A 72089-nucleotide genomic window follows, 5' to 3' on the forward strand; every position below is an offset into this window, starting at 1 on the left:
TTGTCGTAATGCCCAATTAAATATCACTATACTCATTATATCATGTATGTGCATGGTCATGCCCTCTCTATTTGTCAATTGCCCAACTGTAATTTGTTCACCCAACATGCTATTTATCTTATGGGAGAGACACCTCTAGTGAACTGTGGACCCCGGTCCATTCTTTTACATCGAATACAATCTACCGCAATACTTGTTCTACTGTTTTCTGCAAACAATCATCATCCACACTATACATCTAATCCTTTGTTACAGAAAGCCGGTGAGATTGACAACCTCACTGTTTCGTTGGGGCAAAGTACTTTGGTTGTGTTGTGCAGGTTCCACGTTGGCGCCGGAATCCCTGGTGTTGCGCCGCACTACATCCCGCCGCCAACAACCTTCAACGTGCTTCTTGACTCCTACTAGTTCGATTAAACCTTGGTTTCTTACTGAGGGAAAACTTGCTACTGTACGCATCACACCTTCCTCTTGGGGTTCCCAACGGACGTGTCGACTGCACGCATCAGTAGTTTACCTACTTCTTTCTATCTTAGAAGCAAACACTTGTGTCAACTATGTGCATTGATTCCTACATGCTTACTTATTGCACTCATCATATTACTTTGTGTTGACAATTATCCATGAGATATACATGTTGAAAGTTGAAAGCAATTGCTGAAACTTAAATCTTCCTTTGTGTTGCTTCAAAACCTTCTATTAAGAATCTATTGCTTTATGAGTTAACTCTTATGCAAGACTTTTTGATGCTTGTCTTGAAAGTACTATTCATGAAAAGTTTTGCTATATGATTCAGTTGTTTAGTCATTATCTTTTTGTTAGCAAACTATAGATCATTGCTTTGAGTCACTTCATTCATCTCATATGCTTTACAATAGTATTGATCAAGATCATGTTGGTAGCATGTCACTTCAGAAATTATTCTTTTTATCGTTTCCCTACTCGAGGGCGAGTAGGAACTAAGCTTGGGGATACTTGATACATCTCCAACGTATCTATAACTTCTTATGTTCCATGCTAGTTTTATGACAATACCTACATGTTTTATTCATACTTTATATCATTTTTATGCATTTTACGGGACTAACCTATTAACAAGATGCCGAAGCGCCAGTTCCTATTTTCTGCTGTTTTTGGTTTCAGAAATCCTACACAGGAAATATTCTCGGAATTGGACGAAACAAAAGCCCACGGCCCTATTTTCCACGGAGTGTTCCAGAACATCGAAGAAGAGTCGGAGAAGGCCAGCAGGGGGGCCACCCCATAGGGCGGCGCGGCCCCACCTCCTGGCGTGCCGAGGTGTGGGGAGCCCACCCCCTGGCTCCCCCGATGCTGCCCCTTCGCCTATATATTCCTTCGTATTGGAAAACCCTAGTACCGAGAGCCAAAATACGAGAAAAGTTCCAGAGACGCCGCCGCCGTCAACCCCATCTCGGGGTGTTCTGAAGATCACCTCCGGCACCCTGCCGGAGAGGGGAATCATTACCGGAGGGCTCTACATCACCATGCCCGCCTCCGGACTAATGCGTGAGTAGTTCATCCTTGGACTATGGGTCCATAGCAGTAGCTAGATGGTTGTCTTCTCCTATTGTGCCATCATGTTTAGATCTTGTGAGCTGCCTATCATGATCAAGATCATCTTATTGTAATGCTACATGTTGTGTTTGTTGGGATCCGATGAATATGGAATACTATGTCAAGTTGATTATTGATCTATCATATATGTTATTTATGATCTTGCATGCTCTCCGTTGCTAGTAGAGGCTCTGGCCAAGTTGATACTTGTAACTCCAAGAGGGGGTATTTATGCTAGATAGTGGGTTCATGCCTCCATTGAATCTGGGACAGTGATAGAAAGTTCTAAGGTTGTGGATGTGTTGTTGCCACTAGGGATAAAACATCAATGCTTTGTCTAAGGATATTTGTATTGTTTACATTACGCACGTACTTAATGCAATTGTCTGTTGTTTGCAACTTAATACCGGAAGGGGTGCGGATGCTAACCCGAAGGTGGACTTTTTAGGCATAGATGCATGTCGGATGGCGGTCTATGTTCTTTGTCGTAATGCCCTAAGTAAATCTCATAGTAGTCATCATAATATGTATGTGCATTGTTATGCCCTCTCTATTTTGTCAATTGCCCAACTGTAATTTGTTCACCCAACATGTTATTTATCTTATTGGAGAGACACCACTAGTGAACTGTGGATCCCGGTCCATTCTTTTACATCTGAAATACAACCTACTGCAATCATTGTTCTCATTAGTTTTCTGCAAGCAAACATCATTCTCCACACCATACATTTAATCCTTTGTTTTCAGCAAGCCGGTGAGATTGACAACCTCACTGTTAAGTTGGGGCAAAGTATCTTGATTGTGTTGTGCAGGTTCCACGTTGGCGCGGGAATCCCTGGTGTTGCGCCGCACTACACTCCTTCACCAACAACCTTCACGTGGCCTTCATCTCCTACTGGTTCGATAACCTTGGTTTCTTACTGAGGGAAAACTCGTTGTTGTACGCATCATACCTTCCTCTTGGGGTTCCCAACGGACGTGTGCTTTACCGTCACAAGCAGTCGACCATGGAAAAAAAAATCTTGTAGTGGAAGGAAGATCGATTAGAATCGGGAACAGAGGTGGAAGTGAAAGAACTAGATGCAACATGGTTTATACAAGAGATGAAAACCGTACTTCAGAACCGGGAACTAAGGTGCAGGACTGTGATGCGTAGGCTACGCCAGATCGACATATAGGCTCCGGCATGACATCCTTGAACTCTCAAACTTGGGATTCATCTCCTTACCACGACCGAGAATGGGGAAGGAAGTTAGTAACAAAGATGGGAGTTGGTGATTTGGTGAGATCTAATTTTCCTAGTCGATCTAGGGTTAAGTGGGGCTGCGTACTAAAGTGGAGAGTGGGCAGTGGGGGCTAGATGTTTCATGTATTATGTAGGAAAGGGCTTGGCAGTGGCATTATGATTTCTTTATGGGATCTAGAACATGTCCGGCCAGCTATTTGGGCCAGATAAGCACAAAGGGCCCATATAAAGAAAATTCACGCCTCGAAAGTTTTGGGACAACTTTTGACGGTGCTTACAATGGACAACGCACTGCTAAATTACTCCCTTAATGGTACGACGACATTACCGGGTTCCGGGATTTCATGTCACCTTCCACGACGTATATGTACGCAAGCATGGTATATAGCATGGCGAAATTCTATATGACGGCCTTGCTTGTCGCTGGGAATGCTCCTCCCGCGGCAAAACACTTTTGCAGGTGACTATGGTTTGTGACATCCAAAAAATCCTCCATGTAAGGTGGGATTTTTTGGTGGTGGTTAAGTGATTGCTTTCTACAAATGTCGTAAACACCACATAGCCATAAAAAAGTGTAGGTTATGGGTGTCATTTATATATCCACAAATAGTGATATATTGGTAATATGTTAAATTATTGCTGCAACATTCCATGTTACATGTTATTCGACGAAGAGTGAATTAACGTAGATTAAGAGTCTATTCGCAACATGCTCGCATGTGGCACATGAATATGAAGGACTCCATGCTATATTATGTTTTCGTTGTGAACTCTAAATTGGCTAGCCATGTGATATGCAAGTTGTAATGGTTTATTTTACTTCAGGATCATGCGATGTAATACTTATATTTGTATCTTGGTATTACATGTTAATCTTTGTGTGCTACTAATTTGATCCAGGGCTAGCACTACAAACCCGGGAATTTGCATCCTACCGGGTGAGATCACTTAATTAGGAATTGAAAAACCGGCAAAACAGAGTGCAACAAGATATATTTTTACTCAATCAACATCAATCAATGCATAAAATGCATATTGATCAATTACATGAAAAGATTTTATTCATCGACATTGCTTTACACAAATCTGATGACTTCTGGTGATGTCATTTTGGCATCGCATGCAAAATTTGGCAGCAACACTTCCCTTCACCATTGCATGAGGCACCAAAACTGTGAGGACCAAATCCCCTTTCTCTGCAATCTATGAGGCACGATGAAGAATTGCAGTGGTCTAAAGTCTCACATTTCCACGGTCCAACTACAAGTGAAATATATTACAACATAAACAATTTAGTTATCTCGTATACGAAAATAAATCAATAATATAGCAAGAAAAATTATTTTATTTGACATATTCCAAATGCATATTAAACAAGGAAATTGTTGCATACCTGCATGAGAGGATGGTAACATAGAAGAAATCATCACAACAACAAGGAGAGCAATTGCAGTTTTGCAGACAATCATCCTTATTTTCCTAGTGACGAGTGCCATACTGGGAGAGTAGGCTACTAGTAGTTTTGATGCATCTTTTCTTGTCTATTTGGGTTCCTTTCTACGAATCGTCTTTGAGGGTATTTTTATAGAGTTATCATCAACTCATGGACATTGATCGATTACTTATTGCATTTATGAAAATATATAAAGACCCCATTAGTCACGGTTCGTATATTTTGGGGACTAATGAGAGTGGATGGAAGGCTCTTTTTCTACTAGTGTATTTAAATTAATGTTCAAATATCTTTATAGCTCTAAATTGATATACTCCCACATTCGTATGCACTGTATTTATTTGTATTCCTTTATATTGTATTTAATGATGTTATTTTTTATATGTAGGAGCAAACACAATTTAATCCCATACATCTATTGCAAGGATTTGTTTCGCCACTGATAAGGCTTATAGAAAATATTCACTCAATGGAAGTGATTTTACCTTATTAAGTTTCATTAAATGTACATCGACCATCTTTTAATTTTGTACCTTCTATGGAACCATATATATTGATGGTGCTTGCGTAGGGTGCAATAAAATCTTACACGATTAGAAAAAAAAACTATTTTGTACCGTTTAGTTATTTCATGTTTATCATTTTAGAATCAGTTCAAATAAATACATAATAAAATATTTGGTAATGTAACTAACTATATGCATATTTATAAATTAATGTTCAGTTCTCATTAATGTCCTAAATTTACGCACACCTACTTTGGTATACATTATTTATTTCATATTCTTCTAATTTAGTAATAAATGCTCATTATCATGTACATTCAACCATGATCTAGTGTCATGCATTGGTTATATATTGCGATTATTTCCACACATGAATGTTGATAGAAAAATACTTTTGTAAGATATTGTATCCCATTAAGTTCAAATAAATGACGCAATTTTTATATTTATATAACTACTAGTTGAATACCCGTGCGTTGCTACGGCCTATCAAGTTAACTTTCTCGCATCACATGACAATACATTGCAATAGAAAATTCAGGTGTATAAGAAATAATTATATGGTATTCCTAAAACATTATGATACGAATTCAGTTCAATTGATATCCGATAAAAGCTGGAATGCGTGATATCTTTGACATCCAAAACAGTATGGTTGCAATGTGGTCCATTGTTCAAATAGCCAATTATCTCGACAACCTTTCCTGACAACAGTGATAAACAGTTTCATTTTCACATCTCATCAACACATACTATCACTAAGGGATACATATTTTTCTTACACCACAAATTTCTTCAATGAACTCAATTGCTTGCCTAAGTACATCAAGTACCATTTTCTTCGGACAACGGGATCACCTTGGTGCACACTATGGTATTATCTACTGATCAAAACTTCACATGTTTCATGCCTGGGATTGTGGCTAAACTGTATGTCCGCGAGTATCCATAAAGAAGGCAAGAAACTGGGCACTCACACGACAAAATAAAATTCATTTATTTTGACAAAGTAGTCCCAGAAATCTCACTCCTTGCACAACTTTGTCAATTAAAAAGCCACACTAATATCACACAATCCATGGCTAGCGAATTACAAAGCAGGCTCAGAAGAAAAAAAACAACTCTGCATATCTGCATGAAACATCCAGCAAGCTTGCACTTCGGTACATTAAATGAAAGTTTGTGTTTTGTTGGATGAGCCATTTCCAACTATGAGAAACATGCCATAGTTGAGTTGCATGGGACACGGATCTATGAGCATGATTCAACTATTGGTGAACAACAACAATGAATATATTATCAAGTAGTAATAATACGGAGGAAGTCATGCTGGTGCGGTATAATTAAGCAAAATATCTTTCAACTATCAGTAGGAAGCTGACAAAGGTTGCACAGCAAACTCACTGGACCAATGGGTCACGATTCCAGGCGGCGAGAATATCGAGCGCGCTCCAGTTCTTCACACCATGGTGGCAGTTTGTCATCAGGGTGGAACGTCCTCCTAGCACCTTCAGCAATTATCTGTGATTATCACAAATCAGTGGTAAACCGGAGTCTTTTGGAAACAGAGAATACCATTTTAAGCAACAAGTTGAAGATGGAAGCTGTTTTTTTATAAGGACACACATTTCCACTTGACAGATTGCTTTACCAACCACTGCCTTCTATACAATTTTGCAACCCAAACATGTATTTTTAGCAGAAAATAAATGGATATAAAAGATAGTGATACATGTGTACCCTGGCTTATTTCATGACATGAATCAATGGCAGAGAAGATGATATTTGGTCTTAATTTTTGTTGAACTCATTTTGTAAACCATCGGAAGAGACTATAAATATTTGTTTGATAATTTTCTGACCTGTTTTTTTAAGTTAGACCAGGTTTCATCCTCTTCATGTTGGAGAATAAGTCCGTTTAAATCAGAACGTTCCCCATATAATGGGACTATTGCTTCAATACTGCAAAGGAATGGATTACTTTGCGCCCCATCATCAGGTCTACTGTAGATTGGCAATGTCTGTATATCTCTCTTTCCTGAATTTTGCGTTATAGATGAAATAAAGAGAAACTACAATAATGCTAGATGAATGTGTAATTGCATGCCGAAGAAAAATATATGTGCATTATATCACAGCTTACATTGATTATCGGCACAGAAATTGCAGAATGCCCCCATTGCTGAAGATGTTTTCTTCCAGATTTCCCTCTTTAAGAATTAGATAGCAGTATAGCACTGACATGTTTGGTAGTGAAAAAATATCAATCCAGGTAGATCCATATCAAAGTGTCCACTCAAGATAATCAAAGGTATTTCAGCATGAACATGTAAGCATCGATTTCACTCTCTTAGTTGACCTCCTCTTAGTAACCTGCCGCATACAACAACAGCTATAACTAACAGTATCTGGCATCATTCGTACATATAAATAATCTAAGCAAAGTGCATACACGTTCATTTAGGATATGGATATTTAAAAATAGAGATGAGGTCTGGAAGTATAAGGGAACTCATCTGGCCGCCAGCCATCGGCTATTACCAGTTCACGAATTACCAGAACCAATATATCACATACGACTCCAAGATTTGCCTGAAGAAATTGACTGGAACCAGAACCAGTACTACATGTAAAACATGAAGATCAGTAAGCATAACCAATTACAATCCGAGGAGGAGAGGCAGTGTCCGTGGAACGACCAGTTTCGGCAATCTATGCAGCAGCTCTAGCCCCGGCTCCAAGAAGGATGGAACCAATAGTGCAAGGCATGAGGAGGGTCTCTCCAACTCCGCGTCAATGCAGATCGCAGCATGCGGATAGCCGGCCGAAGATAAAAGACCGGGAAGCAGCGGCGCCCGGACGGAAGGCCGATGGTACGCGGAAGTACACGACGGCGGCGGTTCCGCCAGAGCGCATATCCTGGCGGCGCCTGGACCCATAGTCACGCTGTCTGCGGTTCTTGGCTGTGCTAACTCGATGGAACTAACACGAGGGAGAGTGGAGAGCGGCGGCGGTGGCGCTAGGAAGCATGAAGGGCTGTGCACTACGGCGGCGCTGCGTGGGACTGCGGACGGTGCGGGAGCAGAGGAAGAAATTAGGAACCTGAAGGGGCGGTTTTGCGTAGGTCGTGGGCGTGGCACAAACGGAGAGTCGACTGCGCGTGTAGCGGTTGTGTTCTCTCGCATTCTTTTTTCCTTGCCGCTGGTTCTCCCCGGTTTTCTCAGTAGCGTGCGGAGCGGACGAGGAAACCAGCAACGCGGCCGGGCAGAGACGACGTACCATGGGACACCACCTCTAGCCATTTAATATAGTAGAGATGTGTGGTACAGTCGTAGACATCTTATCCAAGTTTTGAACTCAGCCCTAACAAATAGAAGGTTCGGCTTATTTGCTTCTTATTAGATGAGTAATGGAATATTACAGAAGTAGCTAATTTGTATTGGAAGAATGCGAATGATCCAAATTTACAGCAAGCTCTACACAGAATGCAACCAACCAATTTCCTGGACCAAATAAATGCAAATTTTAGTCTTAAGAAACAATATACACTTGTATATCAAGAATTACATTTTATAACAGAAATCCTTTCCCTTAGAATAAACTTGCAGAATCATCAGTTAATACTCCTACAGTGCAACAAAATTAACAACGTCAAAATTTTTGTTATCTTTGAGCAAACAACATCATGTAACAGGAAGCTTGTTTGAGCATATACTGTGTTATCCCTGAGCAAGCTTATTTGAGCATACAGTATATTGTGCTATCTTTGAGGAAACAACATCATGTGATAATTGTGAGTAAACTTACTCTACTTGTAGTTGTTTTTCTCATTGATTATTTGGAGCAGAACATGTATCACTACTGCTAGCATGTTCCGTCAGATCTCAAAAAAATCGTCAGAACACAACTGATGCTCAAATTCCCCAGAAACGGAAGCACGATACAAGGCACGCTCACCTGAAGTGGGGCAGTGGGGCGAGCTGTTTGCGCGGGTATGCGTGGTCGAGGAGGAAGTCATCCTTGGCGAGCATCTCCATCGGGGCAATGGGGCGAGGTGCCGTCCAGGGTATGCGAGGTCGAGGAGGAAGTCATCCTTGGCGAGCATCTCCATTGGGGAAGGACCATGACGTCAGTACCGAAATCGGAGGCGGGGATAGAAAGCCCACAAGGCTGAGAGTCCCTGGAGAGGCAGCAGAACGACTCCATCTGCAGGATAATAGTGGGTAAGATGGTGATAATTTCACATATATAATCTAATTGCACAGAATAGTCAATCAATGAGAAGTAGGTGAACTGCACTTTTATTTAGCAAACACAAGGGACATAACATCAGGTAGTATGGTGAGCATAACGTAATTGCACATTAGTCTGGCACAAGGAAGGTACTTAGCACAAAGCATCATAGATCAACTCATCAATACAAGTTTTTATTACAGGGAGTTTGTTCATGATCTACTCAATGCTGCATTAGAAGGTCTTATATGTGTTTTCCTCCTAACCCAGATGCCAACCTGAATTACAGTAAAATTTGGTTTTATGCACTTCCAGTCATGAGGGGCTGTTTTTCTAATGCATGAGGTTGAGCTCTTTGTTTGTTTAAGGCACATTACAGCATATAAAAGGCCAAGCAGATACAGCTAGCCCAATTCGATTTCGAACCCGAACAGAACTTCGCCACACTGGAAAAGGGTCCACAAATCTACATTCTCTCCTCTAAACTCTTATCAGAGGACACTTGTATTTCAGGGATCCACATGCACAAACCAATGTAACTCTAGTTCACATATATATACAGCTGCACACAAAACGATTCAGGAAATTGAGAAAACTTTAGGCCTAGAGCAGCCTAGCATCTTGTACAAAGTAGACTGAGGTAGCAACAAAGGATGGAGGCAAGAACGGAACATACCAGCGGACTGAATGGGCATGACGCCGGCCTTCCAGAGCACAATCTCAGCATGTCACCCTCACCCTCACCCAGCAGAAGCACAAGGGAAGCGTTATCAATGACGATTCCACGGTGGTGCTCTGTTTCAGGTCACTGGACGTTATATGGTTGGCCAAACCGGGCGACGTGTGCTGGATGCACCTAAGGTTCAGAAGTGCGCTGGGAATGGCATCCACAATGTTCGCAGGCCGCTTCTATTATTTTTTTAGATAAAAGGCAATATTGCTTGACTTTAAACCAAAATAGCATGTCAACATATGTTTTAGCTATAAGCCAGTAATATACAATGAATTTTCACAAAATATAGCTCTACTATCACCATTCACCAACGCAGTGGCAAAGCCAGGGGTAACAAGCTCGATCAATATTTTCAGCACTACAACAAATTCAAGATTGAAGCAATTGGGGCGAATAACCCTATTTTTTCTCATTTCTTTCGAAACTACCAAAGTCAGCATTAAGCAAAAGCACAAGGGGAGTGATATCCTAGTATTAGCCCAAATCACCATGTACATACCTTAACGATGACGTACGAATAATCTGGTGGTGAATAATCTGGTGGTGTGGACGAACACGGGCGGGAGTGAGCAAGGACGATCAGCCACAACCACTACATGCCCAGATACTCAAGCGCACAGAGAAGTCGCCAATCATGTCCAACATCGGCGGCTTGCGAGTTGCGCCCAGCGGCAGGTTCAAAGCTCTTAAGTGATAAATAGATTGATTGAGATCTGACCGTGAGGAGAGCATACGGTGAGGAAGGATCAGCATCCATGCATGCATATGGTGGCTTCTGGCTCTGGCTGCTCCTCGAGGCGCGGCCTCACCCGATGCGGCCGCTTGAGACGACGGCGGCGCCCAAAGATCAGCTCGCAGCGCGGAGAAACCTTCCGGTGCAGATCTCTTCGGCCCGGCGTCGGGCGGAGACACGGGGTAAGGGGGAGGGATGGGCGATGGATAAACGGCGGAGTGAATCGCCGATATCGCCTTGGCCATGTTCGCCCTCGGGCCTCGGAGAAGGGGATTCGGGTGGCTTTGTGGAGGGAGGTAACCATCACCAGCTCCACGATCATCATCAGTTTACACATCGTGGTGGAGATGACCGGCGGTTGACTCGTGCGGGATGGGAGCGGAGTCGAGGACTCAAACATTGATCTTCTACCGGCGCGGCTTTTTCATTGGGGAAGGTCGGACGTACCAACCATCTCACCACCTCTAGCCATTTAATATAGTAGAGATTATCCTTGGAAACATCAAAACCCGCATACTCACACCTTTTCATGTTACTATTTATTTTTTTTCATAAAGGTTTATACAGCGTTTGGCATATGACTAATTTTTTTTGTTGAGGTTCACTGCCCTATCCAAATAGCACAAAAAACCATTTGGAAGTCTTGGAACGAGTTAGACTGGGTGTGAAATTGATGTGGGGGTTGTCCTTTTATAATTTGTTCATGTAATTTTTCCACAAAAATACACAAAAAAAGGCTCAAACAAACACTAGAATAAAAATAAACATGGCAAACGGAATTACGAAAATCACAACAATGCCAAACATAGACTTGTTGGTTACTATTAATTAAGGACAATGACCAATATATTACAATGACAAAGGTGAATCAGTACCATATTACAACATTATTGTGCTACAAAATTACAACTCCAGATCAGGAGATACAAAGGTTGATCAGTAGCATATTACAACATTATTTATTTATTTAGATGCAAAGAAAATTAACACATATGCGTCTTAATATTGAACACCACCCCTTATTGACTGCACTGTAATAGTATATATTATACATTACCCTCTCCATCAAAGGATGTCAATTATGCAGTGCTTCAAATGAAAATAAAAACCAGAAAAGCCAGTGATCTACCGTGGCAGAGTCGTCGACGCCATGAACTCCTGCTCCAAGCTGTAGCAATTTTGGTACCTTTGAGAAGCTAAATTAGCTCTGTCCCCTACACCATCTTGAACAACCAGCGGAAGGTTGAAGTTCCTTTGTGCATTTAACAGAGGTTGCATATCTTCATTTATTATTGCAGCCTGAGCTGATCTCAACCTTTTGGATCGAACATGCTGCAGTTTTATCTCCACTTGTTTCATAGTAGGCCTCTCTTGGCCTCGTAGTCGCAAGCAAGTCTCAGCAAGAACCGCGACATCATTAATCTCTTCATCTGTTGCTTCCTTGAGAACTTGAGCATCTACTATTTCTGCAAGTGGTTTCTTCCTCATCTTCCAAAGGAAGTAGTTGGACAAGTTTTGCTTTAGCCCCGAGTCACCTATAAAAATAGGCTCCTTCCTAAGTAACAACTCTACAAGTACTACACCAAAGCTATAAACATCACTCTTCTCGTTCAAAATGCCCGTGTGGTAGTACTCCGGATCCAAGTATCCAAATGTGCCTTGTATATTTGTAACGACGTGGGTTTGGTCAATAGGAACCAACCTTGAAGCACCAAAATCTGATACTTTGGCAGTGTAATTTCCATCCAAGAGTATGTTAGTGGACTTCACATCACGATGAAATATCGATATTGACGCAGCCGAGTGGAGGTAATAGAGCGCCCCAGCAGCTTCTGCAGCAATTCTCAAGGAATCATCCCATGACAAGACAGAGTTGCTAGTGGTACTGGCACGGAGGGTTCCAGATAATGAACCATTGGGGATAAAGTCATACACTAGTAGTGGGACTTCGGTCTCAAGACAACATCCAAAGAGCTTCACGATATTACGATGGTTTATTTGTGAGAGCACGGCCACCTCATTGATGAACTGACTAATCTCAACTTGCTCAATGAATCTAGACTTTTTTACGGCCACCACTCGTTGGTCTAATAAGATGCCTTTATAAACCATGCCATGGCCTCCATGGCCAACTATACGTGTAGGGTCGAAGTTATTTGTTGCTTTTTCTAACTCTGACAGTGAGAAAATCTTGGTCATGTCATTTGCATTTTCATCAGATGATATCAATTGTTCGAGGAGTAGACCTTGGTTCTGCCGAAAATGCTTTCCTCGTAGTTGCTTTTCGATGTCTTTTTTCCATCGACGGATAAAAAATATTACTATCAAGATTAGAATTAGAGTTCCGAAGCCAACACTAATTCCAATGGTAACACCTATAATGATTATGCTTGTCATCAGTGTCAAGGACTTCATTTAGCTCATTATGTAGCATTGATTGTGTCTTAGAACTCACCTAGGATCAGATTTTGCTCTTTGGTTGATGTGCACATCCTTGTTGCACTGTCATACACTGTTTTTATAGGACATTTGGTGCAATAATGACTTCCTTGAGTGTTATGGCAAATCCCATTACATTTTCCTGGTATGTTGCACTCGTCAACATCTGCAACAACAAGTAACACGAGAGGAAATACATAAGAAACTGCTAGATGGTGACCAAACTACAGGTAATTCAAGAATATATTACTTTCAGATTTCATGTAACCATCGTTACAAAACAAACTCCATCATATGCGCATATAGACAAGTTTAAGCACGCCTTGCATATCTATATTTTCATTGTCTTTCAGATTTTTTTTTTTTACAAAAAAACCTGAGATTGTTTTGAAGTATACTTTCTGAAAAGGTGCATGAGCACCCATTTATGATGGAATCTCCATCACGAACAGAGGTGTGCATATTAGGAGGTGCACAAGAGAGGATGAGGATGAGGCAAAGTGTACCTTGACACCCATCTGTGATATATGGATTCCCATAAAAGCCAGAGATACACTTGCAACGGTAACCAAAATACTCTTCTGCGGGGTTAACACCCAAGCACTTGCTATTCTTGCTAGCACATGCATACCCTCTTTTGTTTTGTTTGGCTTCTTGGCATGTTAAGTTGGCTACGGCCCATTGCTGAAATGATGTTTCCTCGGAGGCAATATAGAGTTTAAGATTTTCTCTCTTGTTCAAAGAGAATCCTTGTTCCCCATATGAATTGTATTTGACCTCCAATATCCCTTTGTTGATATCTATATTGTTTACAAGGATGTTGCCGCTTGATGTGTTGTTGGCTGATATGTCTTCGTCGGCGGCGGCTGGTGGTATATAGTAGTAGGCATACAATGTCGAATTTATACAATTGAGCTGAAACGCCATCCTTGCAGAACATCCATCTTCTAGGCCGAATGGAAATGGAATATTGACATTCCCACACCATCTAGAGCAATTGGTCTTCCTTTGTAATGGATCATACCCTGATTTAATAAAAAAAAAGTCAGTGCCTTTCTTAGGATCACATCACAAAGATGAAAAAAAATCAAGGTTTAAAATAACGTGTTATTTCTCCGTTAATAGCATGTTCTAGCATATTTGGAGGGTCCTTGCTAAATTTCAGTAAGTTTGCTCGCTATGGCGTTATTTCTGAAATAGCATGCTATATCGCGCTAAATCTTTGTAGCGTTAGCACGTTATTTTTTCAAGCTAAGTTGATTTCTCTTTTTCGTGATGATGAATTGTAATCTCCAACCTTCTGAATAAATAATTTATACTATGTTGTTGCCTTGTGGAATGCTGATGTCAGCCTTCTGAAAAATTGGAGATCTATTTGTTGTATGTGGTTATGTATGTATGATTCAGTCATTTTCGGACTAAATATCCAACCTTTTTAGCAAAATCCTTTATTTTTAGGCTATATTTGGTATTTTTTAAACGATATTTTAAATATAGCATGCAATTAGCACAATATAGCGTCCATAGCGTTTGAAGGAGGTTGACGCTATTTCATTTAGCACGCTATTTTAAACCTTGAAAAAAATATACCCATTACAAGAGGTCACGTGATCAATTCCTAAAGAATCTATTAATGACATGATCAAAATCTGCATTTTAATTTTCCAAGGAATTATACCGTTGTTAACCGGACATGAAAGAGCCACATGTCAAATGTTTTTTTTCGAAATGGGGAAATAATCGTCCTAAGTTCTGCATCCAAAGGATACACACGGCTTTTTTATTAGATTACTCGCAACATCATACAAGAGCAATACAAAAGATCAAACTCGAAGCCACCTCGCTAAACCTACAGAGGGATGAAGGCGGTGACAATACACCAACTCACATCATCCAAACAACCAAATGCCTTCCCAAGCCGCACAATAGCTGGTGAGAAGCACATCCAGTCAAGCAGACTCTCAGCGCACGCCAACAGACATGCCACAGAAATCGCTACCGCCGTCTTCCTCGCACCCTTCTTCAAGAGGGATCGCCGCAATGACCCGGTCAGACCTGTCGTCGATGTCACCATGACGCCATACAGCCCCACCATCATGCACATGACCTGCGGTCCGCGCCCGTTTTCGATACCCTGCAGCTCCACGTCGCCGAGAATCATCAACGTCAACGTGGTAGATGAACACCACTCCACCAAAGATCCACCTCCATCCAGCCGCTGCTCCAAAAATGATGCCCCAAGAGGTAGAACGACGCAGGAAGCGCCGTCATCATCCGATCCGGGAGACCCGGATCTAGGGTTTCCCCCGGAGCAGCACGAGTGAGTAGCCGCAGACTGCGACGACGATGCCTTCAAGAAGGAAGCGACACTTAACGCCGCCATCGCCCGCCAATCGTGGCACGGTTTTCAGCGATAGCCGCTAGTCCCCAACTCGGCAAGAGCCAGCGTAGAGGCCAGCAAAGATGATGCCTTCGCAAAGGAACGGCGCTAATAGCCGCTGCCATCATCCGCCAAAAACGATGTCAAGGCGCGGTTTTCACCGGTGGCCTCTTTACCGCTAACTCGTCGTCGACTAGATCTTCATCGCCGGAGTAGACGGATCTCGTGATCCGCCACCCCAGCAACGAGCCGACCACCTCCGATGAAGGAGGAGGCCACCACCACCATGCCAAGGACAGTCGCCCATGGCGTCCTCGTGCCTCGGAACGAACCCAGAAACCTGCACGAAGCCGGCATCGTTGTGACGGCAGCAGTAAGATCGCAGCCCACCTGAGCCCGCCAGGACCCAGATCGGACCCGAACCACCGCTGCCGCCCGCCAAACGATGGAGATCCTCTCCCTCCTCTGGTCGCCGCCGCTCGATGGCACCGCCGTCGACAGCCCGATGCGGATCGCCGCCTCCGGAGACGCGAACCCACGCCCCCACGGATGTCGTGGCCGAGGAAGTCCGCCGCCGCCGTCACGCCTCTAGGGCTTTGCCCTGCGGCGCCTCTGGCGGCGGCGGCGGGAGGAGGGGAGCCGCTGAGGAGGAAGAGGAGGGGAGTCGCTGGGGGTGGGGGGGGCACCCGGCGCGACGCCGCCGCGCGAGTGCGGGAGGAGATGAAGTCAAGTCGGAAACCTAGCCGTCTGCCACATGTGGGTGACATGTATATTGGTTAAACCAACCAAGTACAACACAAGCTAGTAATACAAAGTTACTATGACACAGTAACCCATACCTGCTCTAGGTAGGAGAACATTAATAGTCTCTGCAATTCTCAAAACCATTCACATTGCAATCTTCCTCTATTTGACACGGAAAATCCTACTCCCTCCGATCCATAATAAATATTATGATTTTATTTTTAATTTAAACTAAAACCCAACGATTATTATGGATCAGAGGGGGTATAAGATTTGGGGTTTTCTCTCATCACGTTAAACTTGTCCACACATATCTCGAACCACTGTGTTATATAGGCATTTTATTTTTGCGAATAGTGTTATATATGCATTTGTCTTCTCAAATATCACTTTGTTCCATAATGTAAGTTGTTTTAGCACATGGTGGAACAGAGGAAGTATCTCTGAACCGCTACTTGTGCGCTGTGATTTGAAAGAGTATCTCTACTTTTACGGTTGCTACAAGTGAATAGTAGTTATTAAAGTTAAATGGATGGACGGAAGTACCAACAAGTCTTATCCAATGCGCCAGCAGGGATGACTTGTTGGCCAGGGAGAAGGACCAGGACTGGTGTCCTCTAGCTGAGAATGTGAGAGCCACAAGCCCACAACAAGTTTATTCAAGATGATTGCAACGATTTTCATTCTCCATGGAAGCTAGTACTATCTCTGTTCATAGAAGGATGTTTTGGATTTGTCTAAAATTGCAAGTATTTAGATACTATTTAGTGTATAGATATGGCCATGTTTAGACAAATCTAAGACACCTTTATAGAATGGAGGGAGTAGACAAAATTACGTTGTGTAAGTGCTTTGTTCGAGCAAATCAGCGGTGATACTCCTCGAAGTAAAAAGAAAAAAGAAGTTTTGAAGAACTACAATCAGCACATCATCAATGAAAATTTACAGGATGGCCACACTCGGCAGACAGGGACGGAGCTAGCAGGGGCCAGGGCCATGGCCCCCTCCATGGTGATTTTTTTTTCCCTGAAACACCTCATGTAGTATCTGAATTTGGCCCACTCCATGCTAAATCAGGGTCAGTTGGCCCCCTCTCGCCCCCACGACCGGAGGGCACAGCGGCGGCGTCCGGCCAGGCCTCTCCTTGATGCGGCGGCGCAGGGAGGCGACGGCTATGGCGTCGATCTGCAGGCGGCGGGCTGCGGCTGTGAGGATCGGGTCCAATCTAGGTCCGTTGGGCCGGGGCGGGCGTCGATCTGCATGTCGTGGCTCTGCCTCCTCTGCAGTGAGGCGTTCGTGGGCATCCCTCGCGTCATGAGGAAACCTGGGGCAGCAGCCCCGGGCATGGTGGTGGTGGTGGTCGGTCAGGCTGGTAGTCCTGTGTGGGGGATCATGGGATCTCACACAGGTCTCCGGCAATGGTGACCTAGTCCGGGGTGTCATGGCGGCCGGTGAAAACTAAGCCTCGACCTCGGTCTTAGCGGATGATGGCGGCGTCAGTCGACGTCGTTACCTTGTCGAAGGCGTCATCTTTGCCCGTCTTGGCACTACAGTCGGCGAGTTGGGGATGCGCAGCTGCCGGTGAAAACCGTGCTCCGACCTCGGTTGGCGGACGATGGCGACGTGTCGTGCCGCTACCTTCTTGAAGGCATCGTCGTCGCAGTCTGCGGTCTCTCACTCGTGCTGCACCGGGGGAAACCCTAGGTCCGGGTCTTCCGGATCGGACGATGGCGGCGTGCCCTGCGGTGTTCTACCTCTTGGGGCATCGTTTTTGAAGCAGCTGCTGGATGTTGGCGGATTTCGGTGGAGTGGTATTCATCTACCACATTGTTGGCGCTGAGTCTCAGTGGCATGGTGATGCAGGTATCGACGACAGATGTGGGATGATGTATGCGTGCAGGATGGTGGAGCCGTCTGGCATCATGGTGACATCGACGGCAGGTCTTGCAAGGTTAATGTGATGATCTCTCTTGAAGATGGAGTCGAAGAAGACGGCGGGAGCAACTTCTGTGGCGTGTGCGTTGGCGTGCGCTGAGAGTCTGCTTGACTGGATGTGCTTCTCACCTGCTATTGGGCGGTTTGGGAAGACATTTAGTTTTTTGGATGATGTGAGTTGGTATATTGTCACCCTCTTCATCCCACTGTAGGTATAGTAAGGTGATGTCTACGGGAGCTTCTATTCTTGTAGACAGTGTTGGGCCTCCAAGAGCAGAGGTTTGTAGAACAGCAGCAAGTTTCCCTTAAGTGGATTACCCAAGGTTTATCGATCTCAGGGAGGAAGAGGTCAAAGATATCCCTCTCATGCAACCCCGCAACCACAAAGCAAGAAGTCTCTTGTGTCTCCAACACACCTAATAGGTGCACTAGTTCGGCGAAGAGATAGTGAAATACAGGTGGTATGAATAAGTAGTAGCAACGGCACCGAACGAGTGCTTTGCCCGGGACAGTAAACAAGCAGTAGTAACGCAGCGAGTAGTAACGCAGTAGAAACAAGTAAACAAGCAGCGATAGCGAGTATTTAGGAACAAGGCCTAGGGATTAGACTTTCACTAGTGGACACTCTCAACATTGATCACATAACAGAACAGTATAAATGCATACTCTACACTCTTGTTGGATGATGAACACATTGCGTAGGATTACACGAACCCTCAATGCCGGAGTTAACAAGCTCCACAATAATGATCATATTTTAGTAACCTTTAGTGTAAGATAGATCAAAAGACTAAACCAAGTACTAGCATAGCATGCACACTCGTCACCTTCATGCATATGTAGGAGGAATAGATCACATCAATATTATCATAGCAATAGTTAACTTCGCAATCTACAAGAGATCATGATCATAGCATAAACCAAGTACTAACACGGTGCACACACTCGTCACCTTTACACACGTGCAGGAGGAATAAAACTACTTTAATAACACATCACTAGAGTAGCACATAGAATAGTGGTGATACAAAACTCATATGAATCTCAATCATGTAAAGCAGCTCATGAGATTATTCTATTGAGGTACATGGGAGAGAGATGAACCACATAGCTACCGGTACATCCCCGAGCCTCGATGGAGAACTACTCCCTCCTCATGGGAGCAGCAGCGGTGATGAAGATGGCGGTGGAGATGGCAGCGGTGTCGATGGAGAAGCCTTCCGGGGCACTTCCCCGCTCCGGCAGGGTGCCGGAACAGAGACTCCTGTCCCCCAGATCTTGGCTTCGCGATGGCGGCGGCTCTGGAAGGTTTTCCGTATCGTCGTTCTTCGTATCAGGGTTTTCGCGACGGAGGCTTTAAGTAGGCGGAAGGGCAGAGTCGGGGGCCAGACGAGGGGCCCACACCATAGGTCGGCGCGGCCAAGACCTGGGCCGCGCCGCCCTATGGTTTGGCCACCTCGTGGCCCCACTTCGTGTGTTCTTCGGTCTTCTGGAAGCTCCGTGGAAAAATAGGCCCTTGGGTCTTCGTTTCGTCCAATTCCGACAATATTTCGTTACTAGGATTTCTGAAACCAAAAACAGCGTAAAACAGGAACCGGCACTTCGGCATCTTGTTAATAGGTTAGTTCCGGAAAATGCACGAATATGACATAAAGTGTGCATAAAACATGTAGGTATCATCAATAATATGGCATAGAACATAAGAAATTATCGATACGTCGGAGACGTATCAAGCATCCCCAAGCTTAGTTCTCGCTCGTCCCGAGCAGGTAAAACGATAACAAAGATAATTTCTGAAGTGATATGCCATCATAACCTTGATCATACTATTTGTAAACATATGTAGTGAATGCAGCGATCAAAACAATGGTAATGACATGAGTAAACAAGTGAATCATAAAGCAAAGACTTTTCATGAATAGTACTTCAAGACAAGCATCAATAAGTCTTGCATAAGAGTTAACTCATAAAGCAATAAATCAAAGTAAAGGTATTGAAGCAACACAAAGGAAGATTAAGTTTCAGCGGTTGCTTTCAACTTGTAACATGTATATCTCATAGATAATTGTCAACATAGAGTAATATAACAAGTGCAATATGCAAGTATGTAGGAATCAATGCACAGTTCACACAAGTGTTTGCTTCTTGAGGTGGAGAGAAATAGGTGAACCGACTCAACATAAAAGTAAAGAGAATGGTCCTTCAAAGAGGAAAGCATCGATTGCTATATTTGTGCTAGAGCTTTTATTTTGAAAACATGAAACAATTTTGTCAACGGTAGTAATAAAGCATATGAGTTATGAAAGTTATATCTTACAAGTTGCAAGTCTCATGCATAGTATACTAATAGTGCCCGCACCTTGTCCTAATTAACTTGGACTACCGGATCTTTGCAATGCACATGTTTTGACCAAGTGTCACAATGGGGTACCTCCATGCCGCCCGTACAAAGGTCTAAGGAGAAACCTCGCATTTTGGATTTCTCGCTTTTGATTATTCTCAACTTAGACATCCATACCGGGACAACATGGACAACGAGATAATGGACTCCTCTTTAATGCATAAGCATGTGGCAACAATTATTATTCTCATATGAGATTGAGGATATATGTCCAAACTGAAACTTCCACCATGAATCATGGCTTTAGTTAGCGGCCCAAAGTTCTTCTCTAACAATATGCATGCTCCAACCATGAAGGTGGTAGATCTCTCTTGCTTCGGACAAGACGGACATGCATAGCAACTCACATGATATCCAACAAAGAATAGTTGATGGCGTCCTCGAAACATGGTTATCGCTCAACAAGCAACTTAATAAGAGATAAAGTGCATAAGTACATATTCAATACCACAATAGTTTTTAAGCTATTTGTCCCATGAGCTATATATTGCAAAGGTGAATGATGGAATTTTAAAGGTAGCACTCAAGCAATTTACTTTGGAATGGCGGATAAATACCATGTAGTAGGTAGGTATGGTGGACACAAATGGCATAGTGGTTGGCTCAAGTATTTTGGATGCATGAGAAGTATTCCCTCTCGATACAAGGTTTAGGCTAGCAAGGTTATTTGAAACAAACACAAGGATGAACGGTACAGCAAAACTCACATAAAAGACATATGGTAAACATTATAAGACTCCATACCGTCTTCCTTGTTGTTCAAAACTCAATACTAGATGTTATCTAGACTCTAGAGAAACCAAATATGCAAACCAAATTAGCAAGCTCTAAGTATTTCTTCATTAATGGGTGCAAAGTATATGATGCAAAAGCTTAAACATGAGCACAACAATTGCCAAGTATCAAATTATCCAAGACATTTTAGAGTTACTACATGTAGCATTTTCCAATTCCAACCATATAACAATTGAACGAAGCAGTTTTAACCTTCGCCATGAACACTAAAAGGTAAAGCGAAGAACACATGTGTTCATATGAACCAGCGGAGCGTGTCTCTCTCCCACACAAGCATTTATTCAAACAAAAACAAAAACAAAAGCACACAGACGCTCCAAGCAAAGTGCATAAGATGTGACGGAATAAAAATATAGTTTCAGGGGAGGAACCTGATAATGTTGTCGATGAAGAAGGGGATGCCTTGGGCATCCCCAAGCTTAGACGCTTGAGTCTTCTTAGAATATGCAGGGGTGAACCACCGGGGCATCCCCAAGCTTAGAGCTTTCACTCTCCTTGATCATAGTATATCATCCTCCTCTCTTGACCCTTGAAAACTTCCTCCACACCAAACTCGAAACAAACTCATTAGAGGGTTAGTGCATAATCAAAAACTCACATGTTCAGAGGTGACACAATCATTCTTAACACTTCTGGACATTGCTCAAAGCTACTGGAAGGTAATGGAACAAAGAAATCCACCCAACACAGATGAAAGAAGCAATGCGAAATAAAAGGCAGAATCTGTCAAAACAGAACAGTCCGTAAAGACGAATTTTAAAAGGGCACCAGACTTGCTCAAATGAAAATACCCAAATTGAATTAAAGTTGCGTACATATCTGAGGATCACTCACGTAAATTGGCATAATTTTCTGAGTTACCTACAGAGAATTAGACCCAGATTCGTGACAAGCAAAGAAATCTGGAACTGCGCAGTAATCCAAATCTAGTACTTACTTTACTATCAAAGACTTTACTTGGCACAACAAAACACAAAACTAAGATAAGGAGAGGTTGCTACAGTAGTAAACAACTTCCAAGACACAAATATAAAACAAGGTACTGTAGCAAAATAACACATGGGTTATCTTCCAAGAAGTTCTTTTCTTTATAGCCATTAAGATGGACTCAGCAGTTTTAATGATGCACTCGCAAGAGATAGTATGTGAAGCAAAAGAGAGCATCAAGAGGAAAATTCAAAACACATTTAAGTCTAACATGCTTCCTATGCATAGGAATCTTGTAAATAAACAAGTTCATGGAGAGCAAAGTAACAAGCATAGGAAGATAAAACAAGTGTAGCATCAAAAATTTCAGCACATAGAGAGGTGTTTTAGTAACATGAAAATTTCTACAACCATATTTTCCTCTCTCATAATAACTTTCAGTAGCATCATGAGAAAACTCAACAATATAACTATCACATAAAGCATTCTTATCATGAGTCTCATGCATAAAATTATTACTCTCCACATAAGCATAATCAATTTTATTAGTTGTAGTGGGAGCAAATTCAACAAAGTAGCTATCATTATTATTCTCATCAAGTGTAGGAGGCATAGTATAATCACAACAAAATGTACTCTCCGCAAGTAAGTGGCACCAAAAGACCACTATCATTATAATCATCGAAATAGGAGGCAAAGTATCATCAAAGAAAATTTTCTCCTCAATGCTTGGGGGACTAAAAAGATCATGAAAAGCAGCTTTCCCCAAGCTTAGAACTTTCTATATCTTTATCAACAATGGTGTTTAAAGCGTTCATACTAATATTACTACCAGGATGCAAATAAGATTCCATAGGTTTTTTAATTTTCGCATCAAACAATCCATGTTTTAAATCAGGAAATAGAATAAGAAGCTCATTGTTGTCCATTATGCCAAACTAGTGTAAACAAGAAACAAAAAGATGCAATTGCAGGATCTAAAGGAAATAGCTTCGAGCACAAACACAATGGCGCCGTAAAAGTACCGTTACTCGGAACCGGAGTATGAGTGCCTTTTTACCTTTCCTCCCAAGCAACGGCGCCGTAAAAGTGCTTGATGTCTACGGGAGCTTCTATTCTTGTAGACAGTTGTTGGGCCTCCAAGAGCAGAGGTTTGTAGAACAGCAAGCAAGTTTCCCTTAAGTGGATTACCCAAGGTTTATCGATCTCGTGGAGGAAGAGGTCAAAGATATCCCTCTCATGCAACCCCGCAACCACAAAGCAAGAAGTCTCTTGTGTCCCCAACACACCTAATAGGTGCACTAGTTCGGCGAAGAGATAGTGAAATACAGTGTGGTATGAATAAGTAGTAGCAACGGCACCGTAACGTTGCTTTGCCCAGGACAAGAAACAAGCAGTAGTAACGCAGCAAGAGTAACGCAAGAAAACAAGAAACAAGCAGCGATAGCGTATTTAGGAACAAGGCCTAGGGATTAGACTTTCACTAGTGGACACTCTCAACATTGATCACATAACGTAACGTATAAATGCATACTCTACACTCTTGTTGGATGATGAACACATTGCGTAGGATTACACGAACCCTCAATGCCGGAGTTAACAAGCTCCACAATAATGCTCATATTTTAGTAACCTTTAGTGTAAGATAGATCAAAAGACTAAACCAAGTACTAGCATAGCATGCACACCGTCACCTTCATGCATATGTAGGAGGAATAGATCACATCAATATTATCATAGCAATAGTTAACTTCGCAATCTACAAGAGATCATGATCATAGCATAAACCAAGTACTAACACGGTGCACACACCGTCACCTTTACACACGTGCGGGAGGAATAAAACTACTTTAATAACACATCACTAGAGTAGCACATAGAATAGTGGTGATACAAAACTCATATGAATCTCAATCATGTAAAGCAGCTCATGAGATTATTGTATTGAGGTACATGGGAGAGAGATGAACCACATAGCTACCGAGTACATCCCCGAGCCTCGATGGAGAACTACTCCCTCCTCATGGGAGCAGCAGCGGTGATGAAGATGGCGGTGGAGATGGCAGCGGTGTCGATGGAGAAGCCTTCCGGGGCACTTCCCCGCTCCGGCAGGGTGCCGGAACGAGACTCCCGTCCCCGCATCTTGGCTTCGCGATGGCGGCGGCTCGGAAGGTTTTCCGTATCGTCGTTCTTCGTATCGTGGTTTTCGCGACGGAGGCTTTAAGTAGGCGGAAGGGCAGAGTCGGGGGCCGGACGAGGGCCCACACCATAGGTCGGCGCGGCCAAGACCCGGGCCGCGCCGCCCTATGGTTTGGCCACCTCGTGGCCCCACTTCGTGTGTTCTTCGGTCTTCCTGGAAGCTCCGTGGAAAAATAGGCCCCCGGGTCTTCGTTTCGTCCAATTCCGAGAATATTTCGTTACTAGGATTTCGAAACCAAAAACAGCAGTAAAACAGGAACCGGCACTTCGGCATCTTGTTAATAGGTTAGTTCCAGAAAATGCACGAATATGACATAAAGTGTGCATAAAACATGTAGGTATCATCAATAATATGGCATAGAACATAAGAAATTATCGATACGTCGGAGACGTATCATAAGGTTGCTTCGAGATTGATCTTTTTATTCACTACAGGAATTGCGCGCTGCGCCGACGGCCATGGCGTACGCCGACGGCCAAATGTCGGGGCCATCGGCGTACGTCCGGTCCAGGGCAGCGGCCCAACGAGCCCCTCGGCGTAGTCGTACCCTCGGTGTAGAGCACCATACGCCGACGGCCACCCTCGGCGTACAAACGGCCGTCGGCGTAGTGCCTGCGTCTACTGCACAGCTGCTCCGCGTGTGACGGCCCGGTTACGGCGTCAGCGAGGCGCCGAGGGTGCCCCTCGGCATAGTGCATGACCTACCTATGCCGACGGCCACCCTCGGCTTAGTTTTTTTTTCTATTTTCTTCTCTCTCCTTTACTTTATATTATGTTTGTATTTATTTATGTAGTAGTTTGAGTTATGTAAAAATGGTTCTTTTTTAATGGGAAAAATGGTAGATGCCATATGTAGCTAGGTCTCACGAGTGACGCACTTCGCAGACGGGTCGACTGGAGCTAGTAGGCTCAACATCTTCTATCGATGTACATATGTCCTCCAAAAAGGAAAAAAAGTCCATTGCTAACCCTAACCCTAACCCTATGGGTAGATTTGCATGCTAACCCTAACCCTAACACCATGTATGCAACCTATGACACTATGTATGCACTTTATGTTATGTGTATTTGCACTTCATGCGATGTTTCTTTGAATTATATGTTCTTTTATATTCTGCCAAATCTGGAAAACGAACGAAACAGCAAAAAACGAAAAAAAAGGACCAAATGGTCCCTGATACGCCGACGGCTTTCCCCTCGGGGTAGCGTCGACATGGACCAAATGGCCGCCCGTACGCCGACGGGCTACCCCTCGGCGTAGCCTGCGTCAGGGCCTCCCAGGGCCTCCCAGGACGCGCCACGTGCCCCCGTACGCCGACGTGTTCCCCCTCGGCGTAGCCTGCGTCAGGGCCTCCCAGGACGCGCCACGTGCCCCCGTACGCCGACGGGCTCCCCCTCGGCGTAGCCCTCGCGCCACGGCCTCCCGTGCTCCGCCGCGTGGCACTATATGCCGACGGGCTCCCCTCGGCGTAGCTATGGACGGCCGTCAACTTGACGTCTCCCGTTTGCGTGCTACGCCGAGGGCTTGTACGCCGACGGGTGGGCCTCACCCTCGGCTCTCTCCGTCTACGCCGACGGTCGCCGATACGCCGAGGGCCACGTGGCTTCTACCGAGGCCAACCTTCCCCGAGGAGCTACGCCGAGGGTCCCCGTCGGCGTACTGTACGCCGAGGGCTAGGCGGTGGTACGCCGAGGGCCGGAGGCCGTCGGCATACGTAGAGATTCCTGTAGTGATTATTCTTGTAAGGTTTTGTAAATAATTTAATAAAAAAAGCCGTGTGCATCCTTTGGATGCAGAAGCTGGAGCGACATTTCCCCCATTTCAAAAAAAAAAAAGTTGGCCCCCTCTATATGAGAGATTCCTGGCCCCGTCCTTGTCGGCATAGATTTCTAAGATCTCAAGGACGGCTATACATTCAGTTCAGCGCAGGGTATCATGACATGGTGGCAACTACTAACAAGACCAATGAGCAGTATTACTTAGCATACCTGGTGGCATATAATCTTACCTAATAATAAAGGAGCTAAGGTTTCTGCCAAAAAAGTTTCGTCAACGCTTTTTTCTGAACCGTTTTGCCCTCCCACCAAATCACATATAACACACTAATGCCATGGTACCGGTTCACCAAACCTCACGTCGCACGCACCTCTCCCTAGCGGCTCGCTTGGTCGCTCGTGCACGTGAAATCTCCCGCTGGCCCATGTGATCGCTTGCGTGATCTTTCCCGCTGGCCCATGTGTAAAACGGCCCAATGCAGGAGGAACCAACCAGTTCGTTCGTAATTCAATTTCTGGGTACGAAGCTCCGTTCCTTGGTTGATTAGTCCCACCTCGATATGGTGCACGAAATCTTACCTATTTATATATGCGAGGCTGCGAGGAATCAGCAAGTTGCCTCAGAAATAAAATATAAGCATATGCTGATGTCTGTCCCGAAGAGAGATCGCCGTGAGCTGTGGCCCCATGCCAATGCATGTCCCGACCAGAGAGAGGGCGCCCATGAGCTGTAGCCGAGAGATGCCTTAAGAGAGAGAACGGTTGAGAGGATCCACGGCCGCCCTCGCAGCCGGCCATAATAGCCGGCAGAAATCCGAGAGAACGGTTGAGAGGATCCACGGCCGCCCTCGCAGCCGGCCATAATCGCCGGCAGAAATCCCCAGCCTGAGCGCCACCACCCCCGCAGCCGAGCATTTGGGGGACCCCACGGCAGACGCTCTGCGCGCCCCCAGCTGAACAGTGAACACGACCATGAAAAAGTGCACACCTTCCGGGAGAGGGTCCGAGTAGCCTCCTGCACGGACTCGCCGCAGCTCCGTCAGAACCTCAGGCAACGAACGTATTTGATCAGTAAACCACGTTGTACCTTGATCCAATGGCTCAATCCCATGTACTCCCATATAATTTGATCAGGAGTACAGTTTAATTTCTGAAACCCGTCTCTCAATCTAGCTAAGTGTTTTCCTCTACGGGGTGACATTTTTAGAAATTGATTCTCACAAGTCACAATGATTATTTTCATGGTTTTCTCAATTATTATTTTTGATTATTTCCATGTTGAAATAAAAAACGAAAAAAATTGACGCTGCCGTATGACTTCAGCGCTACGCATGCTATGTTGGAGGGGATAATGGAAAATAACAATTTAAGTGTAGGGTTATGATGACCAATCGATTTGGGGCAAAATTCGGCATGTGCAAATTTTACATTCAATTCTTTTTTCTTCGCTGCAACACACGAGCTTATTTGGAGGTTCGTAGCAAAACGAGAAAAGTGTCGGTGGCGGTAGTGGTGGTCACTCGGGTCCCTCTTTCCAGCAGGCTTGTGCTCACCCGATGGATCTTCTGAGGTGCAAGAGGGGTAGCCAGGGTGCGTTGCAGGGGATGGAGATGTCGAGGACGATAGAGCAGCGCCGGGAAATAGAGGAGCTGTCGATGTTCGGCATCGTCCGATGAAGGGGGTTGTGCAGGACTAGAGCAGACGAGGGTGCGGCGAGGCGTGGCAGGAGGCCGGTACGTCGAAGCAGAGCGCTAACCTGTGGCGGAGAGAAGCGTGTGAGTGTGTGTTCAACGAGTGCAGTGGAATGAGGATAAGGGGATGAGGGATTCGATCAATTGCTCATGTGGAGTGCGGCCTTCGTTCGGTATTATACTGGCAACAAATTGGCGTATACGTCAAACCAAAGATATTTGATTTTATTTTAAATCGGTGCAACGCACGGGCACTTTTGCTAGTAAAGTCTTACAGGATATTTGTCCTAAATTGACTTGTACTAACGTCACGGATGGTTTAAAAATCTCATCACAACCAGTCTTCTGCATTGTATACGAAAAAAGTATGATGTAGATGGGAAAACTATATGTAAGGAATCAAAGAGTATTGATCGCAAGGAATCAACAATTCGACAGAGCAAGATATTAGACAACAGAAGAAACCCAACGATTGAATGGATGGCTAGCTGTCCTATGAAAGTAAAACATATTCCATAACGTTCTACACTACACAACCTTTTTTTTTCAACACGACACACAAAAAAAAGTTATACTCCCTCCAGTATAACATTAGAACCTACTCCGTGCTAATGGAATTATGACATTACATGAACAAAAGTAGTAGCTTTTGAAGTAATAGCCAGCTTAGTGCGATCTCATCTTTTTTTCGAAAGGAAGGAAGCCCCTCGTTTTTTGTGATCTCATAGAAATAGCAGTTGCTATTTTGGTTAAACAACAAAATTAAAGTAATTTGGCTAGAGTAGTTACCTTTGTCACCTGAACATCCATCAGTTATGTATGGATTGCCTGTGTAACCATCTTCGCAAAAACAAGAATAATATAGCATGTAGTTTGATCCATCATCTGGTGTAAAGTCTTCATCACTGCTATGGTTGCCGAGACATGCATAATCTGTCCTGTGTTGCAAGGTGCCAGCGAAGACGGGTTCATCAACGACGATACCCCAGTTAGCAGTAGCATCGCCGGTTACATCAATTGTATCCCATATGGATCTTTGGTCATTTTTGTGCTCTTTGAATTTTGGTTCTCCAATCTTGTGGCGGACAAACTTTATCTCCAAGAAGCCGGTAATACCCGTGGAGTCGACATAGGTGGAGCAACACCCTGTATCGTTGCAGTTCTGCCTAGCCACCCCGCCCGTGATATCTTCGTCAGGGCATGTAACACTGCACAGACCAACCGTGTGGTTCGTGCCAAGCTCGAGGACGTGCATGTCGAAGTTGCAACCGGTGAAGTTCAGTTGCACACTATAGTCGCTGAAGGATCTACCAAGATTCCAGGACATGCTGTACACATCGACCTCAGATCTCAAGGAGATGGATTGCGAAAACGACACAGCAATTGCTTGTAAACCATATGCGGTGATATCCTCGACGACCTCTGTGATGCCGTCGTGGAGGAAGAGCCTAGGAGCCTGCGAGGAACTGTGGGAGTTGCAGATGAGCTCAAAGTCTTGCGACCGGAAGCAGCCCGCCCCTATGCCAAATGGGTAATCGAAAGTCAGGTCGCCACAGCTCGTCTGACATCCGGCAAGCGTGGCGGTGGAGGGAAGAACCGTCCCGCTCGCCGGTTGGCTTCTGTGCACACCGGATACCCGCGCCGGTGCCGTCCGTAGCAACAGCAGTGCGAGCAAGCAGCGAAGTGTGTTGACGAGCCTCATCAACGTCACGTAGTATTCAGAGGGAATGGTGTACTGATGGATTAGCAACGCAGGCTTGATGTGTGTCTAGTGAAGAGTATTTGAGCTGAAGGAATGCTTACTGATGACACCGAATGCGTAGACGGAGTTCTCCAGGTATATATTTGCCCAAATGAGAAGGAAAGCGAACGTCCCTCCAATTTGACGCTACTACGTACGTACCCTATCAGACGTAATAAAGCATCCTTTATCGAAAAAAAATCAGACGTTTAAACGGGAGTACACCGTCTCGCAGTTATAGAAAAATAAGAAAAGATAGAAACTAGACAGCAATGTGAGTGGATCCAAGGATGGTACACGCGCAAGAAGATGAACGGATGAGCACGGCACGCAAGGATGCGGTCCAAGTTAATTGGAGCCCAAAAATAAAAATAGCAGACGTTTTTCTCACGTTAAACGTGTACTAGATGGATCAAAATAGTGTCCAGAAATTGCAATAATGGTTATGTATAACTTCCGGATTACTCTATTTTTCACCTTCCAAGTATATGCTCTTGGATGCCCATTTAAATATCCAACACTTGTGGCAAGGAGTATGTAGTCGGCTAGTCGCAGTCGATCAATGAACGACCTTGACTCTTGGCAGTGCTAGTATCATACAAAGATTCACTCTCGCTTTGACTGACTTCGAGGGGTCTTTGTTTCCAAGGGGACACCGGGGCAAATGGGCAAGAAAAACAGAGCTATCAACAAAAACGACCCATAGACAAACTACTTGAATTCCTGGCAATAAGACCGGCATTCTGTGGCTCGTACCTAGTATGAGAAGAATACAACTCACACTGTTGTTTCTCAATACCTTTCATCGAAAATGATTGAGTTTGAACAGTTCAAATCTCATGATATTATTAAGGGATTTCTATTTTCGTGCCCTCAGATCTTTAGTTGTACTCAGTTTTCCTCAGCCCCTTAGTTTTTTCTCAGTTTTTCCCAAGCCTTTGTCTGAAACCCGCAGAAGGAGCTCGGACGGAAGGAATCCGTTTATTTGAACGTTCCGTGCTGACGTGTGGGGCCTCGTCGTCTGTGGGGCCGCGTCGTGTGGGGTTGGTAGGAAGGGACCGCGTGGGACAGCACGAGACCGTGTTTGGTTGCACGTGAGAGCTGGGTTTTATCTCTCTCGGCCCAAATTGGCATTTTTAAGAGCACCTTTCCCCCTCTTTCTCTCTCTGTCTTTTTCACCAAATTAGTATCAAATCTAGAGAAGCTTCTATTTCTGTCTTTCTTCAATTATTTGTGCCTTTTGGTCCTCGTTTTTTGCCAATATGGCAGCAAATCTAGAAGCTAGTATATGATAAATTCACAGCAGCATAATCAGAAAACTAAGTATAATACATAAACTGCATACAACAGCTAAAAGCAGCCAATAACGTTGTTAATGTTCACGACAAACTAAGCTGGAAAAAAAATGCAAGACGCACGCAATGTATGGCCAACAAGAAGATTAGGATACCCCAGGATGAATGAATTTGTTCTTCATTCCTCAAATATTTCTTCGTCGCTCCATTCGTGCATTATCCCAAAGAAATATTCATTGAACTCCTTCCGTCTGCAGTGTGCGGCCAATACATCCTCCAAATGGTATGGCCTGTGTTCATTTCTCAGACTGTAGTTTCCTATTCTATCCACATATCATGGCCACTCATCTCAGGCCTTTGTATCATGAAAATACTCTCTGATATAACCTAAATCCGCGTAGTAGATGCAGCCAGGTAGAAGTGTCGGGTGCACTCTGGTGTCGACGGAGATACACCGGATATAATGCACGAAGAAGGCATGACTGCCAATGTTACTGACCGGATGGAGAGAGCGGCTCTGAGTGTCCACACGGTACACCAATGGTTGGTCCTCCAAAAGCATGTTGTCCAACAACACAAGCAGCAGATCACCATCCGACTTCACAAGGTAGAACTTGTCATTTTCAAGTTTTGGAAATGGAATTAGTGTCTCCATCTTGACAGTGCTCGCGCGCTGCTGCAACTGTACATTGGTGCACACTAATCTTCCGGACTCCAAATTGTCCACAGCTATTGCATACAGTTCACCATTGAACGGGGTAATGCAATGCAGACCATGGTGCTCGATCGAAAATCTTCCTTCTCCCAAATCTTCATATATATCCTTAGTTGGAGTGCTCTCATCGACCCAAGCAATTTCCTCCGGGTAATGTGCGGAAACGAAGAACATAGTCGGGGATTTCATTATAGCGACTGAATCTAGAAAAACAGATGGCATCTGCGCCTCAAACATAGTGTTCGATATCTTTGTGAGTGGGTTCAGAATCCGTATCTTGTGCGGCGGGTTCTTCTGGGCAAGCACGATGACGCCACGGCAAAAGCCGACGAAGTAGTATCTAAAATATATTGATGAAGATAACATTCAACACTAAGATGTTTACGATTGAAAATAAGAATATATTAACCCTATAGATATGGAGGAATTTGAACCTTGCACGAACTTCCGATATATCTATGGTGACGTAGCGGGATGTGCCAAGTTGGACGAAGGTGAACTCAGCAGCGCGTGAAAGGGCGTGGTCTACCATGATCCATTCGTGCAGGTGCACGTCGGGCTCAGGTAAACCTGAACGCCAATTTCTACAGACTTGCCTCATAGCAGAGTAGGTGTCCACGTACTCCTCATTCGCCAGTAAGCATTCGCCGATCTGGTGAAGTGGGCCGTCAGCCATGATAGAGGCCCAGTTCACGGAGGCGCCGCGCTTGGATGCGCCGCCCTCGGAGGCAACGGGCTCGGAGGCGATGGGCTCGAAGGTGACGGGCTCGGGGGCGATGGCCGCCGGCGCATTCTTCTTCTCCATCGCCGGCAGGGGAGCGCTCATACGGCGGTTGAGGTTTTTTCCTTCGATTTGGAGAAGTTGATGGGACGTGAGAGGCGTGGTTTCGTGCGTGAGCGAGAACGAGACGTCCTAAATGCGACCCGCGTCTTACGCGTCCACTATTGCACGTCTGCACCACGACACGCGTCAACAATGGCATGTCTTCCACTTCTGCACCGCAACACGCGGTCTCGAATCTAACCCTGGAAATTTAGATATACTCAGGTATACCCTCGAGTCATATACTAGCATTTTTTGTGTGCTCAGTTTTCCCCTTGAGTGCTAATACTGGCTAGTGCAATATACTCAGTTTTACCCTCAAGTGGCTGGTCAACAGAGAGTCAACAAATGAGATTAACTAGTTAAATGAGTTATTTAATGTGCAAAAAATTCAGAAAAAGAGTGGCACTTACTCATGGAGTCTTTACCACAAATTGCCACTTCTCAAATCATAGATAAATCAAGTTTTACCATAAATTGCCACTTCTCAAATCACCTAGTAGCTATGAAGGTTCATTGTTTTCCACAATAAGCCCTACCCAAAATAGCTTCCCCCAAAACATACTTTGTCTGAATGAGGCCATAATTTTCACACTCATGTATATTTGTATTGCAAATATAATAATTTGAGGTAGGCCAAGATGGGTTTCATTTTAAAAAACACGCATTTTCCATTTTTTTTAATCTCATATTTGAATCCCTTAGTCTGTTTACTACTCACTTGCCCTTGGTTTCTTGATACTAGTTAGTTTTGCCCTCTCCCTTCACAAATTCTCACAGACGCCCAACATTGCCCTGATTGGTCTAGCCCATGTCACGCGGATCGTGCCCGCCGACCGTTGATCGTATGATTTAACGGGCAAGATAACCCATATCTCTCTCTCTGGCCGGGGCCACCACCCTCTCTCTCTCTGTCGGCGGTTAGCTTCCACCCTCTATGTATGCTAAAGGGCGGTTACCCAGTACGCTAAAGTTTGGTGTTCTGCATTATTTTTCACGATGTAAATTATAAACTCTTTTAGGCATTATTTTTCACGCAAAAAATGATAAACCATCACCGATTTGTTGTAGCCATTACTTTTCACGCAAAAATGATACACCATCACCCATTTCTTGTAGCCATTACTTTGCACGCAAAAAATGATAAACCATCACCAATTTGTTGTAGCCATTACTTTTCACGCAAAAAATGATACACCATCACCCATTTCTTGTAGCCATTACTTTGCACGCAAAAAATGATAAACCATCACCAATTTGTTGTAGCCATTACTTTTCACGCAAAAAATGATACACCATCACCCATTTCTTGTAGCCATTACTTTCCACGCAAAAAATGATAAACCATCACCGATTTCTTGTAGCCATTATTTTTCACGCAAAAAATGATACACCATCACCCATTTCTTGTAGCCATTACTTTCCACGCAAAAAATGATAAACCATCACCGATTTGTTTGTAGCCATTACTTTTCACGCAAAAAATGATGAACAATCACCGATTTCTTGTAGCCATTACGGTAAAATGATAAACTATCACGAATTGCCATTTCTTTTAGGCATTACTTTTCACGGTAAAAGGATAAACTATATCATGAAGTTCCATTTCCGTCAAGATAGTCCGCATTACTTTTTTGGTGATATATATACCCCCACAATGGTCATCTCCTCCTTAATTTATTGTGTAAACCCCCACAACGGTCACCTCCTCCTTAATTTATTGTGTAAACCCCTACAACGATCATCTCTCCCTTATAAACACCCACAACGGCCATCCCTTGTGTCAATAGGTTCTGCCTCTCTCTTCTTCGTTCACATACACTTGATTCATTGCCATGGCTTCCACGTCTCGGACGCGGACCGGAAGGGGAAGGGGAAGGGGAAGGGGCGACCAGGCTGGTGGATCATCATCATTGCCACCACCACTATCAACACTGACATTGATCATAGAGGAGTTCTTCATCGTCGTCTATGAAGACCCTTTGGTCAAGAAGGTACGTACACATTCCCACATATATGATGCATGTAATTAATTATGTGCATGTTCTAAAAAACCTTTAATTTCAAACGATTGGCGCTCGATCTTTTTGCAGGCACTCCCAAAAAAGTTTGTGGGCTATCTTGGCGGCCTGGAGCCAGCTAAGGTGTATCTGCGAGCAGCTGACTGCGGTCCTCGTCTCTGGACCGTGGAGGTCCTATTTGACGGACAAGGCCGGATGTACCTCGACAAGGGCTGGGAGAATTTTGCCATCGCGCACGGTGTGGATTTCGGCTGCTTCGTACACTTCAAATATGAAGGCGATGATGTGCTCACAGTGAAGGTGTTCGACCGAACAATGTGCAGGAAGTACTACTACTCAGACGACGAAGATACTGACGATGAAAGCGATGACGACGTGAAGCCATACATCCATCCTATGACCAAGAATATATATGCAGCTTCATATGCATCGATTTAGAGATCTAGCTATTTTCTATATATTATGGATGTAAAAAATAATATCGCAATTTCCACCATGATTCGAGCACCACAGCCTCCAAACGATGCCGATGCCGATGCCGATATCGGCATGGTCAGAACGGCAATGCTCGCCACCAGTGCTAGGTCACCGTCGGGATGCACCATTGTAAGGGTATTTTACCCTTATCCATTATTTTGGTTACAATGACACCGTGCTAGAGTATTTGGCCTAATACATGTTTGTAAGGATAATCCCAGGTATTAGCCAAAGAGGCATAAATGGTGTATCAAGGAACAAGAAGGCTAAAGGAGATCCCCCCACTTCGACAACAATAAAAAGGGGTTCTCCAGCAGGCAGCCGGTCAGAGACCCGGCTGGACCGGCCCGTGCGCCGGCAGCCTCCGGTCTGCCGCCCGGTCGACCGGGCGCTGGGCCGGGCGCTCCGGCGCCAACCGGCCCCTGCGCTGATGCCAACCGGATGACCTACTGGAAGACACAGAGTTACCCCCAGTCGGGGTCCGGTCTGCCACCCGGTTTGGACCGGCGGGTCCGGTCCTAGGCCCGGTCTGACCGAGCTCTCGACCGGGCTCCCGGCGCCAACCGAGATCTGCGCTGACTGCAACCGGAGGGAGTACTGCGCGACATTTCGAGGGTCCGGTCGTGGTCCGGCCTGCAGCCCGGTTTGGACCGGCGGGTCCGGTCCCTGCTCCGGTCCGACCGGCCCCTGCACCGGACACTCCGGTCTGTGGTCCGGTTGACCGGGTTTCTCGGGAGAAAGCTGATGTGTCCAGTGAGCAACGGCCATATTTCAAGTGACACTAATAAATAGCCCTTCTCCTACCTCTGAATAGTTAGGAACTACATTACAAACTGTTCTTGAGCTCTCTCTCTCTCATACTCCATTGCTAGAAACACGAAAAGCCTCAGATCTCCCTCCTCCTCCACCCAAACTCAAATCCCTCCGGGGAAACGATAGAGGAGGACCCGATCTACTATTCTACCAAGCCAAATCTCATCCCCCTTGTATTCACCAAGAAGCTTGCTCTCTAGGGTTCCTTGGAAACCCTAGGTGCGCAAGAGTGGTCCGGAAGCATCCGGGCTGTGGATTTGCTCTGGATAAGATTGTGAAGGTTTGGAGGCTACCTCAAAGTCTACCACAAGTGAGTGAGCTATTCCTTCGTGGGATAGGCTCCAGAGAATAGGGTGAGCCTTCGTGGCGTGGGGAATCCTTCGTGGGACCTCCACCCCTCCAAACGTGACGTACCTTCTTGCAAAGGAAGGGAACACGGGAATACATCCTCGTCTCCGCGTGCTATCGATTATCTCTAACCGAACTCCTTACTTGTGATTTAACTGCCTATGAGAGCCTTCGTGCTCGAGTTAGTTGTATCCTCATATAGGTTGTTTCACCTAGTTTGCATTAGGCTCACCTTTATATTCCGCAAAGCCTACTATTGCAAAGAAAGAATTAAAAATATGTAGAAACCTATTCACCCCCCCCTCTAAGTTTACCATCTCTGAACTTTCAATTGGTATCAGAGCCTGGACTCTTATTAAGGGCTTCACCGCCTTAAGAGTGAGATGGAAAAACTATTCGAGGGTCTAGATGAAGACTCTAACCTTTCGGTTAGAGAAATGAAATCTAGATTCTTGGCATATGATGCCGAGAAGAAGAAAAAGGAGGATGACCTACAAAGCCAAATGGCACAAATGACTGCCATGCTTAAGAACTTGACTAATGGGAACCCTAGTGGGGCTTCGGCCTCTCAAGGAAGTTTCCATGACGTCAACCATGACTATCCCAAAAACACTTCACCCATGCCTCATATAAACCATAGTGGGACCGTTCCCCATTTTGATGGAACTCACTTTCCTTTTTGGAAATCTGCTATGGAATCTCATATTCGCAGCTGCAGTGTGGAGCTATGGGAGATCATTGTTCATGGATATCGGGAGCCACATGATCCCATTCGGTTGACCTCCACCGAATTCTACAACCGTCAACTCAATGCCTCCGCACGTGACAAGATTAGAAGTGGCATCAACCGCAAGCTCCTTGATCAAGTCAATGACATTGACTCCGCTAAAGAGTTGTGGGATCGAATCGTAGTACTCCAAGAGGGAATCAATTTTATCCAATCAGCTCTCTATGAGACCGCAAAGCAAGAGGCCCACCAGTTCATGATTCGAGAAGGACAATCCATGGCCGATGCCTATGCAAGGCTTGGTGCTCTTAGAGTAAGGGTCAAGGGACTTGGAGTTGAGAAGTACAATGACGGCTTCGAGATGAATGAAGCATTCATAAAGTCCAAGGTCATTGCTATGATTGCTGTCAAGCAACAAAACACCAACCTTGCACTCAACTTGCAAATCATGACCAAGAGTGCTGATCTGAACTCCGATGATCTAGTCTCCTATGTGGCCGCCAATGAAAACATGGCCAAGGCAGGAAAAAGGCTCATGGCAATGAACCGTGTTGATGAAGCCTCACACAACCATGAAGCGTCACACAACCTTGCTCTCAAAGCTAGAGCTGACCATGGAAGAGAAGAAGACTATGAAATTGAAGAAGATGAGGAGATGACTTCAACTAGTGACATCGCTACCGACTTTGCCTTCTTTGCCAAGAAGTACAAGGGAAAGTTGCCAATGCTCCTCAATGACAAGAAGAAGAAGAGAACTTGCTACAACTGTGATGAAGATAGCCAATTTGCAAATGAGTGCCCTTATGAGAAAAGGGTAGACAAGCCAAAGTTCATCAAAGGGGTCAAGCCAAGATTAAAGCCAAACCCAATCAACGATCGATACAAGAAGAACAAGGGAAGAGCGTTTGTTGGGGCCGAGTACTTGTCCGATGAAGAAGAGGAAGATGAGGAGAAGGAGGCCGGAGTGGCCGGTTTGGCTTTCTCTAAGCCCGGGTCACTCTTCACATATGACTACTCCAAGGATTACTCCATGGAGAATGATGTTGGTTCTTCCTTCATGGCAAGAACAACTCAAGATGATGACTCCGATGACTCTCCCTCATCTACAATTGTTGGCTCTTGTCTTATGGCAAGAGAAACCAAGGTAATGGAACCCCCACTTTCTTTATCTAGTGTTCTTGATGATGAAGCTGAAAATCAAGAAGAATTAATTGTGCTTAAGGAACTTTACAATGTTAGATGCACCCTTCGTGGTGAAGCTCTTGTCAAATTTGATTTCTTGATGGACTCCCTCAAAGAAAAGGATGAGTCCATTGAGGAATTAGAATATCAATTGAATGAAAAAGAACGGAGATTCAATCTCCTAAGACAAGAGCTAAAAGCCGAAAGGTGCATATCCCAAGGCCTTAAGCAACAAATTGAAACTTATGAACTTGATAAAGTTAAGGACCTAGAAACTATTGATAGGGCTAAATCATTGACTCAAGAGCTCAATGCCTCAAAGGAGGAACTTGAAGTTGCTCATGCTTCTCTCACTAGGGATCTTGACCACCTTGAAAGAGCTAACAAGCTTGTTAAGGATGAGCTCAAGAAACTTGGAGAGAACCATGACCTACTCCAAGAAACCTACAAAAAGGCTCTTGGATCAATGAAGGATCCCATTGTTGTTGAAAAGCTTGCTAGTTCCTCCACTTCTTTTACTAATGAGCATGCTAAGCTTGTTGAGGAACATGTTCGTTTACAAGAGGAACTCTCTTTGCATGTTGAGACCAATACATATCTTGAATCTTTGGTAACCAAATATGGTCTCAACTATCATCCTAATGAATCGGCTTGTGAGCAAGCAACAATTCTTGAGGAAAATGTTAGGTTGAAGAAGGAACTTGCCAAGTTGACCACGACCAAGAATAAGATGGGATTGGATGACCTCTTGAGTAAGCAAAGGTCAAACAATCAAAAGTATGGACTTGGGTATGTTCCCAAGCCCCACAAGAAGAACAACTACAAGAAGGAGAAGCCCGCTCAAGAAAAGAACAAGAAGGTCACCAATGATGGCAAAGCCCCAAAGGGCAAAGTCACTAGTGGTGACCACACGGGGCCAAACTGTTGGAGATATGCCCAAGAGGCAATAATAAAAGTGGTTATTATATATCTTTGTGTTTACGATAAATGTTTATATACCATGCTATAATTGTATTAACCGAAACATTGATACATGTGTGTTATGTAAACAACAATGAGTCCCTAGTAAGCCTCTTAACTAGCTTGATGATTAATAGATGATCATAGTTTCATGATCATGAACATTGGATGTTATTAATAACAAGGTTATGTCATTATATGAATGATGTAATGGACACACCCAATTAAGCGTAGCATAAGATCACGTCATTAAGTTATTTGCTATAAGCTTTCGATACATAGTTACCTAGTCCTTTCGACCATGAGATCATATAAATCACTTATACCGAAAAGGTACTTTGATTACATCAAACGCCACTGCGTAAATGGGTGGTTATAAAGGTGGGATTAAGTATCCGGAAAGTATGAGTTGAGGCATATGGATCAACAGTGGGATTTGTCCATCCCGATGACGGATAGATATACTCTGGGCCCTCTCGTTGGAATGTCGTCTATATTAGCTTGCAAGCATATGAATGGTTCATAAGAGACCACATACCACGGTACGAGTAAAGAGTACTTGTCAGGAGACGAGGTTGAACAAGGTATAGAGATACCGATGATCAAACCTCGGACAAGTAAAATATCGCATGACAAAGGGAATCGGTATCGTATGTGAATGGTTCATTCGATCACTAAGTCATCGTTGAATATGTGGGAGCCATTATGGATCTCCAGATCCTGCTATTGGTTATTGGTCGGAGAAAGGTCTCAACCATGTCCACATAGTTCGCGAACCGTAGGGTGACACACTTAAGGTTTGATGTCGTATTAGTAGATATTGAATATGGAATGGAGTTCGAAGTTTTGTTCGGAGTCTCGGATGGGATCCCGGACATCACGAGGAGTTCCGGAATGGTCCGGAGAATAAGATTCATATATAGGAAGTCATTTTATAAGTTTGAAATGATCCGGTGCATTTATGGAAGGTTCTAGAAGGTTCTAGAAAAGTCCGGAAGAAATCGCTATGGAAGGAGGAGTCTCGGAGGGACTCCACCAAGCTTGGCCGGCCAACCCTAGAGGGGTGGAGTCCCAGGTGGACTCCACCAAGGTGGCCGGCCACCCCCTCCCAAGGAAAGGTGGGAATCCCACCTTGGGTAGGTTTCATGTCATATGGAAGGTTTTGGTTTGGGGTCTTATTCGAAGACTTGTAGACCAACTCTTGGGTGTTCCACCTATATAATGAGGGACAAGGGGAGGGGGCCGGCCACCTCAAGCCATAGCCTTGGCCACACCCCATAGTGCTCGGCCACCCCCTCTCCCAAACCCTAGCCGCCCCACCTCCTCCACCTCTCCCGCAAACGCTTAGCGAAGCTCCGCCGGAGATCTCCATCGACACCGCCACCACGCCGTCGTGCTGCCGGGATTCAATGAGGATCTACTACTTCCGCTGCCCGCTGGAACGGGGAGAAGGACGTCGTCTTCATCAACACCGAACATGTGACCGAGTACGGAGGTGCTGCCCGATTGTGGCACCGTCAAGATCTTCTACGCACTTTTGAAAGCGGCAAGTGATCGTCTACCGCAGCAACGAGAGCCTCCTCTTGTAGGCTTTGGAAATCTTCAAGGGTTAGTCTCGTTCATCCCCTCGTTACTCCCATCTTCTAGATTGCATCTTGGCTTGGATTGCGTTCTCGTGGTAGGAAATTTTTTGTTTTCTATGCTACGAATCCCATCAGTGGTATCAGAGCCGTGTCTATGCATAGATGGTTGCACGAGTAGAACACAATTGTTTTGTGGGCGTTGATGCTTTGTTGTCTTTAGTTTGAGTACTTTGCATCTTTGTGGCATAGTGGGATGAAGCGTCTCGGGCTAACTTTACATGACCGCGTTCATGAGATTTGCTCCACGCTCGACATGCAACTTGTATTGCATAAGTGGCTTTGCGGGTGTCTCGTCTCTCCTACTATAGTGAAGATTCAATTTACTCTTCTATTGACAACACTAGTATCACCGTTGTGGTTCTTGTTCGTAGGTAGATTAGATCTCACTCGAAAACCCTAAACCACGTAAAATATGCAAACCAAATTAGAGACGTCTAACTTGTTTTTGCAGGGTTTGGTGATGTGATATGGCCATGATGTGATGATAAATATGTATGAGATGATCATTATTGTATTGTGGCAACCGGCAGGAGCCTTATGGTTGTCTTTTAATTTCACGTTGAGTAGTATTTCAAAGTAGTTGTAATAGTTGCTACATGAGGTGAACAACCATGAAGACGGCGCCATGGACCTTGACGCTACGCCGATGATGATGGAGATCATGCCCGTTGATGATGGAGATCATGTCCGTGCTTTGAGATGAAGATCGAAGGCGCAAAGACTAAAGGGCCATATCATATCACATATGAATTGCATGTGATGTTAATCCTTTATGCATCTTATTTTGCTTAGAACGCGACGGTAGCATTATAAGATGATCCCTCACATTAATATCAAGATAATAAAGTGTTCTCCCCTTGTATGCACCATTGATATAGTTCGTCGTTTCGAAGCATCTCGTGATGATCGGATGTGATAGACTCAACGTTCACATACAACGGGTGTAAGCCATGTTGCACACGCGGAATACTTGGGTTTGCTTGACGAGCCTAGCATGTACAGACATGGCCTCGGGACAACGGAAACCGAAAGGTTGAACACGAGTCATATGGATGATATGATTAACATGTTGATGTTCACCATTGAAACTACATCATCTCACGTGATGATCGGTTTTGATATAGTGGATTTGGATCGTGTACCACTTAACAACTATGAGGGATGTTGTATTAAGTGGGAGTTCATTAGTAATTAGATTAAAACATGAACTAATTATCATAAACATAGTCTGAGTAGTATTTTGAATTAATTTTGTAGTATTGGCATCCGTTTTTCTACCATGCGCTAGTCTTGTAATTGAGATAGAAATACCGTTAAGTCTGACAAGAAACTTTACGGATCGGTACCGTATTGTTAAAGAATCAAGAAATGATTAAGTCCTATTGCAAACTTTTAGTAAACCTCACATTGTTGATTCAAAGAGCTATGGTTTCAGTTAGTACTTAAAGTCATCTTGTCTCCGTGAAACTTGAAGTTCAAATCTGTTTGAAAAGTAAGGAGCTGAAAATTTTAGTTTTCAGAAATAATCAAAGGTATGATATATATGTGATATCTAAGACCTTATTGCAAGATGATAGAATATAATTTGGTGAGACTACATAAACTCATAAGTTTTATGGGAATGTACGAAGGTTGAAGACGCAAGGCGTCCCAATCCTCCAACTATTGGAGCACTAACGATATTCGCATATCCATGAAGTGATCGTCCTTAGTATGCACCGTTGCTAAAGACTCTTCGTTTCGAATACTAAGGTATAGATTCTACGTGTGCATACAACGGGCGCAAACCAGATTTGCACATGCGAATACTGAGGTTAAACTTTACGAGCCTAGCATGTACAGACATGGTCTCGGAAAAGTCGTCATGATATGATGGATAAAATTATGAGTGAAATTGTTCATCATATTACAAAGTTACTAATAGTGAAATCTGAAACACTTGTCATATGATGATCAACTTCAAAGTAAGAACCTCAAGGTTATTGGTATTTGACCAACAAACCTAGAAGTTATTGAAGGTGAAGTATTTTCTGAGAATGAGGAAAGCTAAAAGAGAAACTACAAAAGATATTTTAGCAGAAAGAAAGAAAATACTAAAAAGTCTAGTTCAGGTGTATATACATGATATACATGTTATGGTTGTATTCCTAGTTTGGTCACACAATAAAATTCTTGGGTATTAGTACCATATTGGTTGGTATGAAGTGTCATACAAAACAACGCAATACAAGAAAACAATGGCCTAAATGACTAACAAGGAATATGATAGGAATGCACGTCTGGAACAAAAATAAAGTGTTATTATGTTCGTCGTTGGCATTCTATCTAGCCCTTAGAATTTATAATAAAGAACTTAATAATTGTTATTTTGCTCTGGTCAAATAAAAACAATGAGTTGTTCAAATTATGACATTACTCCATGTACGATGGATAAGTTATTATAAATCTTAATGGTGAAACACACATACATAACATCGACGCTAAAATGCCATAAGGCAAATGATTTGAATTCCACTTATTTGTGGAACCGCCATTTAGGTCATGTTAGAAAGGAACGCATGAAGGAACTCCATGCAAATGGATTTTTGGAGTCATTCGATTTTTGAATCGTTTGGCGCTTGCAAATCTTTTCTGAAGAGAATGACTGAAATACCGTTCATAGGCCAAGAGTTGAACGGGCAACTAACTTAGTGGAAACATACATGATGATATATGTGGTTCACTGGGCATAGTTGTGTGCGGGAGATTCTTCTATTTCATGAAAACTTCCAACAATGAATTGAGTCTATATATGTGGATATATTTGATAAGGAAGAAGTTTGAAACATTTGAATAGATTCAAATAAATTTCAGCATGAAGTGGAAATCATCGTAATAGAAAAGTCAAATATCTTGTGGGGACCCCGGACTAGCTGTCCGAAATTCCCTGTTATGTATACAGTTCACGATCCCATGATCAGTGCGCCGTGAACACATAACCGAACTGATATCGAATTACACCATCCAATTACAAAGCGGAATAAGAAAAATTACAACATGGTCACATGACCGATAATTACATAATAGCCTCGAAGGGCCTAACTAAACATCAGAGTAGCATCATCACTTCAGCAGCGCAGTACCCAAGTCATCTGCCATAACCCTACGAGCAACCGACCGGGAAGACGTTCCTAGCTCGCATAGACGTCGCCAACTCCTTCTTCATCTGTCGAACTCCTTCAAGTCCGGCCAAGTAAATAGCCGGGGACAAAGCCGTGAGTACATTTGGAATTGTACTCGCAAACCATTTACAAAGTAACATATCAAGGAGAACAAGGTACCGAGGACTAACTAGGAGATCAAGAGGGAATGACCACTTATATAACAAGAATATGTTATGTAGAAGAGAAGAAGTGTTTTAGTGGAGTTAGCATCTCAACTTCATGGGTGAAGGAGATGAGAGAATATATCTAAGACCTCACTACTAGACTTAATTTAGGAAGATCTTTCACGACATAAACGCTTAGGAAGGGTAGACCCAATTTTTATCAATTCCTTTTCGACCACCTCATTGTGGTCATCAACCATTTTACCAGTACTCCAAGTACTCCAACACAAAACCCGTTTCTTTCCTTTGTCAAACATTTTCACAAACAAAACACATCAGGCTAAGCAACAGCCAATCCAACCGTCCATGACCGCGGACGCGGCTATTCGAATAGATTTAACTCTGCAGAGTTTGCACACTTTCCCCACAAGATCCGATAAATCCGCCGGGATCATCCCCGGGCCATCATACGAAAGTATGTGGGTATCGGATAACCGGTCGAAGCCTTTCGCCCATTCTAATTAGCAAGAGGTCCTACCCTATGGAGTATGTACCTCCCCGGCACCGTGGCAGCTCACCTCCTTTTGAGCGTGGCTCCACCGCCAAGCCAGGAGACCCATAGTGTCTTCCGGACGGGTCAGCCCCGAAGGCCTCCCGTTATACTATTGTCCCAACCTCGACAATCCGGACTCGGGGGTATCCGTACCCTTGTATAGTTATGCGGTGCCTCATGCTAAAGAGAACGAACGTCGAGCTAAGCCCCGTGCCCATGTTGGAGTAATGTGGTTGCGCTAGTTTGTTGTCATGGGTGAGTACTTAGGCGCCAAAGTTTTCGTAATATCCCAACCACTTTCTCATTCCCATCATTTTTACCAAATCCTTTCCTTTCTCAAATTCTCACTTGGGCATAACATTATACCCAAGGTTTTAACAAAAACTTTTACAACAAGGTAAAACCTTGAGGGTTTTCCCAACCTAAAGTTTATGTGTGAACTAAGATGTATAATAGCATAATGATTGCCATCATAACAAGAAGGGGTGTCAAGGTCATCCATACTCCAATTGAGCATGAATGGAGATGATCAAAAAGTAGAGCAATTTTAATGATATTATCCCAAGTGTTTACTAGAATTAGGGTGTCAAAAGGTGGTGAAATGTGATTCACATACTTAGAGCAAGTACGCAATATATCGAGAGGGGACATTACACACTTGGTGGCAAGTATGTAAAAGAATCAAGTTAAGCAAACCCAAGGAGACGCAAGAAATCAAGAGACCAAGGATAGAAAGATCTCAACCAAGAACATGGACAACAAAGAGTCAAAGTAAATGGCTTGCCTTGGCTTATTTGTCCCTGTACTTCTTCAATTCCATCAATATAAGAATCCCAACAATATAAATAAAATCCTTGTCCAATTCCACTTCTTCTTCTTCTCCGGAATTGTTCGCATCTAGCGCCGGAAAATATAAAAGGAACACAATCAATCACATTGCATCAACAAGACAACATTCAACAATCAACAACTAACCATGCTGCCAAGGTATAACATACTAAGGACTTATAGATACCACAAACAACTTCAAGAGTTTTAATTTAGAAAACCCCATTTATTTACCTAGTAGAGGTATGAGTGCATCACAACTTAGCAATTGCCTCTCTCGGTTATCACCATGGTATAAACCAAACATCCCCTGGTAGATAACATCATAAAGAGGACAAGAGCATTAGTTTGGCATCAAACACATTCACATTACATTTTCAAACATTTTGGGAAAAGTAGAAAACAGTTTTCCTAACTTAGTTGGCTCACACAACACAACATCCAAAATAGGAAGCAACCCATATTCCACATCATTTGAAAACTTAAGCAAAACAATAGGGCTAATGTTAAGTTGCAGAGGTTTTGTTTTGCAAGCATAAAACAAAGGTTGTCCATTCCTAATAAAGAGAGTTGGTCAAGGGTTTTAAATAGACCAACAAGTTTTGGTCCAACAATGCATGTCACACATATACCTTACTAACAGTAACGAATATGCATGAACAGAGACTAATAATATTTTTTCTAGATGGCCAGTACTAATACAAGACTAACCCAATTGGAATCACCCAAAAATACTAAACCTACAATTTTAGGAATTTGTTTGAATCTGACTGTACAGAAAACAAGATCTGTAAGCCATAAATCGTAGAAAAATCCTAAAAATATGAGGCCACAGGCATTTGAAAGGTAATTAAACAGAGATGCATACACAATTGGATTTGGGTTCAAATTGTTTCTGAAACTCTCACAAATGGATTTACAAGTTTACTGCATGTCTGTACCATTTTCTTTCTCTCTGGATTTACACAACAGATAAATGTTTGAAACTTGTTTGAGATGATTAAGAAAACATTCAGTAATCCTACCGAATTGGAATCACACAATTAGGTTCAAAAATGGATTTTTGATGATTTAAAAGCTAACAGCCATGTCTGCAGAACACACAGAACAAGTTTAATTCACCAAAAATCGTACACAACTCATAAAAATATGAAGTAAGCTGCATCTGAAAGGTATTGAATAGGTGGTTCTTACCCAACTTGTTTCACTCCAAAATTCGTTTCCAAGCTCCTGGTTTAATTCGACAAAGCCAGATCTGACCAGATCTTGATATGTGAACCATTTCAGTTTCAGGAGGTCAATCGAAGTGAAACCACCGCCAAAATGAAGGTATTGAAGAGGGCTTTCACCTACAGTTGAGTTTGCTCAAAAAGGTTTCGTAAAACGGAGCAAATCTAACAAACAGTGAATCTGCATGTTTACAGAACTTTATTTACCACGGACAATCCGTAACGAATTTGAGGACGAGACCAACGCCAAGTTGTAGATATTTTCCGTATCTATCTGCGGAACTTTGAATCACTCGATTTGGATCTGCGCACGAGATTTGGTGGATTTTACAAGTTCGTACCAGAATCTGAAACAGCAAGATAGCAGAAATTACTGCAAGGATTTGGACGAACTTTGCTCAAGAACTTCAGATCTGAGGATAGCTCAAGCTTCTCCATGCTTGGACCAACATGCACCTGCATCAAGATCCAATCTTAGCAATGGAGGAAGAGGAAGAGGAGAGAAAACCATCTAGGGTTGGGGAGAAGAAGGAGAGGGAGGCTCTCATGGTGAGGAGGAGCTTGAGGGAGGAGGGAGCTTCATCTTGGAGTGCCTTCCATGGCCATGGCCGGCCATGAAGCTTGGGAGGGGCAGCAGCTCGTGGGGAGAGGTAGGGGGAGAGTGTGGGGGAGTGGAGAGTGAAGGAAATGAAGCCAAAGGGGAGGTGGTGGCTGGCTAGGGCCAATTTATAGAGGGAGAGGGGTGGCTGCCTCCTTTTTTCATTGGCTATGGTGGGTGGCTGCCCATTTAGTGATTGGGGTAGTTGGGAGGTAAGCCTTGTGGAGGAAGGAAGTGAGGAAAAGAGGGCTGGCCGAAATTTGCATGCACATACAATGGCCGGCTCCATTCTTATGTCATGCAAAAATGATTCATCAAAAGGGAGTTCCCATCATGCATGTAGATCATGGAGGAGCTACATAATTCCTTGCCGAGATGGTGGCTTAGATGATGTGTAGGAAAATATAAAATAGCTAGAGATGGAGGAAGAGCGTGATGGTGATGGGGGTGTACAAGTTTTCATGTGCAAGCTATTTTGGAGATGGCCGCCACAAGATTTTGAGACTTGGCCATTCCAAACAAGATGAGACACATGGTACCCAAGTGCCTAAGCAAGACACACGACACCACTTGTGTTATGCAAAGAAAATAGGTTCCTTCAAGTGGTAAAGAGTCTAAGGTTTAGAAGGATAGTGATGGATATAATGATACAATAACAATGATGAATATGGTGACATCAATTCATCAATTCATGAGGTCAAGAATGATGATGGAAGAGAATAGAGGGGTGAGATAGGTACGAGGAAATATAAGTTTCTCTTCAAATAAGAGGTCAATTGGGAAGTGATTTGAAAGTATCAAATGATCATCTACATGATCAAGAATTGGAGGATGGAGGGGATACAATGTGGTGGATTAGAGATGTGCATAAGATGTGTAAGAGTTGTCATTTGAAAAAGATCTTGTTTGAAAAGTATTTGAAACACCTCAATTGTCTAGGGACAATTGGGAATGAACTCAAGTGGAATGAAGTTTGAAAGTGTTGAGATAAAACTAGTTGGAACATAGGGGTTCAAAATATTCTACTTACTTTCTCAAGTAAGGTAGAGTTTTTCTCAAAGGTAAAAAAAATCAAGAGGGAAACAAGAAATGGTATAGGTACCATAAACAAGCTTTTTGTTAAAACAAAGCAAAATAGAGATAATGTTTTATAAATCAATACTTGGTAGAAATGGGATGAAAAACAAAACCCATTTCAGTTCCTTGTTTTCTTTGAAGAGAAATCTTGGAAAGTTTTAATAAAACTAGAAGTAGTTTTGTGATCAAAACTAGAGAAGGAAAACTGTAGGATTTTTGAGGAGGGAAACTAATTTAGGGAGGAGTGTTCTCAAGGGTAGATGGTGGCTACAAAATGTATCCATCATTCCCACTCTTGGTTTTGTGAAGATTAAACTTGAATAAAAGCAAGAGGTAAAAGTGAAGGAAGTGATCTAGAGTTGAATCATTGGATAGGGTATAAGATCAAGTTGAATATATGTGATGCAAGGGTAGAATGAGACATGCAGGATGTGGAAATTGTAGAGGGAGATGCACAGATGAGATCCATGCATTGAGATCACCAAGTTGTGAATTAAGGATGATTGAGCTATCTTGTACCACAAAGAGAAAAATCAAGATGGCACACCCATGTTGTCATCAGGAGAGAGGTTTGATGTAGTAAGAAGGAAAACAATTCTTCCTAAGCCACACATGTGTTTTATTTGGTGAGTTGCTTGTTTAACCACTAGGGGTGTCGTTCTATGAGGTAGCTCAAGACAAAATTCAACAAGCAAATCAAGACAATTCATCTATCAACAGATCAAGGCAATTCATCATAGCAAACAGATCAAGGCAATTCACCTTAATTAGTCTATAGAAAAAGTTTTTGTTCCCCCGGATTTTTGAAATAAGGACAACTAATCAAGGTTGAAAAAGTTGGGGTGTTACAGATCTTCCACCCTTAAAATAATCTCGTCCCGAGATTACTGAGTGTAGAACTAGAGGGGTTATAAAGTTTAACCAAAGTCAGACTCCATTCTTCTGTAGACGTGCCGTTGTAGAGAAAGTCGTTTGCTTCATCTCCTGGGAGACATGTTGGATTTCGCCGATGGCGAGCTTCATGAAGAGGTTGACTACTCCATGCAGGTGTTGGATCTGTAGCTTCTTCACGATCCTGGCGGAGGTTCAAGACTGTGGGAGGGTTAGTGCACCCAACGGTGCTTGAGCAGGGCTGAAAACCTTTTTAGAGTTAGCTTGATTTTTGAGTGGAAGACGAATTCTTCCACCCTTAAAATTGTTCATCGGGGGTTTTGAAAACTCTAAGCTTCGGCCACGAAGTCTTGTTGGGCGCTTTTTGAAGAGGTCTTCGGCCTCTTGTCTTGAGTCGAACATCTTCAGAGGGGCGAGGTGCAGTCCACAGCTTCAAGGGGGGGTTTATGCATCCCAACAAGTTCTCAATGGTGTTTTTAGAAAGGTTGAAAATTTTAGGGTCAGCTCCACCCTTAAGATTTTTCATCGGGTTTTTGGAAAAACTCGGAGCTTCTGCCTTGTAGTCCTGTCTGGGGCTTCTGAATAAGTCATCAATCTTCCGCGTTTAGTTGAAGAATCTTCAGGGGCGACGTGCAGACCACAACTTCAAGAGGCACTCATGGTGTTTACTAAACCATATGACGCGCAATGAGTTAGTAAGTCGATGAAGCGCCTGGTTGTTGTCCATATGAAGCAGCATCAAAGGTCATTGGAGACAATCTTCAGCTGGAGGGTCGATGCTGACTTCTATCAGCTAACAAGTTAGCGGGTAAACTACACCTAAAGTCTTCAGTCTTGAAGTATCTTCATGAGCTTCACTTGATGAGGACCAGAGGAACCATGTTGATGTAGCTTGGCTTTGACGCTATTGTCCTCTCAGTTTGTTAGACGGTTGGTTAGAGGGTAGTTTCAAGAAGATATTCTCGAGGTTAGCGCGATTACTTCAAGGTCAGACCAAGTTAGTGTGGCTTCATCTTCTCGCGGAGTTGCAGTCACGGTTGAAGGTAGGGGCTTCTGCTTTCTTGGCGTAGTAGAGATGCTTCAGCTGATCTTGAAGGTAGTTAGTGCAGATAGGGGTCTGGGTTAGTTTTTCCGACGGTTGAAAAACAACTTCTAACGGGTTAGAGTTAGAGCCTTTTCTATCACTTATCTAGTTAACCAGCAGTTAGCATTTTAGCGACGAGGTAGATGAGGGTGAAAACATCTTAGAAAGGCTTCCTATGCTGGGTTATCACACCAAGAGTGTTTTTCAGACCTAAAGACCAAGACAATCAAACACACAACAAACAAATAAAAACACTCAAGACAACACACTTAGGGAACTACAAGCAATCATCAAACCGGACATGGTAACACAAGTACCCATGGATGACTAATACGCGGGGGTAGCTCAATCAAAGCGATTGAGTTTTGTCCTATCCATCCTATAGGTTTGGGCTGGTCACATATGTTGCAGTCTTCAGCTTGTTGACATCGTCTTCAACAAGGATTCTTGAAGCAGAGAGTGGTGATGCGGCCTGGTGTTGAGTCGTTGATGTTGAGGCGGAGGAGAAAGCTGCGTAGAACTTCTAGTCTCGACATCCCGGAAACATGAGGTCTTCGAAGAGGTAGCTGTTGAGGTGCTTCTGAAGTAGAGATCTTCTCGTGGCTGGCCTAAAAATTACTAGTCAAAAACTGAGGACTTGATCCCTGACGACTGCAAAAAGTGCAAGTCCACGGAGGAACAAGGTCAGATCTTTGACATACTTTGGTGACAACCAAAGACATGATATTATCATTCTTTTATGTGCACACTAAGTCGGCCTCCAATCTTCAATAGCCGTCGTTGGAGATTCATGAGTCTTCCCGAGGGATTGATGTATCTTTGAGTTCGAGTCTCCGGTCTGAGTTGGGGACATCGTCCAATATGTAGGTTTGAAGTGGATGAGACAATAGAGTAAGAATTTTCAAACACTTCTATAAAGCGGAGAGATAAGAATTTAGAAGTTTTGAAGAAACAAGAGGAGTAGAAGCTATGCTTCCGACTAACGAAAGAATTTGTTTGGTAAATAGTTTTGCCCAAGTACTTGTTTCCTAACTAACGTCCATGCTAACTAAGGTCTCCTACGAGTCGGGATAGCTCGATACCAGCTCTGTGGGGACCCCGGACTAGCTGTCCGAAATTCCCTGTTATGTATACAGTTCACGATCCCATGATCAGTGCGCCGTGAACACATAACCGAACTGATATCGAATTACACCATCCAATTACAAAGCGGAATAAGAAAAATTACAACATGGTCACATGACCGATAATTACATAATAGCCTCGAAGGGCCTAACTAAACATCAGAGTAGCATCATCACTTCAACAGCGCAGTACCCAAGTCATCTGCCATAACCCTACAGGCAACTGACTGGGAAGACGTTCCTAGCTCGCATAGACGTCGCCAACTCCTTCTTCATCTGTCGAACTCCTTCAAGTCTGGCCAAGTAAATAGCCAGGGACAAAGCCGTGAGTACATTTGGAATTGTACTCGCAAACCATTTACAAAGTAACATATCAAGGAGAACAAGGTACCGAGGACTAACTAGGAGATCAAGAGGGAATGACCACTTATATAACAAGAATATGTTATGTAGAAGAGAAGAAGTGTTTTAGTGGAGTTAGCATCTCAACTTCATGGGTGAAGGAGATGAGAGAATATATCTAAGACCTCACTACTAGACTTAATTTAGGAAGATCTTTCACGACATAAACGCTTAGGAAGGGTAGACCCAATTTTTATCAATTCCTTTTCGACCACCTCATTGTGGTCATCAACCATTTTACCAGTACTCCAAGTACTCCAACACAAAACCCGTTTCTTTCCTTTGTCAAACATTTTCACAAACAAAACACATCGGGCTAAGCAACAGCCAATCCAACCGTCCATGACCGCGGACGCGGCTATTCGAATAGATTTAACTCTGCAGAGTTTGCACACTTTCCCCACAAGATCTGATAAATCCGCCGGGATCATCCCCGGGCCATCATACGAAAGTATGTGGGTATCGGATAACCGGTCGAAGCCTTTCGCCCATTCTAATTAGCAAGAGGTCCTACCCTATGGAGTATGTACCTCCCCGGCACCGTGGCAGCTCACCTCCTTTTGAGCGTGGCTCCACCGCCAAGCCAGGAGACCCATAGTGTCTTCCGGACGGGTCAGCCCCGAAGGCCTCCCGTTATACTATTGTCCCAACCTCGACAATCCGGACTCGGGGGTATCCGTACCCTTGTATAGTTATGCGGTGCCTCATGCTAAAGAGAACGAACGTCGAGCTAAGCCCCGTGCCCATGTTGGAGTAATGTGGTTGCGCTAGTTTGTTGTCATGGGTGAGTACTTAGGCGCCAAAGTTTTCGTAATATCCCAACCACTTTCTCATTCCCATCATTTTTACCAAATCCTTTCCTTTCTCAAATTCTCACTTGGGCATAACATTATACCCAAGGTTTTAACAAAAACTTTTACAACAAGGTAAAACCTTGAGGGTTTTCCCAACCTAAAGTTTATGTGTGAACTAAGATGTATAATAGCATAATGATTGCCATCATAACAAGAAGGGGTGTCAAGGTCATCCATACTCCAATTGAGCATGAATGGAGATGATCAAAAAGTAGAGCAATTTTAATGATATTATCCCAAGTGTTTACTAGAATTAGGGTGTCAAAAGGTGGTGAAATGTGATTCACATACTTAGAGCAAGTACGCAATATATCGAGAGGGGACATTACACACTTGGTGGCAAGTATGTAAAAGAATCAAGTTAAGCAAACCCAAGGAGACGCAAGAAATCAAGAGACCAAGGATAGAAAGATCTCAACCAAGAACATGGACAACAAAGAGTCAAAGTAAATGGCTTGCCTTGGCTTATTTGTCCCTGTACTTCTTCAATTCCATCAATATAAGAATCCCAACAATATAAATAAAATCCTTGTCCAATTCCACTTCTTCTTCTTCTCCGGAATTGTTCGCATCTAGCGCCGGAAAATATAAAAGGAACACAATCAATCACATTGCATCAACAAGACAACATTCAACAATCAACAACTAACAATGCTGCCAAGGTATAACATACTAAGGACTTATAGATACCACAAACAACTTCAAGAGTTTTAATTTAGAAAACCCCATTTATTTACCTAGTAGAGGTATGAGTGCATCACAACTTAGCAATTGCCTCTCTCGGTTATCACCATGGTATAAACCAAACATCCCCTGGTAGATAACATCATAAAGAGGACAAGAGCATTAGTTTGGCATCAAACACATTCACAGTACATTTTCAAACATTTTGGGAAAAGTAGAAAACAGTTTTCCTAACTTAGTTGGCTCACACAACACAACATCCAAAATAGGAAGCAACCCATATTCCACATCATTTGAAAACTTAAGCAAAACAATAGGGCTAATGTTAAGTTGCAGAGGTTTTGTTTTGCAAGCATAAAACAAAGGTTGTCCATTCCTAATAAAGAGAGTTGGTCAAGGGTTTTAAATAGACCAACAAGTTTTGGTCCAACAATGCATGTCACACATATACCTTACTAACAGTAACGAATATGCATGAACAGAGACTAATAATATTTTTTCTAGATGGCCAGTACTAATACAAGACTAACCCAATTGGAATCACCCAAAAATACTAAACCTACAATTTTAGGAATTTGTTTGAATCTGACTGTACAGAAAACAAGATCTGTAAGCCATAAATCGTAGAAAAATCCTAAAAATATGAGGCCACAGGCATTTGAAAGGTAATTAAACAGAGATGCATACACAATTGGATTTGGGTTCAAATTGTTTCTGAAACTCTCACAAATGGATTTACAAGTTTACTGCATGTCTGTACCATTTTCTTTCTCTCTGGATTTACACAACAGATAAATGTTTGAAACTTGTTTGAGATGATTAAGAAAACATTCAGTAATCCTACCGAATTGGAATCACACAATTAGGTTCAAAAATGGATTTTTGATGATTTAAAAGCTAACAGCCATGTCTGCAGAACACACAGAACAAGTTTAATTCACCAAAAATCGTACACAACTCATAAAAATATGAAGTAAGCTGCATCTGAAAGGTATTGAATAGGTGGTTCTTACCCAACTTGTTTCACTCCAAAATTCGTTTCCAAGCTCCTGGTTTAATTCGACAAAGCCAGATCTGACCAGATCTTGATATGTGAACCATTTCAGTTTCAGGAGGTCAATCGAAGTGAAACCACCGCCAAAATGAAGGTATTGAAGAGGGCTTTCACCTACAGTTGAGTTTGCTCAAAAAGGTTTCGTAAAACGGAGCAAATCTAACAAACAGTGAATCTGCATGTTTACAGAACTTTATTTACCACGGACAATCCGTAACGAATTTGAGGACGAGACCAACGCCAAGTTGTAGATATTTTCCGTATCTATCTGCGGAACTTTGAATCACTCGATTTGGATCTGCGCACGAGATTTGGTGGATTTTACAAGTTCGTACCAGAATCTGAAACAGCAAGATAGCAGAAATTACTGCAAGGATTTGGACGAACTTTGCTCAAGAACTTCAGATCTGAGGATAGCTCAAGCTTCTCCATGCTTGGACCAACATGCACCTGCATCAAGATCCAATCTTAGCAATGGAGGAAGAGGAAGAGGAGAGAAAACCATCTAGGGTTGGGGAGAAGAAGGAGAGGGAGGCTCTCATGGTGAGGAGGAGCTTGAGGGAGGAGGGAGCTTCATCTTGGAGTGCCTTCCATGGCCATGTGTAACATCCCAACCTTGTGTTTATAAATAAATGAGTGTTCATGAGCATTGCATGCATATAGTTTGAACTTGAGCCAAATTTGCATCTCCATTTTCTATTATGCAAATCCTTCTCTAATTATTTGTCTCAAATTACTCTCAAGATTATATAAAATGAGTCACATGGTTTTGTTGTTTTCAATAAAACCCATGTGTGTGTTTATTGTTTTCTGGAAAAATTTGAGTTCAAACAAAATTCAACACAGATTTGAAATTTGAAATTTGAAAAGAGAAACAAAAACTAAAAAAAAGAAAAGGGAAAAAAAAATAGAGAGAGCCCCTCTCTTCTCTCTCATGGGCGCAGCCCATCTCCCTCTCTCTTTCTTTTCTCCCTGGCTCGGCCCAAGTCGGCCCAGCAACCACCCACCACCGGCCCAACCACCCCGCGAGGGGTTATTTGCAAAACGGCCATCGTCTTCAACCCCACGATGGGGGAAGCAGCTGCGTGTCGCCGCGGACGCCGTCGCCGGCGTCAAGATTCGCGCCGCCGCCCCGGCGAACTACAAATACCTCCTCCGCCGCCGCCGGAAGCCCTAGCTCCGATTTTCCCCTTCCTCGTGCACTCTCCGCGCCCCTCCGGACCCGCGAGAGACCGGCCGGCCTCCGGTCGATTCCGCCGCCGGCGAGCCCTCTCCGGCGTCGCCGACCACGCCATCTCGCTCCCGGTGAGCTTCTGCACCACCCCGTGCCCTCCGTTTCCCTCTCTCACCCTCTAGCTCCGCCCCCACGCACCACCTGCCCGGCCGCCGCTTGAGCTCGCCGTCGGCCGAGCTCCCGGCGACCAATAGCCGGCGGCGCCGCCACCCGTAGGTCGCCCGCGTCGCCCGATCATTTCCCCCACCCGCACGCCCCTAATCTCCGGCCGAATCGCCCGATTGAGCTCAGCCCGAGCTCAATTTGGAGCTCATGGCCGGCCGACGTCGGCATGACGTCATGCGCGACGCCATAATCCATTTTTTTCCATTTTCCGTATTTTAATTTCGTATTTCTTTAAATAGGAAATAATAATGACATGTGGGTCCCCTGGTCAGAATTTTATTAATTTAGGAAATGTTTAGAAAAGAATAAAGTTATGACAAGTGGGTCCAAATTATTAAACCTTTATTATTTTTATTTAATTTTCTGAAATTGATTTAAAATGAATTAAACTTGAGAAATTCATAAATAATTCATTTTAAATCAGAAAAATATAAAATTATATATCAAATTGATCAGAAAAACAAATCCTAGTTGTTTATCCATGTTTCATACATCTTTGAACCAATTAAATATGAGCCTTAGTAGAAACCCTAATTTGACCCCTCTCATATGTCGGGGTTCGAAGCCGAACCCCTTTAATTTCCATCGATGCACCTAGGGTTACCCAAACCCCTTTAATATGACATATCATCATGTTGTATGTGCATTGCATTGTACCTTGTCTTGATTGTGCTCTTCCTTTCCGGTGTTTGGTTCTTCATCGATAGGGACCGAACGCGAGCCTGAGATCAACGCCACCGAAGAGCAGCGTCAGAACAACGAGGGACAAGGCAAGCCCTAACCTGGTTCATATATGGTTTCGAAATGCTTTTACTTCTGGTTATTACATATTGCATACGCTTCAAATATGTTTTATCGGCCAGTTGTAGATATCCTATGTGTGCACCATCTATCCTTGTAGCCTAAAGTTCCTGATCCACCGCTCCCAGCAAAACTAGGTTGAGCTTGATCGCATCGCTAGGGCCTTGTATATGATATGCTTAGCCATGCTTAGCTGTTGAAGTCTGATCCATCCGGTTGATGAATCAGAGCTACGAATGAACCTAGTTTGTCAGGATGACGTGGTAAGATCAGAGATGATGTTAATAAACATGCTAAAGGCTTGGATGGGCCGCCACATGGGTATGTGGTGATTTGACTCGTTCTCGCCGATACTAGGACCTGAGTTCTCGCCTTCGGAACCAAGACTGAGCGTACAGCCACACGGGGCCCATGGGAACCCCTTGGCCCGAACTTACCTAGCTTACCCATGAGTCAATTAGTTTGCGAGTTCCATTTGCCATACGCATGGGGGAAAGGTGGAAAAGGTTTTCAAAGTGCATCATACGGGCGTGGCTAGGGTGAAGGATGCTGAAGGCATTGAACTGGATCCCCGCGCATAATGACCGGGACCGCCTCGGAGAGTGGCTACCTACGATGACGGAGCTCCCGGTTAGTTTGACTCATGGAATAGGCGAAGTAAGGGAAAGGTTTTGGTCGACCACCCTCCGCCGAGCACACCAAGGAAGTGTGTTAATCTATAGTGGCATTAAGAGTCGGTCGGCGCGTGTGGGTAAGTTGTACACCCTGCAGGGTAAATCTTTTCGAAAAGCCGTGTCCACGGTTATGGACGACTTGGTGATGGATTACTGTGATCATAGACAACTTGAACTTAATCGTAAAACTTGATGTCAATGTGTGATAAGGATCCCTCTCAGGGTGTCGAGGGGGTGATCCTAGGTGATAGGTTCAGGTGATGATGAAGATTCGGTGGATTCAACATGATGATCCTAGAGCTAGAGTTGATAACGCTCTCTTACCTCTTTTTAAAATGATCTGAATAGACGAGCTTCTGCTCCCTCCTGTTTACAAAGGAAAACTGGCTTTCCGCAAAAATAAGCTCCACATAAAGCCTCGCATAACCGCTTTGCTAACAGGTTGTACTAAGTCTTGCTGAGTCCCTGTACTCAGCCTTGCATGCTTTGTTTCAGACGAAGTCCTTCCAACAGATGGTGGCTTCTACCTTGACGTCGACGAGTAGTTTGGAGTTCCTCAGGCGGCAGCTCGAGACTTATGGGCTGGGACGTCGCCTTATGTTATGGCCTCTTAGGCCCTTTGCGATCTTGTTATCTAGATAACATAATTTGCTTTCCGTTGCTTGTTGAATTGTGGTCGGTGACCTCTGCGTGTAATAATTTTGGATCTTAACTCTGCTAAGAGTTGTAATATATTTCCTTTCGGTCGTAGAGTCACCGTTGTGTTACCGATTCTCACCCTGTAGGCCCTAGAGATCTAGGTTAGGCTTATGCCAGATCTGATATCTGGGTTTGTCTAGCCCTGGCCTCCGGGGTGCCGACAGGTTTTGGTATCAGAGCAGGACTGCCTATAGGAAACCCTTTCGACTGGTCGATGTTGAGTCTAGTAGTTGTGAAAACTATTTGAAAGTTAAAGGTATTTGCAAAAACATCTGAATAGGATTCTTTTTACTCCTTATCTGGTGTCATTCTAATGCTGAGTCATCTTACCTTGTTTTGATTGAAAAAGGTTTTACCTCTACCCTATTATTTCCAAACAACTAGGATCTACGGGTTTGGGTTGTTTTCTCTAAAAGTACTCCGTACTTGGTTGCTTAACTCAGTGTTCCTAAAGTTACATCAGTTGATCGGAATCTTGCTCCTTTCATTCAGTGAATGTTATCATTCCGTTGAATTCTTTCTAAGGAATCTGTTTCTCATGATCTTTGTCTTTCTCTTCAGGATGGCTGGTCGTGGTCGTGGTCGTAACCGACGTGGACAAAACAATGCTGAACAGAACTGCCGCCACCTCCCACAATGGCGCAGGTTCTTAACAACATTGAGACCAACCGCCTGAGGAATGAACAACTTCTGGAGCGTGTAGCTCAAAACACGTAACGTCGTCCCGACAAGCTGTGTCACACTTGGGGACTTCATCCGTGCACTACCTCCTGTCTTCACCCACCCCAAGGAGCCTCTTGACGCTGATGATTGGCTTCGCACCATCGAGCGCAAGTTCAACGCTCTTCATGTTCCACCAGGTGAACGCGTGAACTTCGCCACCTACCAGTTAGAAGGTGCAGCTGGTTCTTGGTGGGAAGGTTTTCTGGCTCTTCAAGCACCAGGACATGATGTTACCTGGGAGGAGTTTGTCACAGCTTTCCGTGCAGCCTATATCCCCAAGACTCGTCATGGACATCAAAAGGAGGGAATTCCTGGACTTCGATCGGGGAAGGCTGGATGTGGAGACATATGGACGTGAGTTCACTCAGCTGTCTCGCTATGCACCACGTGATGTGGTTGATGATGTCGACAAGCAAGATCTGTTCCGGAAGGGACTTAACCCCGAGCTTCGCTATGAGATGCTTCCTTTCACCTTCGAGTCATTCCAAGACCTGCATAACCGTGCTCTTCTGATGGAGAACGGAAGAAAGGAAATGGAAAAATCCAAGAAGCGTGAAGAAGGTGATTCTCGTGCGTCTTCCTCTCACAACAAGAAGCGCCGAGTCTGGATCCCTTACAATGCTGTACCTCGTGCTCCCTATCCACCAAGGTCTTCTGGCAATAACTCAAAGCCACCCTCTGGTGGTTCAAGCTATCGTCCTGCCATGGGTACTGTGCCTAGTGGTGCTTGCTACTCTTGTGGTCAGCCTGGCCACTACTCTAAGGAGTGCCCCCATAAGTCTGCTGGTCGTGGATATTCTCAGCCCAGGAAGGATGACAAATATCCCTCTGGTCGTGCTCGTCTGACCCATGTCTCTGCTGATGAGGCTGAAGAGGATCCAAGCGTCCTAATGGGTACGCTCTATATAAACTCAATCCTAGCTACAGTTCTGTTTGATTCCGGAGCATCGCATACATTCATATCTCAAGAGTTTGCAAGAAAGCATGATATACCCTTCGAGACAATGCCCTCCCCTCTAGAGATCACAACTCCTGGTTCTCATTGGCAAACTATCTGGATTACCCCTGAGGTTATAATCAGTATAGGGCCAGTGTGGTTCCCCACCTCTCTCATTGCCCTCAAGTCAACTGACATTGATGTCATCTTGGGCATGGATTGGCTAGTGAAGCATAAGGCTGTCATCGATTGTTCAGCCAGGTCTATTGTACTGACCAATCTTTCTGGCAAAAGTGTTCTGTACTGGGCTTCATCCGCAATATCTCCATCGGCAAGGTTTACCCCTGAAGCCGAGTTGTATGCCATTGAAGCCCTACCTAAACCAGAAATCTCTGATGTCTGGGTGGTCCGTGACTTTCCAGATGTCTTCCCTGAAGAGTTACCTGGCATGCCACCTGATCGAAGTGTGGATTTTGTCATTGAGTTGGTTCCCGGAACTGCTCCTGTTTCCCGGAGACCATATCGTATGCCTCCGGAAGAGTTGGTTGAACTGAAGAAGCAGTTAGAGGAGTTAGAAGAGAAGAACTTCATACAACCCAGTACTTCCTCCTGGGGTTGCCCTGCCCTCTTTGTCAAGAAGAGAGATACCAACGTTCCGCGGCTGGTTATTGATTACCGTCCGCTCAACGCAGTGACTATCAAAAACAAATACCCTCTTCCTATAATCAATGATCTTTTTGATCAGTTGTCCGGTGCCACAGTCTTCTCAAAGATGGATTTGAGATCAGGGTACCATCAAATCAAAATCCGAAAAGAGGACATTCCAAAAACAGCGTTCACAACTCGTTATGGTCTTTACGAGTACACTGTCATGTCCTTTGGCCTTACAAATGCTCCTGCCACTTTTATGCGGCTCATGAACTCTGTTTTCATGGAGTATCTTGACAAGTTCGTCGTGGTCTACATCGACGATATTTTGATCTACTCCAAAACCGAGGATGAACATGATGAACATCTACGTCTGGTGCTAACCAAACTTCGTGAACACCGTCTCTACGCCAAGTTTTCTAAATGTGAGTTCTGGTTAAAAGAGCTCATCTTCCTTGGTCATGTTATCTCCGAAAAAGGTGTTGCAGTCATTCCAGATAAAGTTCAAGCCGTTCTTGACTGGAAGACACCTAAGTCAGCTAAGGAGATTCGAAGTTTTCTCGGTCTGGCAGGTTATTACCGCCGATTCATTGAAAATTTCTCCAAGATTGCCAAGCCAATGACCGATCTTCTCAAGAAAGACAAGAAGTTCGAATGGTCAGAAAAGGCTGAAGAAAGTTTCCAGGTTTTGAAAACTAAGCTGACTACTGCTCCTGTGCTCGTCCTTCCGGACACAAGCAAAGACTTCGTTGTCTATTGCGATGCCTCTCTCCAAGGGCTCGGATGTGTGTTGATGCAAGATGGCCATGTGGTGGCCTATGCCTCTCGGCAGTTGAAACCACATGAGCTAAATTATCCTACTCATGATCTCGAGCTTGCACTGTGATCCATGCTCTTAAGCAATGGCGACCTTACCTTTATGGTAATCGTTGCGAGTTGTACTCAGATCATCAAAGTCTGAAGTATCTTTTCACCCAACCGGATCTGAATAACAGACAGAGAAGATGGTTGGAAATCATAAAAGATTATGACCTAGGTCTCAACTATAAACCCGGCAAAGCCAATGTCGTTGCTGATGCGCTAAGTCGGAAGTCCTATTGCAACAATCTGATGGTTAAGCAAGCGCAACCTTCTCTCTATGAGGAACTTGCAAAACTCAACCTTGAGATTGTTCCTAGTGGATTCCTTGCTAATCTTGAGGTGAAGCCCTCTCTTGAAGACCAGATCAATAAGGCTCAGAAGCAAGATTCGGCATTACCGAGATCAAGAAGAACATTGCTAGCGGAGTTGCTAAATGTTTCTCCATCGATGATCAAGGTACCGTTTATTTCGGTAAGCGTCTAGTCGTGCCGGATAAACAGGATCTCAAAGAGCTAATCCTTAAAGAAGCTCATGAATCACCCCTCTCCATCCATCCTGGTAGTACCAAGATGTATCGGGATCTCCGTCAAAGATTCTGGTGGTCTGGGATGAAACAAGAGATCGCTAAGTTTGTTGCTGAATGCGACGTTTGTCGTCGCGTAAAAGCTGAACATCAAAGACCTGCTGGCACTCTCCAACCTCTATCAATTCCAGAGTGGAAATGGGATGAAATTGGCATGGATTTCATTACCGGTCTCCCCAAGACCAAAAATGGAAAAGATGCTATATGGGTAGTGGTTGACCGTCTATCCAAGGTTGCTCATTTCCTTCCTATCCGTGGAGACATAAAAGCTAGTCAACTAGCAGATCTATATATCTCACGGATAGTCACTCTTCATGGTGTTCCTAAGAAGATCATCTCTGATCGTGGAAGTCTTTTTACCTCAAAGTTCTGGTCTAGCTTTCAACAAGCTATGGGAACTCGTCTTTCCTTCAGCACAGCCTATCATCCTCAAACCGGTGGTCAAACCGAAAGAGTGAATCAAATTCTTGAAGACATGCTCAGGGCCTGTGTTATATCCTTCGGTAAAGATTGGGAAAAGTGCCTTCCATTTGCCGAGTTCACCTATAACAACGACTTCCAATCTGGCCTCGGGCATGGCACCTTTTGAAGCTTTGTATGGCAGAAGGTGTAGAACTCCTTTGAACTGGTCCGAAACCGGAGAAAGAAAGTTCTTTGGACCGAGATATAATTAATGAAGCAGAAGATCAAGTTCGCATCATTCGCGAGCGTCTGAAAACTGCTCAGTCACGTCAAAAGAGCTACTATGATCGCCATCATCAAGAAGTGAAGTATGAAATTGGTGATCAAGCTTATCTTCGAGTCACTCCTCTCAAGGGTGTCCGTCGCTTCGGTATCAAAGGAAAACTAGCACCTCGCTATGTTGGTCCTTTCCGCGTCCTTGCCAAGCGTGGTAATGTTTCCTACAAGTTGGAGTTACCTTCCAACTTTCCTGAAGTTCATGATGTCTTCCATGTGTCTCAACTCAAGCGTTGCTTCAAAGATCCTATCCGTGGTGTTGATCACGAGACTCTTGACCTTCAAGAGGATCTAACTTATCGAGAACATCCTGTTCGTATCCTTGATGAAGCCGAGCGTAAAACTCGACGTCAGAGCATCAAGTTCCTGAAAATTCAGTGGTCTAATCATTCTGAGCAAGAAGCAACCTGGGAACGAGAAGATCGTTTACGATCTGAGTACCCTTCCTTCTTTTCTAAAATCTAGGAATCTCGAGGACGAGATTCTTGTAAGGGGGTAGAGTTGTAACATCCCAACCTTGTGTTTATAAATAAATGAGTGTTCATGAGCATTGCATGCATATAGTTTGAACTTGAGCCAAATTTGCATCTCCATTTTCTATTATGCAAATCCTTCTCTAATTATTTGTCTCAAATTACTCTCAAGATTATATAAAATGAGTCACATGGTTTTGTTGTTTTCAATAAAACCCATGTGTGTGTTTATTGTTTTCTGGAAAAATTTGAGTTCAAACAAAATTCAACACAGATTTGAAATTTGAAATTTGAAAAGAGAAACAAAAACTAAAAAAAAGAAAAGGGAAAAAAATAGAGAGAGCCCCTCTCTTCTCTCTCATGGGCGCAGCCCATCTCCCTCTCTCTTTCTTTTCTCCCTGGCTCGGCCCAAGTCGGCCCAGCAACCACCCACCACCGGCCCAACCACCCCGCAGGGGTTATTTGCAAAACGGCCATCGTCTTCTACCCCACGATGGGGGAAGCAGCTGCGTGTCGCCGCGGACGCCGTCGCCGGCGTCAAGATTCGCGCCGCCGCCCCCGGCGAACTACAAATACCTCCTCCGCCGCCGCCCGGAAGCCCTAGCTCCGATTTTCCCCTTCCTCGTGCACTCTCCGCGCCCCTCCAGACCCGCAGAGACCGGCCGGCCTCCGGTCGATTCGCCGCCGGCGAGCCCTCTCCGGCGTCGCCGACCACGCCATCTCGCTCCCGGTGAGCTTCTGCACCACCCTGTGCCCTCCGTTTCCCCTCTCTCACCCTCTAGCTCCGCCCCCACGCACCACCTGCCCCGGCCGCCGCTTGAGCTCGCCGTCGGCCGAGCTCCGGCGACCAATAGCCGGCGGCGCCGCCACCCGTAGGTCGCCCGCGTCGCCCCGATCATTTCCCCCACCCGCACGCCCCTAATCTCTGGCCGAATCGCCCGATTGAGCTCAGCTCCGAGCTCAATTTGGAGCTCATGGCCGGGCTGACGCCGGCATGACGTCATGCTGACGCCATAATCCATTTTTTTCCATTTTCTGTATTTTAATTTCTGTATTTCTTTAAATAGGAAATAATAATGACATGTGGGTCCCCTGGTCAGAATTTTATTAATTTAGGAAATGTTTAGAAAAGAATAAAGTTATGACAAGTGGGTCCAAATTATTAAACCTTTATTATTTTTATTTAATTTTCTGAAATTGATTTAAAATGAATTAAACTTGGGAAATTCATAAATAATTCATTTTAAATCAGAAAAATATAAAATTATATATCAAATTGATCAGAAAAACAAATCCTAGTTGTTTATCCATGTTTCATACATCTTTGAACCAATTAAATATGAGCCTTAGTAGAAACCCTAATTTGACCCCTCTCATATGTCGGGGTTCGAAGCCGAACCCCTTTAATTTCCATCGATGCACCTAGGGTTACCCAAACCCCTTTAATATGACATATCATCATGTTGTATGTGCATTGCATTGTACCTTGTCTTGATTGTGCTCTTCCTTTCCGGTGTTTGGTTCTTCATCGATAGGGACCGAACGCGAGCCTGAGATCAACGCCACCGAAGAGCAGCGTCAGAACAACGAGGGACAAGGCAAGCCCTAACCTGGTTCATATATGGTTTCGAAATGCTTTTACTTCTGGTTATTACATATTGCATACGCTTCAAATATGTTTTATCGGCAGTTGTAGATATCCTATGTGTGCACCATCTATCCTTGTAGCCTAAAGTTCCCGATCCACCGCTCCCGACAGAAACTAGGTTGAGCTTGATCGCATCGCTAGGGCCTTGTATATGATATGCTTAGCCATGCTTAGTTGTTGAAGTCCGATCCATCCGGTTGATGAATCGAGCTACGAATGAACCTAGTTTGTCGGGATGACGTGGTAAGATCGGAGATGATGTTAATAAACATGCTAAAGGCTTGGATGGGCCGCCACATGGGTATGTGGTGATTTGACTCGTTCTCGCCGATACTAGGACCCGAGTTCTCGCCTTCGGAACCAAGACTGAGCGTACAGCCACACGGGGCCCATGGGAACCCCTTGGCCCGAACTTACCTAGCTTACCCATGAGTCAATTAGTTTGCGAGTTCCATTTGCCATACGCATGGGGGAAAGGTGGAAAAGGTTTTCAAAGTGCATCATACAGGGCGTGGCTAGGGTGAAGGATGTCGAAGGCATTGAACTCGGATCCCTCGCGCATAATGACCGGGACCGCCTCGGAGAGTGGCTACCTACGATGACGGAGCTCCCCGGCTTAGTTTGACTCATGGAATAGGCGAAGTAAGGGAAAGGTTTTGGTCGACCACCCTCTCGCCAAGCACACCAAGGAAGTGTGTTAATCTATAGTGGCATTAAGAGTCGGTCGGCGCGTGTGGGTAAAGTTGTACACCCCCGCAGGTAAATCTTTTCGAATAGCCGTGTCCACGGTTATGGACGACTTGGTGATGGATTCTGTGATCATAGACAACTTGAACTTAATCGTAAAACTTGATGTCAATGTGTGATAAGGATCCCCTCTCAGGGTGTCGAGGGGGTGATCCTAGGTGATAGGTTCAGGTGATGATGAAGATTCGGTGGATTCAACATGATGATCCTAGAGCTAGAGTTGATAACGCTCTCTTACCTCTTTTTAAAATGATCTGAATAGACGAGCTTCTGCTCCCTCCTGTTTACAAAGGAAAACCGGCTTTCCGCAAAAATAAGCTCCACATAAAGCCTCGCATAACCGCTTTGCTAACAGAGTTGTACTAAGTCTTGCTGAGTCCCCGTACTCAGCCTTGCATGCTTTGTTTCGGACGAAGTCCTTCCAACAGATGGTGGCTTCTACCTTGACGTCGACGAGTAGTTTGGAGTTCCTCGAGCGGCAGCACCGAGACTTATGGGCTGGGACGTCGCCTTATGTTATGGCCTCTTAGGCCCTTTGCGGTCCTTGTTATCTAGATAACATAATTTGCTTTCCGTTGCTTGTTGAATTGTGGTCGATGACCTCGCGTGTAATAATTTTGGATCTTAACTCTGCTAAGAGTTGTAATATATTTCCTTTCAGTCGTAGAGTCACTGTTGTGTTACCGATTCTCACCCTGTAGGCCCTAGAGATCTAGGTTAGGCTTATGCCAGATCTGATATCTGGGTTTGTCTAGCCCTGACCTCCGGGGTGCCGACACCATGGCCGGCCATGAAGCTTGGGAGGGGCAGCAGCTCGTGGGGAGAGGTAGGGGGAGAGTGTGGGGGAGTGGAGAGTGAAGGAAATGAAGCCAAAGGGGAGGTGGTGGCTGGCTAGGGCCAATTTATAGAGGGAGAGGGGTGGCTGCCTCCTTTTTTCATTGGCTATGGTGGGTGGCTGCCCATTTAGTGATTGGGGTAGTTGGGAGGTAAGCCTTGTGGAGGAAGGAAGTGAGGAAAAGAGGGCTGGCCGAAATTTGCATGCACATACAATGGCCGGCTCCATTCTTATGTCATGCAAAAATGATTCATCAAAAGGGAGTTCCCATCATGCATGTAGATCATGGAGGAGCTACATAATTCCTTGCCGAGATGGTGGCTTAGATGATGTGTAGGAAAATATAAAATAGCTAGAGATGGAGGAAGAGCGTGATGGTGATGGGGGTGTACAAGTTTTCATGTGCAAGCTATTTTGGAGATGGCCGCCACAAGATTTTGAGACTTGGCCATTCCAAACAAGATGAGACACATGGTACCCAAGTGCCTAAGCAAGACACACGACACCACTTGTGTTATGCAAAGAAAATAGGTTCCTTCATGTGGTAAAGAGTCTAAGGTTTAGAAGGATAGTGATGGATATAATGATACAATAACAATGATGAATATGGTGACATCAATTCATCAATTCATGAGGTCAAGAATGATGATGGAAGAGAATAGAGGGGTGAGATAGGTACGAGGAAATATAAGTTTCTCTTCAAATAAGAGGTCAATTGGGAAGTGATTTGAAAGTATCAAATGATCATCTACATGATCAAGAATTGGAGGATGGAGGGGATACAATGTGGTGGATTAGAGATGTGCATAAGATGTGTAAGAGTTGTCATTTGAAAAAGATCTTGTTTGAAAAGTATTTGAAACACCTCAATTGTCTAGGGACAATTGGGAATGAACTCAAGTGGAATGAAGTTTGAAAGTGTTGAAATAAAACTAGTTGGAACATAGGGGTTCAAAATATTCTACTTACTTTCTCAAGTAAGGTAGAGTTTTTCTCAAAGGTAAAAAAAATCAAGAGGGAAACAAGAAATGGTATAGGTACCATAAACAAGCTTTTTGTTAAAACAAAGCAAAATAGAGATAATGATTTATAAATCAATACTTGGTAGAAATGGGATGAAAAACAAAACCCATTTCAGTTCCTTGTTTTCTTTGAAGAGAAATCTTGGAAAGTTTTAATAAAACTAGAAGTAGTTTTGTGATCAAAACTAGAGAAGGAAAACTGTAGGATTTTTGAGGAGGGAAACTAATTTAGGGAGGAGTGTTCTCAAGGGTAGATGGTGGCTACAAAATGTATCCATCATTCCCACTCTTGGTTTTGTGAAGATTAAACTTGAATAAAAGCAAGAGGTAAAAGTGAAGGAAGTGATCTAGAGTTGAATCATTGGATAGGGTATAAGATCAAGTTGAATATAAGTGATGCAAGGGTAGAATGAGACATGCAGGATGTGGAAATTGTAGAGGGAGATGCACAGATGAGATCCATGCATTGAGATCACCAAGTTGTGAATTAAGGATGATTGAGCTATCTTGTACCACAAAGAGAAAAATCAAGATGTCACACCCATGTTGTCATCAGGAGAGAGGTTTGATGTAGTAAGAAGGAAAACAATTCTTCCTAAGCCACACATGTGTTTTATTTGGTGAGTTGCTTGTTTAACCACTAGGGGTGTCGTTCTATGAGGTAGCTCAAAACAAAATTCAACAAGCAAATCAAGACAATTCATCTATCAACAGATCAAGGCAATTCATCATAGCAAACAGATCAAGGCAATTCACCTTAATTAGTCTATAGAAAAAGTTTTTGTTCCCCCGGATTTTTGAAATAAGGACAACTAATCAAGGTTGAAAAAGTTTTGGTGTTACATATCTATGATTGGATCATAGTGGAAATATTTGAATTACGAGTTTTAGCGAACATCTAAGAGAGTTATGAAGTTGTTCTACAACTCACGTTTCTTGGAGTATCATAGTGATGATGAAGTATCCAAGAGACATATCCAAACCTTGTTGGATTAATGATGAGATAAAATAAAATGAAGCCATTATATTTTTGTGGATTATGCGTTAGAGACTACCGCTTTTACACTGAATAGAGCATCATCATGATCCGTTGAAATGACACCATACGAGTTATGGCATGGGTATGAACTCTAATAGTCCTTTCTTAAATTTTGGTATGCATAGCATAAGGTAAATAAGTTTACAACCAAAATCGGATGAATGTCTTTGTTGGTTATCCCAAAGAATTAATTGGGAATTCTTTCCACTATGAAGTAAAAGACAAAAGTGTTTGTTAATGTTACTTGCTTATTTCCAAGAAATTGTTTTCTAGCGAAGTATTTGAGTGGGAGGACAATAGAACTTGATAAGGTTTATGAACCTGAGCATAATGATCGAGTAGCGCAAGCATCGGAATTGGTTCCGGAAGCGGCCATGATGATCATAGCTCTCATGACTACAAAGTGTTTTAGTCATGGAGATCGAAGTACATATTGAACCTTGTAGGTATGGTTTACTTTGTGATCAAATAAATGATTTGTGAACAAAGGATTGATTTTGAACAATGATAAATCAACTACAAACAAAGAAGTTATGATGGGCCCTGACTCCGTTAAAATGGCTATACGCCATAAAATCCAAGATAGAAAAATACTTTTTGAAAGTAAATGGATCTATAAAATTGATGGACTTGGATGAAATATCATTGAAGAAGCTCGACTTGTCGAAAAATAGTTTACGACAAAGTTCAAAGAGTTGACTACGATAAGATTAGATCTTCCGTAGCAATGCTTAAAGTCTATATGGATTATTCTAGTAATCGCTACATATTTCTTTTATGAGATATGCTAGTAGGATGGCAAAATACATTACTTAACAAAAGTGTGTATTAAAGGTGTATACAAGATACAAACCAAAAGTTTTGCTAGTCCGTGGAATACTAAATAAGTATACGAACTTCAATTGGATGAAGTGAGTATCGTGGAGTTGGAATCTTCACCGGATGAAATAGTCAAAGAATTTTTGATTTCATCAGAAACGATGAAGATGCTTGCATTTGCAAGAAATTAAGTGGGAGCGCTGAGACATATTTATAATACTTTATGTAGATACATATAGTTGGTTATAAATGATGTAATTATATACTTGATTATAAAAAAAATTCATTGAGAATTAACTTCAATGAAAGGATATGGACTGAAATATATTTAGTGTCAAGATCTATGAAGATAGATTGAGACACATAATAAGTTTAAGTCAAAGTACATAGAATGGATATTGAAGTAGTTCAATATAGAAATATTAAGAAAATGTTCTTGTCATGTGAAGGTTTAACAAGACTTGAGTGTATCTGGCACTCAATGAGTAAAAACACATGAGTGATTATAGATCACGAATAATATGTACACAATCAGATGTCCTGTGTTCTAAAAAGTTAGGAGCATATACCAGAATGATACATGTGATGATCAATGGACAAACAGTAAGAATATCCCTGTGTGCTTTAGAAGAACCAAGGATATATATATAGTTTTATATGGGGTAATGACAAACAAATCGCTGTAAGGTGTTGCACCGATATTTGTTTAGTCACATATAAAAATTAATTTCAAATATCAATTAGGCTAAGTGTTGATTAAAAGGTAGCACAATGCTAGATTTAGAAGAGTTCTAAAATATTGTGACGGATTCTACAAAAGAAGGCAGAGTATGTCATTGTTTTGACAAATGACTGAGGATGTTTTAGTCGAAGAGTTCTTTGAGAACTTGGTGTAGTTCCGATAGTGTCAGAACTTTGAAGCTACATTGTGTGTGACAATATTAGCGACATATTTCAGACCACGGAATTAAGGTTCCACCAGAAGACCAAACATATTTAATGCCGACTCATTTGGAAAATGAGTGATGCGTGAAGACACAAATGAATTGCAAAATACATACGTTTCTGAGTGTGTCAGAACAGTTGACTAAAGCTCTCCCTAGGGCAAAGTATGACCAACACCAGAATGCCATGGGTGTTAGGTACCTTACAATGTAATCTAGATTATTGACTCTAGTGCAAGTGGGAGACTATTGGAGATATGCCAAGAGGCAATAATAAAAGTGGTTATTATATATCTTTGTGTTTATGATAAATGTTTATATACCATGCTATAATTGTATTAACCGAAACATTGATACATGTGTGTTATGTAAACAACAATGAGTCCCTAGTAAGCCTCTTAACTAGCTTGTTGATTAATAGATGATCATAGTTTCATGATCATGAACATTGGATGTTATTAATAACAAGGTTATGTCATTATATGAATGATGTAATGGACACACCCAATTAAGCGTAGCATAAGATCACGTCATTAAGTTATTTTCTATAAGCTTTCGATACATAGTTACCTAGTCCTTTCGACCATGAGATCATATAAATCACTTATACCGGAAAGGTACTTTGATTACATCAAACGCCACTGCGTAAATGGGTGGTTATAAAGGTGGGATTAAGTATCCGGAAAGTATGAGTTGAGCCATATGGATCAACAGTGGGATTTGTCCATCCCAATAACGGATAGATATACTCTGGGCCCTCTCGGTGGAATGTCGTCTATATTAGCTTGCAAGCATATGAATGGTTCATAAGAGACCACATACCACGGTACGAGTAAAGAGTACTTGTCAGGAGACGAGGTTGAACAAGGTATAGAGATACCGATGATCAAACCTCGGACAAGTAAAATATCGCGTGACAAAGGGAATCGGTATCGTATGTGAATGGTTCATTCGATCACTAAGTCATCGTTGAATATGTGGGAGCCATTATGGATCTACAGATCCCGCTATTGGTTATTGGTCGGAGAAAGGTCTCAACCATTTCCACATAGTTCGCGAACCGTAGGGTGACACACTTAAGGTTTGATGTCGTATTAGTAGATATTGAATATGGAATGGAGTTCGAAGTTTTGTTCGGAGTCTCGGATGGGATCCCGGACATCACGAGGAGTTCCGGAATGGTCCGGAGAATAAGATTCATATATAGGAAGTCATTTTATAAGTTTGAAAATGATCCGGTGCATTTATGGAAGGTTCTAGAAGGTTCTAGAAAAGTCCGGAAGAAATCTCTATGGAAGGCGGAGTCCCGGAGGGACTCCACCAAGCTTGGCCGACCAACCCTAGAGGAGTGGAGTCCCAGGTGGACTCCACCAAGGTGGCCGGCCACCCCCTCCCAAGGAAAGGTGGGAATCCCACCTCAAGTGGGAATCCCACCTTGGGTAGGTTTCATGTCATATGAAGGTTTTGGTTTGGGGTCTTATTCGAAGACTTGTAGACCAACTCTTGGGTGTTCCACCTATATAATGAGGGACAAGGGGAGGGGGCCGGCCACCTCAAGCCATAGCCTTGGCCACACCCCATAGTGGCCGGCCACCCCCTCTCCCAAACCCTAGCCGCCCCACCTCCTCCACCTCTCCCGCAAACGCTTAGCGAAGCTCCGCCGGAGATCTCCATCGACACCGCCACCACGCCGTCGTGCTGCCGGGATTCAAGGAGGATCTACTACTTCCGCTGCCCGCTGGAACGGGGAGAAGGACGTCGTCTTCATCAACACCGAACGTGTGACCGAGTACGGAGGTGCTGCCCGATTGTGGCACCGTTAAGATCTTCTACGCGCTTTTGAAAGCGGCAAGTGATCGTCTACCGCAGCAACGAGAGCCTCCTCTTGTAGGCTTTGGAAATCTTCAAGGGTTAGTCTCGTTCATCCCCTCGTTGCTCCCATCTTCTAGATTGCATCTTGGCTTGGATTGCGTTCTCGCGGTAGGAAAGTTTTTGTTTTCTATGCTACGAATCCCATCATTTTTCAACTCACCATTCATCTCACAAAGATCCGAATGTATGAGTCCAGTGGTGATAAATCTCTTACCTCAGCAGTCTTGTGAGACTTGCGAGGTTGCTTAGCTTGCACACACACTTGACACTTGGAACTCTTGACAGTAGTAAATTTTGGAATTAAATTCATATTGGCTAGCCGCGTCATGCACCCAAAATTAATATGACAAAGTCGTGAAATCCAAATATTGGACTCACTGTCATTGCTAACATGATTAATATTTGAGTACATAAGTCTGATAAAGATAAG

The 72089-nt window shown here is 43.6% G+C and overlaps 1 protein-coding gene across 1 annotated transcript; it reads right to left on the reverse strand.

Annotated features, from left to right (window-relative positions):
• Window positions 1–11604: 11604 nt before the first annotated feature.
• Window positions 11605–29469, reverse strand: LOC124679112 (wall-associated receptor kinase 3-like). The gene is made up of 4 exons (XM_047214933.1): window positions 28557–29469; window positions 13425–13943; window positions 12935–13084; window positions 11605–12854 (listed from the first exon to the last, which is right to left on the reverse strand). Exons 1-4 carry the CDS (start codon window positions 29467–29469, stop codon window positions 11605–11607), a joined length of 2832 nt encoding a protein of 943 aa, XP_047070889.1.
• Window positions 29470–72089: the final 42620 nt, after the last annotated feature.

Source organism: Lolium rigidum, chromosome 7, assembly GCF_022539505.1.
Source record: "Lolium rigidum isolate FL_2022 chromosome 7, APGP_CSIRO_Lrig_0.1, whole genome shotgun sequence".
NCBI classification, from domain to species: domain Eukaryota; kingdom Viridiplantae; phylum Streptophyta; class Magnoliopsida; order Poales; family Poaceae; genus Lolium; species Lolium rigidum.

Excerpts from the sequence above, each read along its gene's own strand:
- LOC124679112 (XM_047214933.1), bottom strand. The coding sequence starts at position 29,469 with ATGAGGCTCGTCAACACACTTCGCTGCTTGCTCGCACTGCTGTTGCTA. Across the intron at positions 13,085-13,424 it reads TATCACAGATGGGTGTCAAG|ATGTTGACGAGTGCAACATA; the intron begins GTACACTTTGCC and ends TTGTTGTTGCAG. Across the intron at positions 12,855-12,934 it reads AGAGCAAAATCTGATCCTAG|GTGTTACCATTGGAATTAGT; the intron begins GTGAGTTCTAAG and ends TAATCATTATAG.